Raw genomic sequence first — 71,089 nt, forward strand, 5'->3', positions numbered from 1 at the left:
TGGCCGGGAATGCCGCAGGGTCGCGGAGGCTCCTAGGCTGGGAGAAAAACTTCGAGGGAGTAGAGGGATCTGGGATGCAGGGCGCGCAAAGACGTCCAGCCGCTGGGATCCAAAGGACTGCTCTTGGCTCGTCCAGTCAGAGCGGCGGATCCGGGCGCCCCTCCCCCTCCGCTGTCTTGGTAACAGGACGCACAAGCTTGCTCCTGGCAAGTTGGCGGTTTGGATCAGGCCCTGGAGAATCGCGTCATGTTGCGACCAAAGGTAGGAGTGCCGCAGGACCCAAATGCTTTTCTTCCCCCTAAAGAGAGGAAGGGAAGCTGCGGAGGGATTCAGAATTTGGGATCCTCGTGGAGGGATTCCGATGGAGTGGGAGAAAATTATGAATTCAGAGAGAAGACCGCAAATCCCCACCGGCCGCGCACGGCAAGAGGCTCTGCGCCAAGTCCACCGAACCAGACTTGCTGGTGGGAAATATACAAACTTTATGGTTCTAAACTGTACTCCGCGGTGTATGTGACCTTGGGGGAAGCTCAAAACTTCGGATTTCCTGACTTGGAAAAGCTCTTAGAGATCTGCTCATCCCGTCTCCTGCCTGCCTACTCATCCATCCAGTCATAATCCATCCATCCGTCCCCAAAACGCCAATTAATGTCTTTTCCAAACGGAGCCCAGTGTTGACCAATGGGGACCCAGAGATGAATCAGACTGGAAGAAGTCCTGTCCTTAGGAGTGCACAGACCACCTCCCCAACTTTTAAGAGTGTGAAAAGGGAGATCTAAACCTGCTTCTTCTTATCCTGTGTTCCACCTCTCATGAGTGGCAATTTCTTCCCTGAACTCCCTTTCACAATTAAAAACGAGTGATTACATTGAATTTACCCGGGTAATCCTGAAAAATCCAGAATAATCAATATTTTAAAGTCATTTGGTTAGCAATTTTCATTCCATGGGCAATCTTAATTTCCCTTTGCCATATAACATATTTATAGGTTCTGGGAACTAAGACATGGACCTCTTTTGGGGAAGCATGATTCTGCCTACCTCTATACTATCATCAGTTTTTAAATAAAATTTAAAAAATAATATTTACAATAGAATCACAAAATCAAACACTAATGAAAAATAATTAACTATGTTCAAGACATATACTGAAAACTAGAAAACATTGTGGAAAGAAATTGAAGAAGACAAATTAATGGAGAGACTGACCATATTCATGGATTGGAAGACTCAATAATTTGTGATGTCATTTCTTCCCAAAATGATCTTTAGATTTAATGCAATTCCAATCAAAATCCCAACATACTACATATATATTTAGAAATTAGCAAGCTGATTCTAAAATGTACATTGAAGGAGCATAAATTGCAAATATAGTCTTGAAAAAAATGTTGGAGGCCATGCTACCTGATTTCAGATTTACTAGAAAGCTACAGTAATTAAGAAGTGTGGTAGTGGCAGAAGGATAAACAAATAAGTAAATAGAACAAAATAGAGACTAGAGATTGGCCCACATATAGAGAGTCAATTAAATTTTGACAGAAGTGCCAATGCAATTCAGGGAGGAAAGGAAAAGTTTTCAACCAAAGACTGGAGCAGCTAGTAAACATGGAAAATGGACGTGAAAACATGAGAGAGTAAGAAAGATATAATCAAAAAAAGAAAAGGACACGACTAATTCTGGGGGAGTTGTAGGGGCTTGAATGGACAAATGGGATAAGATTTCACTTGCTTCTGTGAGGATGCTTCTGCCAGTTTTGTAGAGCAGTATCCTATATTCCCCTCCAGCAGCTCTTTGAGGGTAGAATGGTATGGTAGGCAGAATTCTACTGGCCCCCAAGATTCTTACTCCTCGTGTACACCCCTTATATAATTTCCTCCCCTTAAATGTGGGTGGAGCATGTAAATTTGATGGGATAGTTATTATCATACTTACAATGGGTTGTACAAGATTCCATCGTGGCTGACTTGGAGCAGCAGTATTGGAAGTCAGAGGACATACTCCTGCTGGCCAGGAAGAAAGCAAGCATTCATGTTGTGAACTGCCTATGTAGACCAGCACTTTCCTGGAACTGAAAGCAGTACCCAGCCAATGGCTAGCAAGTAAACAGGGACCTCAGTCCTACAACCTGAAGTAACTGAATTCTGCCAAATGATCTGAATGATCTTGGAAGAGGACCCCAAGCCCTGGATGAGAACCATAACCCAGGCCATCACCTTCATTATAGTTTTGTGAGACCTGAGCAGAGATTCCAGCTAAGCCATGCCCAGACTCCTGGCCCATGGAAACTGTGAGATATAACTTTGTACTCTTTTAAGCCATTAAGTTTGTGGTAATTTGTCATGCAGTAATAGAAAACTAATGCAGATGGCAAGTCTGTCCAAGCTGCAGAGGTCATCCTGAACAGTATCAATTTTGATTTATTTTTTCATGCCTGCCATTAGGGATCAGTTATACCAGGGCTGAGGGCTAAGCTGTTTTGGACACAGTAGAAGCAAAATAATACCCCCCACCCCCTTTGAGGATTTAAAAGTTCCATTTTGGGTGGAAGAAATTAACTTTGCTCTGAGTCTTTGACTCAGGCAACTCTTAGATGATGAATCTTATCAAACATTCATGGCTGGAGTAAAAGGTCTTCACAAAGACTACTGAGTTTAACCCTCAAAACGGGGTTTCAGGGTTGGACTTTTGGAGCACTGAAAACCAAGTATTCATTCTACTGGTCATGCCTGTGGAGCAAGTCTACAGTGAGGTGGGCCTTGGATACTTGGGAATTCATTCCAAGGACCAAGTTGCTGGGCACATGGTGACCAATGAGCACTTGGCCAAGCTGGACCTTACTGTTCTAGGATCTGGACAGTGTTGAGTCGGATAGTTTGAGCATGTTAATATCTGCAGTAAGTTTAGCTGGGAAGGCAAGGTGGATATTCAAAATTAGTTGCATCACTTTCCTTTCTCATTGCAGAACCAAAATTACAAGGGCTATGGACTGTTAAAAGGAAAGGAACGGTGAGTGGTCACACCCAATCCAGTAAACACAGATAGCCTCCTTCCTTCCTTCCTTCCTTCCTTCCTTCCTTCCTTCCTTCCTTCCTTCCTTCCTTCCTTCCTCCCTCCCTCCCTCCCTCCTTTCCTTCCTTCCTTCTTTTCTCCCCTTCATCCCTCCCCTCTTCTCCTTAACTTCAATGATCGTAATGATATTAGTAATTATCGAGTATTTACCATGTGCCAGGCCCCGTGTTAGTCATTTTACTTGTATTATCTCATTGAACCTTTATCACAATCCTTTGAAGTAAATACTACTATTGTGTCCACTTTACAGATGGGTAAACAAATTCAGAGAGGCTAGTAACTTGCTCAAGACCATAGGATTAGTAAGTGGCAGTTTGTTGGACCCCAGAGTTTGTGCATGTAGTTCTGATACATTTTACTGCATATGTTCCATTGTACACCACAAGTTATTTATCTGTCTTCCTGTTAAAAGGCAGTTATGTTGTGTCTTAGTCTTGGTTTCCTCAAGAAGCCAACCCTGAGGCAGGGATTTGAGGACAAGTCATTTATGTGGCAGGGAAGTAGGGAAGCAAGGCAGCTGAAGGAAAGAAACCAATAAAAGGTGTACATCATTGACAGGTTACTGCTGTGGGCAGGTGGGGCTCAATCCCACTGGAGATTCCTAGGAGATAGCATAGAACATACCAGGGAAGAAGGGCAGACCACCAAGAGTGTGTGTTACAGGTTAGTTCCATACAAAATAGTAACAATTACAAATGAACATCCTTGTACATATATTGCCTAGTACATATATAGAGTATCTATAGCAGTGGTTCTCAACCTGTGGGTCGCGACCCCTTTGGGGGTCGAATGACCCTTTCACAGGGGTCGCCTAAGACCATCAGAAAACACATATATAATTACATATTGTTTTTGTGATTAATCACTATGCTTTAGTTATGGTTGGGGGTCACCACAACATGAGGAACTGTATTAAAGGGTTGCGGCATTAGGAATGTTGAGAACCACTGATCTGTAGGGTATTGAGCTAGAATGGAATTGTTGGGTGCAGAGTACACGCTCGTATGTGCTTATTTAGCTGTCCTAAATACTGCTTCATGGTTCTCCACAGTGCCTCCTACTAGCAGGGGAGGAAGTTCCATTTTAGCACATTGTTGCCAACACGTGGACTTTGAAAGTTTTGCTAATCTAATGTGTAGGAAATAGTATCTGATGATTTTACTATGCCAAATTGCTCTCCATAGGCTAATCCAGTTTACACACCTATCACCACTGTAGAATAATTACCATTTCCCCATATGCTTACGAACACTTCGTATTTGTTTAATTTTAAATATTTTGTTTTTACAGCTGGGATCTATGAGGGGAACAAAAAACAAAACACTTACACAGAAAATTCACCACCCTTCTGTTCCTTAGGTACTAAAGTCCCTAGCTGGTCTACCTCCTTTTGTCCATCTTGCAGAGTCTTCTTTTGTTTGTTTTATATGTAATGTCCTGGGGTTTTAGTTGTACTTGTAGGAGGAATATGGAAAAGTACATTTGCTCCATCTTACCAGATGAGTACCAGAAAAAAGGGCTTGCAAATACTTATTATTAAATAGAAGGATTAGGCATGGTGCATGCAGAGCAACAAGACCATGCCTAGCACATGGTAGGCACTGAATAAATGATTGCTATTATTTTTCAATGATTCAAAGAGTATAATTCTCAGCTTGATTATTTTAAGTGTTACATGCTACATGCTAAATTCTGAGATTTGGTAATTCTAATTTTTGGCATTTCCAGGTATGCAGTTTGACCTTTCTTCCTTCCCCTTTTATCCTATCCCTCCAACAACCTAGAAAAATAGTTGATCCTCAGCAAGTGTTCTGTTGCCTTGTCTTTCAGAGAGCAGAGAACATCAATCCGGTTCAAGACCACTTTTATGAATACTCTAATGGATGTCCTTCGCCACAGGCCAGGATGGGTGGAAGTAAAGGAGTAAGACCATGCCTCCCCCACTCTGCCCAAGCTTATCCTTCCTTCCTTTCATCTCACAGGCCTTTGTTTCCCCTTGTTTTTCTGCCAGTTCTCCTGGGTGGCTACTGGGACTCATCTCAATTTGGTTGTGACAGAGGCTAACGTTTATTTAGCACTCACAATGTATCAGGTACATTATTGATGCCATCTCTCTTTTATTTAAACCTTGTAAGCATCCAGCAAGATCTGATTATGTTCAGAGGTATTTAGCCAATCGCTTAAGGTCACAGAGCACATAAGTAGGATTCAAACCCAGTTCAGTTATTCCACAGCCATGCAGAGTCCCAGGCTCCTCTCTGCCCTGTTCTAGCAGTGTCCCATGGCTCTCTGTAAAAACAAGAAGTGCAGCCATCACAGACTGGCTGGCTTAAATCCTCTGGTGATGTCAGGTCCAGTTCAAGGGCTGATCTTCCCTGGTGACTTACTACTTCTGTAACCTTGAACAAGTTACTTGACCACTAAGTCTACATTTCTTCTTCTATGCTGAACCCTGAGGACACTGAGATGAATAAACTTACAATGCCTGGCACATAGTAGGTGCGAATATTAGCTATGAGGGTTAAGGTTTGGATGCATGTATCAGAGATCCAAAGTAAAAGGCTTTGACTCACTAGAAGCTTGCTTACCTCTCCCACTGAAGTCCAGGTGTAGGATGTTTAGAAATGGTATGGAAATGTGGAATCCATGTGCTTCCATCTTTATACCTTGCTATCCCTTGAGTGAGGCCCTTGTCCTCCACGGTATGAGGTGAAGCTCCAGTCTTACATCTACATTCCAAGAGCACTAGGTAGGAAGGAGGCAAGAAAAAGTATGCTCTGTCCTTGAAGAATGCAATCCAGAAGTACCATTTCACTGGATGGAACTTAGCCATGTGGCCATACCTAGCTGCAAGGGAATCTGGAAAACATAGATAGGTAAATATTGGGATTTTTCCAGGTAAATGTTGGGATTTCTGCTATAGAAAAAGGGGAGGATGGGTATGAGGGGAGGGGGCAGCCAGCTGCCCTGTCATGGTGCTCAATAAATATTTGTTGCGTAACAATAACTAAGCCTGCTAGACACTCTTCAGCACTTTACATGCACAGCCTCTTTGACTTATCCAGCAAACCTCCTAGGTAGGTGCTATTATTATTCCCATTTTACTGAGGGGAAAACAGGACACAAAAGAGTAAAAAATGTCATATTTGAGGTCACTCTGCTTGTAAGGAGGGCTTGTGCTAAGATTTGTACCTAGCCTGTCTGCAGAAACCCAGGCTCATTTCTGCCCTATTCTAGCAGCCTCTCAGTGATGGAAGGAACAAATGAGCCAGTGGATGAATCTGTGATTCCTACTGCCTGATGTAATGGAGGAAGGAGGAGGGGTTGGGGAATGAATTAGAGGAGAATGAAGTGACTGGCACATGGGGGTACTGTATAGGAAGGGGCTCTCTCCTGACTTCCTGTGTGACCTCAGGCTGTCCCCTGCCCCTCCTCAACCTTGCTTCATGGTCAGGTGGAAGAGGATCTGAGGGTTTGTCTGGTGCTAATGGTGTGGGAGTTCATGAAGCAGGTTTCTTCAAAATGATCCCAAATTTCCTCAAGGGTCCTCAAATCAGGAAGGAGCAGAGTCCAGGGTTGTTACACCAAACATGGCTCTATGAATGTAAGGCCTCACCCTTTTGGACCTAACCTGGGGTCTGGTATCTCCAGATAGAATGAGGTCTCAGTTCAGACTATCAGCCTGCCAGGTCAGAGTTTGGAACAGATGTGGCCACAGATGTCCCTTCCCTTGCTTTCACCAAGAAAGCTGACAAGATGCCTGGACCTGCAGTGCCCACCTTGTGACCCAGAGGTGATAAACATGAGGACAACATATTAAGGATGGCAGAATGGGAAGGTAGAAGGAACTAGAATCCCTGCTGCCCTTCTTGAGCAATTTAATGTCTTCCTGAGTGATTTAAGAGCAACTTGACTGAGGATGGTGTACAGATGAATGAACTTTCAGAATTAGAAAAGAAATCTGCACCATGGTCTACAAAGCCCTTCTTAATTGGACCCTACCGCACTCTTCAGCATTATCCTTGACCTCTCTCCCTGCACTCACACCTTTCTTCATATCCTTGAACATGCCCTTCTCAGCCTCAGGGCCTCACTTCCTGCCCTTCCCTCTCTTAGAACCCTCCCCCCACTGCTCTTGACCTGACTGTTTCTCCTTATGCTTCAGACATCAATCGAAATATCACTTTCACATGGTCCCTCAGCTACCTTGCCTCATGGCCTCCTACTGGATTATTCACAGCACATTTCACAATTCCTCATTGTAGAGTTATTTATTTGTTTCCTTGTTTATTATCCATCTTCACTGTGATATTATATGCACCACCTGGCCGGGAGCGTTGGTTCCTCCTGTATCCTTGCACCCAACAATGCACCCAACATGGTCTCTGACACCAACACCAACTCAACACATATGTGTTGGATGAATGAGTGAATAATGCATTATTTACTTATTCATCTATTATTTATTCATTCATCCAAAACAAAAAGTCAGTGGAAAAACAAATTGTGAAAGGAAATAGTCAGAAGTTGTTCTAACCAGAGAGCTTGAACTCAGAAGCCTGGTGGCCTGAGTTGAAATCCTCTTCTACAACTTAATAGCTGTATGAACTTGGGTGAGTTCCTTCACATCTCTGTGCCTCAGTTTCCTCATCTGTAAAATGGGCTTAATAATAGAATTTAACACTTAGGATTGCTATGACGGTCAGTGAGTTAATATTTGTAAAGTATTTATAAGAGTGTCTGGCAATAGTATTATATTAGCTATTAGAAAGTTTAAAAACATGCCAAACAATGTCATGTGCTATACATGGATACACACATATGTACATGGTAAATCTGTAAAAATACTCATAGAAATGATACACACCAAATTCAGGCTAATGGCTGCCTTTGGGACAGGAGAGAAGATAGAATCAGGCAGAAATATACACCAGGCTCCAGGTATATCTACTTTTTTACTTTAAAAAATTAGAAGCAATCATGGTGGTATTATTTTATTTCACATCTTTTTCAAGTACTTCCACCCCAGCTCTGGTATCAGATCACATAGCTTAGTCCATCTCCGTCCCTCTCCCTGGCGTGTTGGTGAAGGATGAGGTTGGAATTTGGAGTCAGGCAGGCCTGGGTGTGAATCCTGATGCTGCTCTGTCCTGGGTGAGCAAGCCCTTCCTTGTCTTAAAGCTCCAGGTATGATCCTAGTCACTTCCAGGGCTGTTGCTCTGAGGATTAAGTAAGAAGAGGGCCTTTTGAACTGGGAAGGGCTTGCAAATGTTACCTAATTCCACTGCTTGGTAATGTTGGCTGCAGGGTGGCAGCCCCAGGATGCCTTCAAGACCCAGACAGGTAACATGATCAGTGAGGTTGGCTAGTGTCATGGGCTATAGGGAGTGGAGGGAGCTGTAATCTGGAGGGTGCACCCTGTCTGACATGATGTCTACTCCTCAGTCCAGCCAATAGGTGCCAGGAGGTATCTGTGCTCACCGGAAGCCACCAGCCTGGATTTTTGTAGCCACATTTCTCTAGTTTACATTCTAGCCTAACAAAGCAGGTTATGGTCAGTAGTGGCTCACAGCCACCTCCTTGAGACTTCTACTAGACACACTGCTGCTTATCCCTCAGCTGTTCCTCCCTGGGCCCCAGATCTCCAGCAGTGTTGAGGTCCTCTGGTCATGACCTTTGTCCCCGCCCCCGCCCCCCAGCGAAGGGGAGTGGGATTTCTACTGGTGTGATGTCAGCTGGCTCCGGGAGAACTTCGACCACACCTACATGGAAGAACACATGAGGATCAGTCACTTCCGAAACCACTACGAGGTGAGCTGGGTAGGCCAAGGGGACTGAGCCAGTCAACTCCTGTTACTGGTTGTGACAATGAGCAGGAGCTGGTTTGGGGTTACAAGGATCAGAATGAAAAGTGTATGGGACTTTGGGATACGTGTCTGGTGGGAAATATGTGCACTAGATACATGATGAGCTAACTAGTGAGAGGGAGTAAGGATCTAAGACCTGAGGAACAGGCCATCTGGGTTGGCGTTTGAGGCCACGGGCTGGTGAGTCTTTCAGCACTAGAGATGTGAGTGAGGGTCAGGTTGGCTTGGGGGTGCAAGGGCCAAAGGAGCAGGATGCTTGCGTGCTTATGATGATCTCAGGGTAGAGACAAGTTGAGCAGTTTGGAGTCTAGAGACAGGAGGGAGGTCCAGGAGGAAACAGATCATGAAGATAAGAATGGAGAAGCCAGTGGTGGGAAATTTTAAAATGTTAGTGCAGCTTAGCGGTTAGAACATGAACCTCAGAGTCAGACAGACCTGGCTCAAAACTGGGCTATGCCTGCCTTTAGCTGGATAGCGCTGGGCAACTGACTTAACCTTTGTGAGCCTCAGTTTCTTCACCTGTAAAGTGGGGATAATTATAGAACAGCAGGCTAAAACTACTCTTAGTCAAATTTAGTCTCACAGTTATTGTTAGTTTGTGGGCCAGAGAATGGAGGCAGCTGGGATGGGTGGGTTGGGAGGGGGAATGGGACAGGGGGCTGAGTGCTAAGGGCCTGCGCATCCATCCTGTTGCCCAGCTGACCCGGAAGAACTACATGGTGAAGAACCTGAAGCGGTTCCGGAAACAGCTGGAGCGCGAGGCAGGAAAGCTGGAGGCAGCCAAGTGCGACTTCTTCCCCAAGACCTTTGAGCTGCCCTGCGAGTACCACCTGTTTGTGGAGGAGTTTCGCAAAAACCCAGGGATCACCTGGATCATGAAACCTGTGAGTGCCCGGTGCCAGGGACTGGGCGGAGGGGGCATCCCGGGCCCTGAGCAGGGATGCTTCAGGGCACATCTCGGGACAGGACCCTGCCTGGTAATTCAGCCTTAGATGCATCTCTGCCTCCCCTGAAGGGTCAACTTCATCTCCTCCTTTCTGCAGCGTGTGGACCCAGCAGCTATGGATATAGTACACAGTAGGTGCTCAATAAGTGTTTAGCAGGTGAACCTCAGGGCACAAGGGCAGAGAATCCAGGGCCTTCCTAGAGCTTACCCCGCCTTTCTTCCTGGCGTATAGGAAAACCGTGGCGAGTTATGAGAAATGCTTACTTGCACTGCCAGGTCTCATAGTCCTTGGAAGGAGGTCCTGCCACCCCCGTTGTAAAGAGGACGAGCCTAAGACCTGTTCATTCAAGCTTTCCACAAATGCTTACTGAGCCGAGGCTGAGCCAGGGTTTCCCCAGGCCTCCTGGTCCTCTCCTGGCGAGGTCTGGCGGAAGGAAGACTGGTGTCCCTTCCCAGGAGGACAGCGAGGAGGGCTCAGAAGATGGAGCAGAAGGGGTTAGGCAGATGAATGCTGCAACCCTCCTGCGGATTCCAGCTCCCAGCAGGCATTATCCTCTCAGACAAATGATAATTTGTGCTAATTGGGAGCGAGCAATCGCATATTAAGTTGATTCCTTCCCCAGCCCACAGCTTTTACAGTTGTAATTAAGAGGAGGAATCTTGGCATAGTGTGTGTGTGTGTGCGCACGCGCTCTCTCCCTTCTGAGTAGCTGAGGCACCCTGTCGCGGGTGTAGGGTGTAGAGAGTGGGTGCTTCCAGTCAGACTAGCCTGGGGTCTAACTCTGTATTTGCCACTTATGTATGACGCTATGCAGGTCACTCAACCCCTCTCAGTCCATTTCCTCATCTGAAAAGTGAAACTAGTGAGTGTGCCATTGCTACTGGTCCCTGAGCAACACTTTGAGTCACGAGACTGTACAGAAGTTATTCTCAACCTTGAGAGTGCATCAGAATTTTCTGGAGAGCTTATTAAAGCACCCCCTTTCCCACGGTGTCTGATTCAGTAGACTTGGTGTGGGCCGGAGCTTGGCTATTGCTCTTAAGGAATATTAGAACAAAACCAATTGAGTGTTAGGGTGTACATGTCCCAACTTTATTTCCCTCTAAGCATTCTCCCTTCCTGCCGGCTCAGGCCCTCTGGGTTAATAGGGAGGGAGGTGGGCAAGACCCGGATGTGGTGAGACCACACTTGCTCCTCCAGCCTCCCTGGTGTGGCTGGGAGGAGGGTGCTGGGCTGTCCCAGGCCTGTCTGTCAGTCTCTAGGGTCTGCAGAGCTGGTTAACACTTCACTCAGGGGCATGAGTCTGGGCAACCTGGAATGTTCTCAGCTTTGGGGCCCTCTTTCTAAACCGCAGGACAGGAAGAACCACATTTTTACATCCTGTTTTATAAGTTTACCCCAACCAGAACTTCTCACACTTTTCCACTGCTATTTCCTAAGAGTTGGGATGCTTTGGACAGCATATAAGAGAGAACCCAACTAACAGTAGCTCAAATAAGAGGGCAGGGGTCCCAAACTGTTCTCATGCCTTGGCCTCTTCAGCAGTTGGTGCAATGTGTGGACGCTGGCACAGGATAGTGTTCATAAGAGCATACAATAAAGTATATTTGATTATAAAGGAAAGCAACTACATCAAAAACAGTTATCAAACTGTTTGTCTGGGTCTTCTGAGAAACATGCCAACGTAAGATTCCACGTGCCAGAGCTTTGCCTGAGAGGGAGAGAACAGGGGAGGGAGCCAGCCAGGGAGGCCAAGAGCTGTCAGACCCCAGTGAAGGAGGGCAGGTTGGGGAGAACCTCCTAGCCTGCCATGCACCCAAAGAAGTTCAGCAAGGCTGAGGGGAGGCCACAGACCCATGTTGCTCTCAGAGGAGTCCCCTGTCTCCCAGGAGTGGGCCAGCCTTCATGTCCCTACTGTCCTCAGCTGTAGGCTGGGACCTGAGTGAGGCCTGGCAAGCACAGGGTGGATTTTAGCAGCCTCAGCGGGGGCTCTCTGTCCGCCACTCTCCTGCAGTCAGAGGCCTGTGAGCGCATTCTGACGGCTGCCACACAAACTATTAAAACACCCTTCAGTTGTAGTAATATATGTGCTTTGCACCAGCAATTGAAGAGACTCTCACAGCAGGCCCAATAGTTACCATAATTTCAAAGTCACCATGAGCATATGCAATATTTGAGGTATCTGCACAAACTGTAATGCAATATGTAATAATAACTGTGATTCCTTTTGAAAGCCGGATCCCAGGCATGGCCAATATTATTACGATAACCTGTTGCCTGTGTTCATAAAAGGAAACACGAAAATCTGATTCGGGGTTAATGAAAATAAAGATGAAAATTTTTTCTTGTTCAAGTGTATGGGCTCCAGGGAATTTCCTTTATTCACGGGCTGTCAGCTCTGGGGATTGTTTACTGGGCAGCTTAACATCATCATCAATTCCCGACTCAATGGGCTGGCTGCTCTGCTTAGTCACAACACAGCTGCCGCAGCTCCAGCTTCACCTCCTCACACCCTCCCCTGCTGCAGTAATAAAGGAACACCCTAGTTTGTGTCCCTTTTGAAGAAGCACAAACTTTCAAGAAGCTCCTACAGCAGACTCCCTCTGGCATCCTGCTGGCCCATGTCTGAATCAATGGCAGGGGCGTGGGACCACCGCCAGGGCTCAGACCTCCTCAGAGGAAAGGGCCACCAGAGGAGGTTCTGTTGGTAGGGGAGTAAGGGAAGGGTTGCTGGGGAGACCACCAGCCCCATCTGCAATGCCAGAGAAATGCTACACAATGACTGTCACATGATAAACGGTCCCCAGGGCCAGGCAGGGAGTGACAGGGGGTGGAGGGCTGTGTGTGGCCACAGGCGGTGCAAAATTAAAGCATGGTTCATGCTAATAATCCATATATTGTTTTCCAATCAATAGCATCTCTTCTTATAAAAATAATATAAAAATAGTTACCTTGCAAATTATCAAGTAAGGTTGGTACTCTCAGAAGTAGCACCATGTTTGTCGTGTGAGTTCGTGTACGCTCTGGCGCGTCGCAGGGGGTGTCTGAGCACCAGCCTTGTGAAGTACAGACTTTGTTAGATTGTATTTATCACCTACTGGCTGGGTAACCTTGAATAGAGTGCTTGACCTTTCTGTTCCTTGGTTTCCTTGGTTGCGAAATAGGGATAATAAAATACTACATATAGAGATTTTTGTTTGTTTGTTTGTTTGTTTTTTTAAGCTTTAATGAGATAATGTGTGTAAATCCTTGAGCCTGGCACATAGGAAACATCTGAGAAGTTTTAGGTGCAGGTATTACCTTTGTTATGAACATTTTCCTAAAGTTAGTGTCCTGGTTCTGCTGCTGCAGCCCCAAACCCAGTGCCCTGAAACAACGATCATGTCTTATTTAGCTCATGAGCCTCCAGTTTGGGCAGCGCCTGACTGCAAAGGCTCGTGGCTGCTCCAGCATCTACTAGGGCAACTCCTCTGAGGGCTGGAGGAGCCGCTGCCAAGCTGGCTCACTCACTCGGCTGGCAGGGGGGGCTGGCTGTTGGCTGGGAGCTCAACCAGGCCTGAGGCCTGAAAGACTCAGTGGCCCTCCATGTGGGCCTCTCCATGTGACCTGAGCTTCCTCCCAGCATGCTGGCTGGGTTCCCAGGTGCCCACCCCCAAAGGGAAAGCTGTGTGGATGCTCTATTGTCTTTTATGACCCAGTGTTGGGATCCATACAGCATGGCTTCTGCCGTACATGATTGGTTCATACGGTCTTAACACCTTGCCCAGATCCAAGGAGAGGGAGCAATGATGTTACCTCTTGACGGAGGGTGAGGGTAGCAAAGTTCTGGAAAAACGCAAGGCTGTAAATATTGTGATTGTTTTTGGAAACAGCAGTCTGTTGGAGTAAGATATTAGGTGATTTTCAGCTTTAACTACCCTGATATATCACTGGGCAGCAAGTTTATTTTCCACTCTTTAGGATAATTCCCTTAGGAGGTTAGTTACTAACAATGGTTTAAACAGTAAAGACAGTTCGTTATCTCAGATAACAAGAAAGCTAAACTGGGAGGTTTCAGGTTTGCGGTGTGCTCAGCAATGCCACTAAAAGCCCAGGCTCCTTCTCTTTGTTCATGCTGAATCCTCAGTGTGCTGGTCTTGTGTCATCAAACTTGTCACCTCACCGGTGTGAGATGGCTGCTACAGTAGCAGCATCACCTCCTCAGACTGTAGTATTTGAGGAAAGAAGGACAGAGCCAAGCATTTCTTTCTCTCTCCTCCCTCCCTCCCTTTCTCCCTCCACACACATTTCTCTCTCTCTCTCTCAACCTTTTTCTTCCTCCTCCTCCTCCTATCTCCCCTCTTCCTTGTCAATCCCAATATTTTTAACAAGGAGGAAAGTCTTTCCCAGAAGCCCCAAAGCCCCAAGCAGATGTTGCCTTAGATCTCACTCACCAAAACAGGTCACATGGTTTCTAATAGCTGCAAGGGAGGCTGGGAAAATAAGTATCTGGTCTTTCTAGCCTTCATGGTGAGAGGTGGTTTTGCCAGCCAGGAAGAAGGGGAAGAGGAAAGGCTATAGGGAAGGCAGCCAGTGGTGGGAATGAGGTTCCTAGATCAAAAGTTATGAACCTTAAAAAAAACTTTTTAATTGATATTTAATAAAACAAAACACATCTATCTTTCAGGAGTACAGCTGGATAAATTTTCACAAAGTGAACACACTCAAATAATCAATACCCAGATCATAAGCAGAACATTACCAGCCCCTCAGCGACTCCCCTCAGACCCTTTTCCACTCACTATGCCCTAAGTCACTCGGAGCATAGATTTGTTTGCCTGCTTTTATACTTTATATAATTGGAATCACGTAGTATGGTTACATTGTGTTTGGTTTCTCTCCCTCAACATCATGTTCATGATATTTATCCATACTGATGTGGTTAATTATAAATTATTATTTGTCATTGTATACTACTATTCCATTAAGTTAATTTTTTTTTAATTTTTTATTTATTTTTTAGAGAGCGGGAAAGGAAGGGAGAAAGAGAGGGAGAGAAACAGCAATGTGCAAGAAATACATCAATGGTTGCCATTCACATGCCCCCAACTGGGGACCTGGCGCCCAACCCAGGCATGTGCCCAGACTGGGAATCAAACCAGTAACCTTTCAGTTCTCAGGCCAGCACTCAATCCACTGAGCCACACCAGCCAGGGCTCCATTAATTTAATATTTATCCATTTGGGAGTTTTGAGACTGGAGCTATTATGAATTGTGCTGCCATGGATATTCCTGTACATGTTTGTGGGTCCATGTGCACGTGTAGGCACCTAGAAGAGGAATTGCTGGGTCATAGGGGTGCCTATGTTCAGCTTTAGTGGGTACTGCCAAAGAGTTTCCAAGCATTGTGTACTCTCATCAGCACATGTGAGAGTTTCTGTTTCTCCACATCCTTACCAACACTTGATATTGTCTGTCTTCCATTTTAGCCATTCTCAGGGAGTGTGAAATGGTATATTATTGGGGTTCTCATTTGCATTTCTCTGAAGATTAGTGACGTTGAATGGCTTTTAATTGTTTACACTGTATAATCCTCTTTTGTGAAGTGAATTTAAGTCTTGCATGGCTGTGAATTCTTGGGAGCCCTTGATACACACTGATTATTAGTTACTTTCCCAAACAGCTGTGTGTGTGGCTACCCCTGAGCCACCACAGTGCTCCACAGTCTTTTGGGAACCCCATCTTCTGGGCACACACAACCCTGAACCAGGGTGCATAGCACAGCAGGCAGAGCAAGGCTGGGTTTCAGCTCCCACTGCCCCCATGACCAGGAGCCCCTCATGCAGTGGACAACCTGTGCAGCCATGCCTGACAGGTCTGCCTGCCCCTATATTGTACAGAGGGCCCTGCAGTGACCAGCTGGGTCATGCTCAGAGGAGAAAAGAGAGAAATGGGAGTTTGCATTTGCTGGGTGCCTTAATGTTGGAGGAAAAAATTAATCAGGGGGGACCTGCTCAGTGGCTACAAATAACTAAAGAACCCATGAATCAGATTCATTCTAGGAGACCCTAGAGACCAAAAGCAGGCAGGGAAATTTTAGTTCAATACAGGTTAGGCCGTGAAAGCTCCATGAGGTCTGGGTTATGGCTATAGCATAATACCTAGTACACAGTAGACACCTACTGTATACCCTTTGGATGACTGCTTAATAGAGCTATTCTGCAACAAATGCGCAGTGTTTGGATATAGGGGAAGTGAGCTCCCCGGCACTGTGAATGTGCAAGGCCAGGTGGGTGCCCATGGTAGAGGATGTCATAGGAGGGAGTAATGCCTTTGGTGCTGACTGCTCTGCATGATATTAAAGATTCTCCCAGCCCATAGACTCTGTGAACTATGAATTATCCATGTTGGCATTCAGTGAAGGCAGAATGATTTCAGTATTAGCTGAAGGAAAACCTAATTATGAAGGCAAATTGATTTCCAAAAAAAGAATTGGATGATATGTTCCCAGGACTGTTAGAAATGGTTTTTTAATCGTCTGTTCTTTTGTATTATTCATGTAATTGATGTCTTTGTGAGCTATGTTGGTCTCTCACTTTTCTCTGCTTCTCTCACCCTCCTGTCAGGCTTAGCACCTTCTCTATTCCAGCCTCTTCATGGTTGGGCTGGGCCTTTCCTCTGGGGATAGCTGGAGGCCCATGAAGGAGATGGAGACAAATGCTGGGGAGGGGCCCCAGGAAAAGGGGTGAACAAGGAACCACAAAGAGCTGAATGCTCACCTTTCTGCATCCACCACCACCCCAGGTAGCCCGATCCCAGGGGAAGGGCATCTTCCTCTTCCGGAAACTGAAGGACATCATGGACTGGAGGAAGGTGAGCTTACCTCTCCCCCTTGCTCCCTAAACTCTCTGCCCTCACTGGAACGAAAGGCCACTCTTTCTCTCCCTGAAAACTTGGAGGGCTGGCGGAGAAGTTCTGCCTACAGGTCTGCCCATGAGTTCCAGTATCTGGAACCAGATTGCTTAGGTTCAAATCCTGACCTTGTCACTTAATAGCTGTGTGAACTTGAGCAAGTTATTTCACCTATCTGTGTCCAAGTAAATGAGGGCTAGTAATATTACCTGTTGAGAATGCAGTGAGTTAATATGTCTAAAACCTGAAAACATTGCATTCTTTACCTGGACCTCCTACTCCCCTGGCTTGGGAGAGTTTGGCTAAGTTCTGGTAGGTCCTAGACTGAGACTTAGGTAGCTCCCTTCCTCCTCCTACACCCATCATGTCCCAAGTCATGATGCAGTAGAAATCCTGGTTCTAATCCTGCTTCCACCACTCAGAAGCTGTGTGGTCTTGGGAAAATTGCTGAAGCACTCTGAATTTAGAGAGGATAATAGTGTAGGGTGGGTGAGAGGAGCAGGACGACCAAAATCCTACACAACCAGCACCTCCTGCACTAGCAGGCTCATAGCAGGTGCTCAATAAATGAATTTCCTCCCTCCACTGTGTCCTGATTCCTTCCATGGAATAGTCAAGGCACTGCTGGGAAGAAGTTCACCAACTTGGGGGCCCAGCAGGCCCAAGTGCTGTCAATCTCTCTGGCAGCCACGTGAGTATATGTGGGGGCAGCCTGGGTCCCAGAAAGGCAAGGCCTGGCTGCCTATGTCTTGAAATAACTTGGAGTGCGAGGATGTCAAAAATCCCACCCTTGTGGCCAGAAGCCCTGGGTTTCAGCAATCCCTGCTGCTTGAATGTCATGTTACCTCACCAAGTATGTGAGTCTGGACGTTGGGCCTCAGTTTCCTCACCAACTTACTTGGAAGGGAACAGTGTGGGTGGGTGAGGGCTTTGCAGACTGTGAGGCGCTGTGCATATGTGAGATCTTCACTGTCTTCCTGAGCTGGGCGGGCCAGCAGAGAATTATCAGGTGGAGAAGGGATAGGACTGTCCCTGGGGGCCTATGTGGGGCCCTAGGCAGCGCTGACCAGTGGAACTTTCTGCAGTAGAGGCAACAGTGCATACCTGTGCTTTCCGATATGGTGGCCACTAGCCACGTGCTGACACTGGGCCATTGAAATGTGGCTAGTGTGACTGAAGGACTGGAGTTCTTATTTATTTCCTTTTTATCACAGGAAAATATACATAAAGTTGACTATTGTCACCATATTTAAGTGTGCAGTTCTGCGACACTGACCACTTTCACACAGTTGTGCAGCTATCACCACCTACCGTCCTCAGAACGTTTTCATCTTCCCCAGCTGACCTCCGTCCCCATTAAACACCAACTCACTATTTTCCCCTGCCTCCAGCCCATGGAAGCCGCCATTCTGCTTTCTGTCTGTATGAATTTAACTAATCTAGGTACCTCCTTTAAATGGAATCATACCATATTTGCCCTTTTGTGTCTGGCTTCTTTTCCTTAGCATTATGTCTTCAAGGTTCATCCATGTAGTATTAGATAATTTCACTTACTTTTAGTCAATTTTAATGTACATGGCCACATGTGGCCAGCGGCTGCCCTGTTGGGTTAAATGCCCAGGTTCTAGGCCCAGTCGGTGTGGGCCTACTACCCAGCTGTGCTACTGACCAGCTGTGTCACCTTGGGCAAGTCACTCCCCCTCTCTGTGCTTCAGTTTCTCACCTGTAGAATGAGGATAACATTAGAGCTTCCCTTGTAGGGTTGATTAGAGGATCAAATGATATACGCCAAGTAGAGTGCCTAATACAATGTCTAGTAATCAGGATGTGCTCAATAAATATAAATAATTGTTGATATTACAACTAGGATGCAAGAAGTTCGGATGACCAGAAAGAAGAAATTCCCGTGGAGAACTATGTAGCTCAGCGTTATATCGAAAATCCCTATCTGATAGGAGGTGAGCTGGCTCTCTCTGCTCCCTGCTCTTCTACTGGACAGTCCAATAGTCAGTCAACAGGCATTGACTAGCAGCCTGCTGTGGGCTTGGCCTGACACCAAGTATGACGGGATGCAAAGATGGCAATCTGCCCTGCACTCTCCCACCTCCTGGCTGTTGCCTGTGCAGCTCCTCTGCCTGGCTTGCCCTTCCCGCTCCCTTCTTGGTTCACTAAAATCCCCGTCATTCTTCAAGAACCCACTTGCTCACTGTCCTGGGTGCTGGCTGCTCACTCCGCTCTCATAGAGTCTATACCCCAGGTGAACAGACAGCAATAAAGCAGAAACAAACAAGATAGTTCCACAGTGTTATGAAGTAAATCAAGCTGGATGATGGGAGAGAGATGGAGGGAGGGCCTCTCTGAGGTGGTGATAGGTGACCTGAAACCTAAATGACAACTAGGAGTCACCTGTGAGTAAATTTGGGGAGAGAGGAAACTGCAAGGGCTTAGGGCCTGAGGTGGGTTGGCAGAGAAGTTCTTTCTATGGGTTTGTCAATGGGTGTGCAGTCCCTGGAACCAGATTGCCTAGGTTCAAATCCTGACCTTGCCACTTAATAGCTGTGTGACCTTGGGCAATTTATTTCACTTTGCCTGAACATCCTTGTTTTCTGTTTTTTAATAACAGCTTTAATTGAGATATATTCACATACCAGCTTAAGCATAGAACCCAATGGTTTTTATCATCTTCATACCACCTGGTCCCTTCCCGTGAAGCCATCACTAATTTCCCCAGGGCGTCTGTACATCTGCTTTTCCCACATGGGTCTGTAAATGCAGGCATGTCAGTCCATGTGTGAGAAGGGGAGTAATTCCAGAAGGTCTTGTCATCTGAGTGGGGCCAGGTGCTGGAAGGGGCATCTCACCTTCTTGAATAATGCCCTCCCCAAGGGCAGGCCTTGGGTCTCTTCTTCCTTTCCTCCCTCTCCCAGTGACCCCGTCCTCTCTCTGTGGCTTCAGATGTCACCCAGTGACTCCCAGCTTTCTATCACAATCTTGCCCCACATACCAGATCCTGATGTCCCATAGCCTGTGACATCCCCTCCTGGGCATCTCCCCGCAACTCAAACCCAAATACCTAAAATCCAGCCCTTGTCCTCCCCCCACCGTCTGGCTCATCCCCTAGCCTCCCCATCTGGGGACACAACCCCACCACTCCCTTGTTGCTAAGCCAGATGTCAGAGACTGGTCTGGGTGTGTCCCTCTCTTTTCCTCCTCCCACATCTTGTTCTTCACCAAGCTCCCAGCTCTTGAATCTGTCTGGCCCCCTCCTCCCTGTCCTGGCCACCATCTTGTCCCTTCTGTGCTGGCCTCCTTGCTGGTGCCCACTGCTGCTGTGGTCCCCTTTGCCCTTCCCCACCATAGTAGCCAGAGGCATTGGACACCTTTCAGCGGCTTCCCGTGGTTGGTGGAACAAAATCTAAAACTTGCACATGACCTGGCCTCTACTGACCTCATCTCATTCCACTCTGCTCCTGGACCAAGCTCTTCGCCCCCACTGGGCCCCTGGTTATGCAGTTCCTCCTGCCTGAGGGCCCTGACCCCTCTGGACCAGGAGGGAACCTTGTACCTCCTGTGACTTTATTGAGATTCATGCCTGTGTGTCCACTGCCATATCCCCCAGACTTAGCATGGTGCTTGGCAATCAATGTTTGCTACATGAATTAACTATTTCCTTGTCTCATAGGCCGCAAGTTTGACCTGCGTGTCTACGTGCTGGTGATGTCGGTGAGTAACACAAACGGGTGTCCTCCTCCAGTAGTGGGTAAGGGGCAGCTGGACTCAGGGGCAGGGAACTGGAGCCATTCTGGGGGTACCTTTGTGAGCCTGTCTGACTTTGCCTGCCTGGGAGAGCCTAGGGGGACATCTGAGGGTGGTTGAGGGGAGGTAAATGCATCTAAGTTTTACTATCTTAGACGCCTCAGCATCTGGGTTTGCCCTTCACATGTCCCTTCTCACCCTTTCTGTCATCTATGGTAAGCACAGCTAACATTTACTGAGCACCTACTAAGTCCCAGTCCCTGGTATTTAGCAGGTTTTATCTCATTCAGTCCTCTAATACCCAGGGAGGTAGGTTCTATTACTCATTTTACAGATGAGGAGACAGGGATTGAGTGACTTGCCCAACGTCACATAGCTGCTAAGTGAGAGCTGGGATTAGAATCCAGGCAGCCTAGCCCCAGAACCTAGTCTCTTCACCAAGGAGTTGCTATGCTCCCTCTGCCCATTCATGCATTCATTCATTCATTCGACAAACATTTAAATCTTCATGGTGCACCCCTCTATGCTGGGCACAAGGAGATAGGCTCACCCACTGTCTAGTTGGGACCATGAACACATCATTAATTTTGTTTTCTTCTGCATCTTGTCCCCACCCCCACCCCAGGGAAAGAGGGGGTAGAATCAAAGGAGGCTAATGGTTGAGCAGATTCTTGAAGAGGGGTGTGGGAAAAAAGGAAGGGCATGCCAGGTGGAGGGAGCAGCAGGTGCAAAAGCCAGGAGGTGTGAAAGTGTGTGTATTTATTTCCCTTCCTTTTTCTCTTCCTGCATTCCCACCTCTGTCACAGTACATCCCCCTGCGGGCCTGGCTGTACCGGGATGGCTTTGCCCGCTTCTCCAACACCCGCTTCACACTCAACAGCATCGATGACCAGTGTATCCTGGGCTCCCACCTCCCCATCCCCCATGCACTCTGCCCTTCCTGTCCTCTAGCTGTCCTGAGAGAGCACATCCATTCCACAGATATTTGCTGAGTGCCTGCTGAATGCCAAGTTCTGGTCTGTGCACAGGAAGTACAGCAGTGAACAAGAAAGGCCTGGTTCCTTCCCTCTGGGAGCTTACAGTCTTGTGGGGGTGGGAGGTCCCCCAGTGCTCTGAGGAAGGCAGCCCTCCTCTGCTCAGAGCAACTCATGTCACACGGTTCCGCTTAATCATCACATTGATGATGTGCTTGACATGCACCTCGGTTTGTATGCATAGTGTTTAATATTCACACCCATTAGTATTTATAGGATCAAACAGTTTGAGCCCCTTTGAAGAGTAATTGCATCCTTTTATGTGCCTTTTCTTCAGTGCCTCGTCATTGGCTCACTCACTCATTCAAATACAATGCCGTTTTCACCCTTCGAATTGGTGGGGCCAAAAATTTGCTAAGACACTGTGTTGCAAGGTTGAGGGAATACATGCATTGTTGGTGGGAGTGTACATTGGTACAACTTATTAGGAGGCACTCTGGAAAGTGTCTATTGAAAGACAAAGGCACATACCCAGCAATTCTCCTTCTGGGACTTTCTCCTATGGGTAGGAAAAGAGAGGTTTAAAGGTTATTCATTGTAAAGCCTTGTTTATGAGAGTGAAAAACATAGGAAACAATTAAATGAACGGCTCATTTCTACAATGGAATAGTATGTAGCTGTCAAAAAGGAGTGGGGGGGGTAGTGCTTTATGTATTGATATGAAATAATCTCCAAGATGTATCATTAATAGGAGAAGAAAACAAAGTATAGAACTCTGTGAAATGTATACTCCCATTCATGTTAAAAATACCTCTATTCATGTTTTTATCTGTGCAGGGACATCTCTGAAAGGATGTATAAAACACTGCAAACAGAAGTTGCCTTTGGGAGGAGAAATGTGTGGGTGGGAACGGGGTTTGGGAGGAGATATTTCCTTATATACATCCTTACACCTTTTGACTTTTGAACCATGTGAATATGTTATCTGGTTAAAATATCAACATCAGAAAATGTGCTTAAGCTTTGTAGGCCTGAGCAACAGATGAAAAGGGGTAAACAATATGGAAATATCAGAGCTAAATCAACAGGACTAGATTACCTGCACGTGGAAGAGACAGAAATGGAAGGTGAGGCTGCCACGCCTCTGGCTTTGGGCGATGCAGCTAATGCTTTTACCCAATTCACAGCTCTCTGCCTTAATTTCATCATTCGATTAAGTTTCTGTCCAAGGCAATGCATTTGCCTTGCCTGCATGTTAGAATGGGAGTAGGCCCTCCTGAGAATTTTTTATAATTTGTTTGTTTTTCTATTTTGCCAACTTCAGCATTTCCAGTGTGTTTTATTTTGTAAATCTAACAAGCACTTATCAGATGCAAGTCATCAAATTTATTTTAGTTACATTTTTGTTCCATCTAATTTTTTAAAGAAAATTAAAATTAAATGATGCGAGTAATGTATTAGAACAGTGCAAAGCTCAGAGGGACTACTCAGGACAAGAAGGGGGGGTCCCTCCACCATTTCAAAGTGTTCGCAGACCTCGGGGCATCATGGGGCCTTATTAAATAAACCGAGGCCCAGCTCTAGTTTCTATTTAACGAGGCCTTATTGCTTTCACAGTGAGTGACTACGTGTAATTTTCCACCCCTTCTTTTAATTGTTTTAAATTTTTAATATTGAAAGATTTTAAAAATTTAAAAAACTTCAGAAAAGACTATGGCAGAAACCTTATCCATCTACCATCCAGACTGAACAGATATTAATATTTTGCCATATTTGCTTCAGATATTACATACCAACTTTTAAAATAATAAAGCAATCTTGGATCACAAAATAGTTAGACACGTTTTTTAAACTGACTTTAATAATTGTACATTGAAATATATATAGTTTGATATATATACATACATAGTTTATGTGTATAGTCAAAATATACACACAAAATATAAAAATACATACAGAATACAAAAATATTCATCTCAACACTGTAATAGTAAACAAGTAGAGCCCTGGCTGGTGTGGTTCAGTGGATTGAGCACCAGCTTTCAAACCAAAAAGTTGCCAGATTGATTCCCAGTCAAGGCACAAGCCTGGGTTGCAGGCCAGGTCCTCAGATGGGGGCATGTGAGAGGCAACCGATAGATGTAGCTCTAGTATATCAGATGTTTCCTTCTCTCTCTTTCTCCCTCCCTTCCCCTCTCTTTAAAAATAAATAAATAAAATCTAAGAACAAAAACAAAAAAACAAGTAGAAACAATTCAAAGCTCCCTTGAAGGATGGTGAGGTGAATGGTAAGGCATCTGCATGAGACGGGGCAGCTGTGAAATACAATGAGGTTGATTAACACATCATGGAAAGAAATCTCGTCGTCGTCAGCAGCCGTCCGTCTCGAGAGACGATGGTGTAGCTTCTCAAGAGTCTATCTGCACCGCCGAGAATGGCTGTGCAGTCCGACTCGGGAGTGACATGGTATCTGTCTCCTCCCGTGTTGAATCGACATCTTGTCGATGACGCTGAAGCTACAGAGCCTGGGCAGGGTAATATGGAGGGTCTGCTGTTGCCCATGCAGCAGACCCCCCCTCTCTTCGCAGCTGAAGGGTCCAAGGGAAAGACGGAGTCAATACAGCTTGGCTTCAGGTGCTTGGCTTCAGGTGCGCCGCAGGAGTTGCCGGTGTTGACTACAACGTCAAACCGCCTTAGGGACTCCGGCTCCGGATTTTCTGTCGGGGTTTACTCCCTTAGCCTTTCCCCTGAAGAGGTATGCCGCAAGGCAGCGGAGGTTTTTTGGAGTCAGAGTTTTCCTTCTCTGATGTGCCCTGACTGGAAGATCGAACCAGCGACACTTAGCTCGCAGGCCGACGCTCAATCCACTGAGCTAAACCAGCCAGGGCTGGAAAGAAATCTCAGAGAGATGATTAAGTAAAAAACAAGGAGCAAGGTGTAGAAGTGGTATGCTGATAATCCCATTTTTGCTTTTAAGGAAGTATGTTTCTGTTTAGAAGTAAGTATGAAACTGCGAAGGATTACAGTCAGGTCAGGAAACAAATACAGTATTTTCAACTTTACACATTTCCCTATATTATGAATTGTTTTTACAATTGCTATGCGTTACTTTAATAATAAAAATGAAACATTTAAAGAATATAGCTTTCATAATAAAAATAGTATAGCTCTTTAAAGATAAGTCACAAAATGCACAAAGGAAAAAATAAAGATAAGAAACCTGTCTAGTCACATTTCCTAGAGATAACTGCTTACTATTGTGATGTATTTTCGCCCAGGTTTGTTTGTACAATTCTTTTTTACTGTTTGCCACTGTAGAGATATAACCTTTTCTTCACTAAATAGTATTAGTATTTTCCTTATAGACTTTTTTTATTAGTTACAAATATTCCACTGAGTAGATGTACTGGTTTACTAATCATCCATGCTACAGGCATTGGGGAAGTATTCAATTTCTTCCTAATACAACATACTAGGCTACAAAGAAACATATTTTTTTACAAATTTTTTACTATATTTAATTTTTTTCCTTTGGATGATATCATAGGGGTGTAAATACTGTGTCAAGGGCATTTGGTCAGATTGGTTTCTAGATTTCTTTATATTTTTATCCTCACATTGACAGGGCCCATTTTACCCCACCTTCCCAGTTCAATCATTTTAAGAAGTCATTTCTGAAACAATTGGCACATCTAGGTCAGCATATATGGGTATTCATTATACTGTTCTTGCAACTGTCCTTGGGGTTTGGAGTTTGTTTTTTTTTTTCAAATAAAATCGTTTACAAAAACGTAACTGACTTGGGGAAGCGGGCTTTTGCCTTAGAATTTCCATCTCTTCCAATTTGCATTTTTCCCCATTTGCATCCCTTTAAAATTGTATTTTATGTCCTGAAATACAATTACTAAAAACTTCAGGCATTTTCCCAGATGGTCTTTACCAGTTATATTTTCTCTTTTATGTTTCCATGTCCTTTAGTTATCTATTGGGGTCATAAAATTTTATTGTTAACAATTTATGTGGGATTTTCATGTGACAGAAGTGTCAGCCTGCCATATTAGCTACAGATCTTTTCTCTGGACATGTTTGCCTTTCACTTTTGCCTTGATAATCTGATTTATTTTGGCAGAATTGATTCTGTCCACTGATTTCCTCTGGATTTTTACTGTTGTATCTAAGCTACGAAAATTCTTTCCCCTAAACAATTTCACAACTAATAAGTTCCACTTCTCTAGGGACTGGCTTCAGTTGTTTGTTTACTCTTTGCTACTTGGCCGTTTGGTCTGTGTCTGTAGAGATGGGAGGCTCTGTGGTCAGCTGACCAGTCACCCACTCTTCTCTCTTAGCCCTCATCAATTAGTTACAATTGATAAACCTACATCGACACGTCATAATCACCCAAAGTCCATAATTTACATTAAGGCTGTTCAGACAAATGTATAATGACATGTATCCATCATTATTGTATCATGCAGACTATTTCACTACCCTAAAAATTCTCTGTGCCCCACCTTTTCACTTTCTTGATAATGTCCTTTGAAGCACAAAAGCTTTTAATTCTGATGACGTTCAATTTATCTATTTTTTTTTCTTTTGTCACTTGTGCTTTTGGTTTGACCTAAGGTCATGGCTTATTCCTATATTTTATTCTAAGTGACTTAAAGTTTTATCACTTATATTTAGGTCCATGGTCCATTTGGAGTTAATTTTTGCGTTTGGCATGAGGAGAGGGTCCAACCTTATTCTTTTGCACGTGGATGTCCCAGCATCCCTGCCCATTTGTTGAAAAAACTATGCTTCCCCCCCCATAGAACTGCCTTGGCATACTTTTCGAAAATCAATTGACCAGAAACTTAAGGGCTCTTTTATTATTTAGTGGTTTGTTATGTGCTTATTTTTTTGAAATTAAGGTAGAAAAACTCTCAGACAAATGTGAAAAAAAAAAATGTCTTTTGGAAGCTCCTAAGAAGAGATGACAGTGCTAAGGAGGATAACCCACCTCTCCCCAGAGTCTGAAGCCACCTTCCCCTGTCCATATGCTACAAACACAGAGCAGCTTATGTTTTAGGGGAATTAGACTTGGGTTAGAGACCTAGAGTCTCTACCTCCCCATCTGTGAACTGTCCCAATAAGTCCTGGAGAAAGTTCCATCTTATGGTCATTTCATGAGGTTTGGGGGATTCATCCTACTCAGCTGTGGGGGGTGATTGTTAATGAAGTGGCATCCTGAATGGCTGTCCCTTAACCTCTCTGCATCTCAAAGCTGTCTTCTCTGAGATGGGAATAATTTGGGGAACAGATGAGATGATGTATGTGAACATGACATTACTGGTTGTCACCATGGTGATGACAACAAAAGGTAGTCTTTCAGAGCTGAGACCTCAAAGGCTACCTCGACCCTATCCCAAAGCTGGATTATTTTTCTAATATTCCTACAAAGTGGCCACTCAGCCTGAGCCCCTCCAGTGACAGAGAGCTCAGGATGTCCTGAGGTGGCTATTCTATATTTAGTCTCTCTACTTATTACAAAACATTCTCCTCTTGAGCTGAAAGATCATGATATAGTATCAGTTGTCAGGCAGCGTAAAAGGTGCTTCTATACAGAGTGTTATCTGATCTTTCAAATAGTCCTGGAGGCCAATATATTATTAGGTAGTCCCATTTAATAGGTGGCAAAACAGCCTCAGGGGCCCGGAGCCAGTAAAGAGGCAGGCAGGATTTGAACTCAGATCTATCTGACTCTAAAGCCCACACACATGACCTCTGGGCTGCTTTGTTGTCTTCCCCATCAACTCCCGAGGAAGGGTCTTAGTTTGATTTCTGGGGACTTCATGGAGCACTCTTCTTGTTCACACTGATCCTTGACCACCAGCCTCTGCCAGATGTTCACCTCACCAATGTTGCCGTGCAAAAGACATCCCCCGACTACCACCCAAAGAAGGTGAGCAAACTGGGCTTCTGACCCCCAGGTACAGCCCCTGGGACTGGCTGGGGTGGTGAGTTAGAATGTCAAAGAGCCCAGGACAGGCCTGTCTGCCTTGAGCTCATAGTTCACAGTGAGGTCAGTCCCATCCTTCCCGTTTGCAGGGCCCAGGGCAAGAGTACAAATGAAGGCCCTTGCATGTGTCTAGATATTTAAAAGTTGTAAATCAAACTAACACACCTTCTAACAATGTGTTTTATCTTCCTTCCTTGACAGATATGCTTCTATCTCCGCTACCTATCTATTTATCTTCTCTCTAATAACATGCAAGGCCAGGTTCAGATTTAGAATTCTCAGACTTCTCTGAGTTAATAGAACAGAGGCGCACAGGGAGAACTAGTCCCCAGCTCACACCCACACAGCAGGGGCCTCCTGCACACCCACCAACCCCACCACAAACAGCAGTTGATCATTCCTTGGGCCCTGGGATGCACACAGGGTCAATGCAATCTGTTTTCAGGGAGGCAGGCAGGCCCAGGGGAGAGGCTTGTGCACAGGGCATTTGGGCAAGAACTTCTAGGGTTGTGGGTACCCAGGCTATGCTCTAGAAAGAGAGGCACACACACTTTGGTCAGGCACATCCCTTGGGCATGCAGAGTCTTTGCCCCAAAAGGAGGGACACATTTGGGGTTCTCATAATTACAGTGCTCAGGGATAGGCTCCCCTTGTCAAGCCTGAGGGCTGTGCTGATGGCAATTGTCAGAGGGTCCTGGCAGGCCAGGTCCTGGTTAACTGAGACTCCCTTTCCCAACCCCAATGTGCGGGCCCCAGGGCTGCAAATGGATGCTCCAGCGCTTCCGACAGTACCTGGCATCCAAGCATGGGCCAGAGGCAGTGGAGACGCTCTTCAGCAAAATGGACAACATCTTCATTAAGAGCCTGCAGAGCGTGCAGAAGGTGATCATCAGTGACAAGCACTGCTTTGAGCTGTATGGCTATGACATCCTCATAGACCAGGACCTCAAGCCGTAAGTGGATGCACCAGTGGCCCTGGGGACCCAGGGGGCACTCTTTCCACACCCTGCACCCAGACTGCCTGGGTTCGATCTCAGCTCTGCCACTTCCTAGTTGGGTACAGTTTGTCCATCTGTAAAATGGTTGTTGTGCCTGTAGGATTGTTAGGAGGAATGAATGAGGTATTGTCTATAGATCATTGAGCCCCATGTCTGGCACTAAAAGGCCTTTCCTGAATATCTGCCTCTGGTACAGGCAAGAAAATTCCCCACAGTAAGCCCTGGTGCTTTTGGGCTGCAAAGTGTCTTGTAAGGGAGTATTGTTACCATGTTTATCCCTGTCAAGAATTGAGTGCACTCCCTCAGTGTCCATGAGGTTGGGCTGATGAAGAACGCCCTGAGGTGGCAGGGACCACAGCGATGGCCCTCCCAAGAACCAAGTGGGGTTGTTCTTGGAGTTTGAGGCCACACAGTAAGTCGAGGGCAGAGGCAGGCCCAGGGTCATAGTTCCAGAGCTGAGCTGCTCCCTGCCAGCACTGGGGCTCCTGGACCCAGCCCCTCCCCAGGGTCCCTGGATGGTACTGAGGGGTTTTCTGAGCCAGAAGTAGGAGTCCTAGAGCAAGACCTAAGTCGGGGCCCAGGTTCAAGAGAAACAGGGTTGTGGTACCCATGGGTCTCTCTCCTTTGCCCCCTGAGGTAAGATGTGGCCGTGGGCATTAGAGTAGACATGGATGGGAGAAACAAGCATAGAGGAAGCATCAGAGAACAGAAAGTGGGACCCCAGTCTCCCATTGGACTGCTGGGTGAGATCTTCTCTCTATGCCCAGGATGCTGGCTGTAAATGACCAGGTTGCACAAAACAAGAGATTGTAAGCTGGAGGCCCTTGGGTTGCTCTTCATGTGCAGACACTTTGCATTTGGCCTTCAGAATGTGTTTGCTTGTTTCCTTTTAATTGAAGTTCAGTGACAATCTGTAAACACTGGGAGATGTTCACACAAAAATCTGGATGTTTGGCTTTTCTGAAAAACTAGGATGGTCTAGCAATTCCAGGCTCACACTCCCACAGGGTAGCACTGCCCAGGAGCTGGCCCTTGCCAGCCCTTTAGACATGAAAAGCTCTTTCCAGTTCATATAACCCGGCCCCTGTGGGGATATCGAATTTGTGACAATTGTTTTCAAAAAATTTTAGCCACTGAAACCTTTTTTCTAATGGAAAGTGGAGAGAGCGACTTTGGTTGAATTGAGGGTGGGGCCCAGGCACCCCATCTAGCCTCTCAATGAAATTCCAGGGGCTCTAGGGACCACGTAACCCTAAGGCTCTCCACTCTCCTCCCTCCCCAGTTGGCTCCTGGAGATCAACGCGTCTCCATCGTTGACAGCCAGCAGCCAGGAGGACTATGAGCTCAAGACCTGCCTACTGGAAGACACCCTGCATGTGGTGGACATGGAGGCCAGGTGAGGGAGGGCAGCCTCGCTCATGCACCCCAGTACATGACAGCTGGGTTTCCCACCAAGGACGAGATAGAACTCAGAGCCTTGGGACTTGAGGAGCCTGCAAATGTGCTCTGGCCTGCCCTGATACTTTACAGATGGAGACACTGAGATGCCCACATGGGGTTGGAGTCTGGTCCAAGGACTCAGCCCTTTGGGGTCAAAGCAGGGCTAACCACAGCTCTCTGGGATTGCGTCCAGCAGGATTTCCTCAATACTTCCTCCTGGGGGACCCTGGACCAGTCTGCTCACCTCTCTGAGTTTGTTTCCTCATCTGTAGAATGGAAAATAGTGTCTACCTCTCAGGATTGTTAGATTAATTTACCGAGATAATTTATTGCCAAGTGCCTAGCTACAATAAATGCTCAGTAAGAAACTATATATTGTTATAACAATGTGTATATAATGGAAAAATCCAGTGTCTGACTTCAGTCAGTGTTGGTTGGTCTGTCTCCTCCCTCCCTCCCTTCCTCCCTTTCTCTCCTGCTCTCTCTCACTCTCTCATCTTTCCTCTCTATTAGCTTTTAATCAATTATTCCAGCAAGAGATTGAGGGCTGACTCTCATGCTCATGGGTGGGGTTGGGCCACATGCCCATTTCTGAACCAATCATTGTGATTCTGATTTACCAGGCCTAGGTCTTGTGTCCACCTTCCAGAGGGTGCAATCAACCTCACCTGAGCCACATGAGTGAGAGAGGGAGTAGTAGTTCTCAAAGGCAAAACCAAGGCACCCTTAGGCTGAAAGAAGATGAAATAAATGCTGAGCAGGGGGAAACTCAGGTGTCCACTATATCTACCATCATTTATTCATTCAGCAAACACTTGAGCCCGGACTGTGTGCCAGGCCCTGTGCCATACACTGAGAACATAGTAAAGGGCAGACCCAGTTCCTGCTTTCATGGAGTTTACGGCCTGGGGAAGACAGCAGAGTTGAAACCAGAATGCAGAAGTACAGAGGGCAAGTGTTTGAGCCAAGGGACAAAAATGGGGGATGAGCCCTCTGAGACCTGTGTGGGCACATGGGGAACAGCCAGTGAATGGGTGGAGGAAAGAAGGAATTCTTACAGTGTGGAGACCAACAGGTGCACCTTTCTTAACCCCAGGCTCACAGGAAGGGAGAAGCGAGTGGGCGGCTTTGACCTCATGTGGAATGATGGCCCTGTCAGCAGAGAAGAGGGAGCTCCCGACCTGTCAGAGATGGGGAACTTTGTGACCAACACACACCTCGGTATGTGGGGCCAGGTGGGGAGTGGGCACTGAGGATACGTCATGGGAGGTACCAGGTGGTCTAGGACTCGTAGCGTGTTACAGCTGTATGACCTGGGCCAAGGACTTAGACTTTTTGTTCTTCCTCTGTAAAATGAAGATTAAATAGTTTCTATCTCAATATATGCCTAGAACACTGCCTGGCACATAAGTGAGAGATATCATTAATCTGTCAGGAGGGAGATTTCAAAAGGCTTAGGAAAACAAATAAAAAAAACGAAAAACCCTGCACAATAGGCTAAGAGAAATTAAGGACTTCAGGGCTTCACTTTAAACTCAGTGTTTAAAAAAATGAAAATTCTCTCTGATTATAAAAATTATTCACACTTATTGTAGAATATTTAAAAACTAAAGTAATAAAAAAACCATCCAGACATAACCATCTTTAACAATCTGGTGTATTTCCTTCCAGTTTTTAAAAAACGCATATACTCATCTTCTCCTTCCACAGAACTGGCACAGGGCTGCAGTGTTGAGTTCCACTTTCCCACGAAGCCCTCTCCACATCATTCAACAATATTAGTAAGAGCCTGTCTTTTGGAAACACTTATTTGCCAGGTCTAGACTAAATATTTCACATACCTTATCTCATTTCATTTTTAGGCAGCTTTTGTTATCATTTTACTGATAAGGAAATGATCTCTAGATGTTACACAGCTTGCTTAAGGTCTCGGTAACCGGGACTTGAACTCCAATCTCTATGATCCCAAAACCTGAATGCTTGACCGCTAGGCTCTCCTGTCCTTTAGCACAGTTAAAAACAAAATTACCATATGGCTACAAAATATTCCAGCTTGAATAGATGCCAAATTTGCTAAATCAATTTCTTGTAATTGAGCACATGGCATGATTTCAGTGTTTTATAAACAATGCCTTGATAAACATCCTTTCATATAAAGTTCAACTGAAAAATCTGGCTGTTTCTTTCGGACAGAGCCCTAGAATATAATTACTGGATCAAAGGGATGGACTTATTACAGCCAAATTGTTTTCTAGAAAGATTACATGAATTTGCCAGTTCTGAATTAAAAAAAAAAAAAAAAAATTAACAACTTGTGTATTGCACAGATTACTGGTAAGGTTTCAGATTTTTAATTTGCCTTTCTTCTTTTGTTAGCTGTCCATACTCTTATTTTTCAATAAGTTGTTAACTTTTTTCTAAATGTATAAACACTTTGGATATTAATATGTTGAGGATATTACCCTTCTGTCAAGCTTATTGTAAATATTTTACTGAGTTTGCAATTTGTTTTTAACTGTTGTTTGTGGCATATACATACATATATATATATATATTTTTTTTTTTATGAAAAGAAGGTTTTAAATCTTTTTTTAGTGTTTGATATGATTTAGGATCAGGATGGCTGCAAGCAACAAAAAGGCCAACTAATAGTTACCCAGAGAGGGGCTGATTTGTCTTGGGCCACAGGACGTCTTGGGGTTGGCTGCACGGGGCTGACACAATGGCAGCAAGAAGCCCCCAAACACCCAGCTCTTCCCCCTTTTTGCCCTGCCACACTTAGCAGGCTGCCTTGGTACTCACGTGTTACCTCATGGTTGCAGGGTGGCTGCTCCAACTCCAGACACTATGTCCTTGTCCCAGACAGAAAGAATCAGGAAGGTCCAAGGACCAAAGCCTTTCCTTAGAGCTTTGACTGTTTGTTCCAGAAGGGAAGCCCTCCCAAGGGACCTCTCCGGACATTTTATCCATCAGAACTGGCTCACATGGCCATCCACGATGCAGGGGGGTTTGTGAGCAGCTTTTCCACAACAGAATCCTAGTGCCTGCCACCTTGTGTTGTTGAAGGATGACTCCATAGTGCTTTTAAGCTGTGTATACAATCAACCGAAAATCTTGTTAAAATGAAGTTTATGATTCTGTAGGTCTGGAGTGGGGCCTAAAATTGTGTATCTGACAAGCTCCCAGGTGATGCTCTGTTGGTTAACTGTTACTGTGTTAATGTCCCAAAACCTCACAGCTTAATACATCTATCTTTTTTGCTATTCAATCTTCAGGAGTTGCCTAGTCACTCATGGGGCTGCAGGCACCTGGCAGATTTACTGAGATTTGATGGCCTAGGATATAGCCTCATTAACATGTGTGGTGGTTGATACTGATCATCAGCTGGATCTCTCTCTCTAGGTGGCCATTTGTCCTCTAGAAGTGCTGCCCTGGCTTCTCAGGGTTCCAAGAAGGCGAGAAGACGAAGCAAAGCCTCTTAGTGCTAGGCATAGAAGACCCACAATGTCATTCTGCCACGAACCATTAGTTAAAGCTAGTCCAGCTCAGATTCATGGGGCAAGGAAATAGACTCCACCTCTTGGTGGAAGGAACAGCAAAGTCATTTTGCAGAGAGGTGTGCATGTAGAAAAGGGAGGAGCAGTTGCAGCAATCTTTGCCAACAATCCACCTCAGAAATTGATGCTGCTGGCTTCTGGATCCTATTTGAGTAGCAAAGATTCAGAAGTGTTTCTCCACCTTGGCTGAATATTGGAATCACATAGCTTTAAAAAAGACTGATGCCTGCTGGAGAAAAAGATAGAGTTGGTTTGGACATCAGTCTTTTAAAAAATCTTCCAGATGGCTCTAAAGCACAGCCTAGGTTGAGAGCCACTGCTTGAGGTCTCTAGAATAATTACAAAGTATCCAGTGTAGTGTCTGAGCATATGGTGGTGAATACAAGAGTAGCCGGTTGGGGGTGGGAAGAGTATTGATGAAACGCGTTATGGATGTGTTGAGAGGTCTCTCCTGGTGAAAGGATCAGCAGGTAACTCAGAAATGAGTGTAGAACTCCAAGAAGAGATTTGCATTGGACACAAAGATCTGGGAGTTATGAATAAGTCAATTACAGTTGAAGCTAGGGTTCCATGGAAGCCTGGGGGTGCATATAGTGGCTTCTTAGCTCAGTGAAGCCTTGATGACTGGTGAGTGCCTAGGAGTCAGAAATGGGGCCTTGGGGTGCTAAGAAAGATGGCCGACACCTCCAGGTCAGTAGTTGTGGTCATGTGGATTCAATCATTCAGCCAGCACTTCTGAGTGCCATCAATGTGCCTGGCCGGGTGGTTCAGTTGGTTGGAGCATTGTCCTGTACACCAAATGGTTGCAGGTTCGATCCCCGGTCGGGGTGCACAGGGGACAACCAATCAATGTTTCTCTCTCACATTGATGACTCTCTCCCTCCCTCCCTTAAATCAATAAAAACATATCCTTGGGTGAGGATTAAAAACAAAAACAAAAACAAGCCATGGAGTTGCTTCCGTGAATGTGCCCAGAGAGGAGGTGTCTCAGAAGCTCATGTTGGCCTCTCAGCATGGACTGCCTGGGACACACTTCTGTGAGAGTAGGGGGCTGCGTGTGGAATATATTCGTGCCTTACCCAACTGTGCCTGACGCATGGGGTGGCACAAGAGCAGAAAGCTAGCATTTAACCTATCAGGTACCAGGCACTGAGCGAGCTTTAAATGCATTTTTACCGAGTGAAGCCAGAAGGAAAGAATGTGGGGTAGTGGTTAAAAACGACCTCTGGAGTTAGATTAGTCTGGGTTCAAACCCCAGATCTGCTGCTTAGTGCGCGATTTGGAGCAAGTTACTTTAGCCTCTCTGAACCTCAGTTTTTTCTTCTATACATCATTCTGATGAGAACTCAACAAGTTAATCCGCATTCAGCACCTGGAGTAGTCCCTGAGTTAAGTGTCCAATGAACATTACCTCCCTTTGGTGATCCTTACGCTCATCCCATAAAGCAGGCACCTGGTTTACAGATGAGAAAACTGATGCTCGAAGAGGAGAATGACCTGCCTGAGGGCCACAGCGGTTCAGGATGCAAACCCCAGGCCATCCTATGCGCCCCTGCTGTCCCCTCCTCCCACCAGGTAGTGGAAGCACAGGCTGCGCCACTCTCCCAAACCCCCTTTTCTAAGGCAAGGCCCTCCCAGCCAACACTCTGCTGCTTCCCTTCCAGGTTGCATCAATGATCGAAAAACACAGCTGAGGCAGCTGTTCCACTCCCTTCAAGGCCAGAAGAAAGCTTCCAGCTAATCCCAGCTGCGGGGAGGAAAGAGACCCTGGGAGGCGCCAGGCCAGCCATCCTCTCCCCACTCCATTTCCAGCACAGCAGCACCTCACGCCACGTGCCTCCCTCCCTCCGGCTAGGCCACAGCTACTGGTTGCTGCTTGGGCCAGGCCCCCTGAATTCCCCCACCCAACCCCTGGGCACCTTTGCACTAGGTGACAGCCAGTGCCCTGGTCTGGATGGGTTTTAATCTTGACAGATTGGCTGGGCAAACAGGCCCAAGAGAAAAAAACTCAGCAAGTTCTACTACTCCAGAGAAATCACGTCTAATAAATGAGCACGAGCCTTACTCGCAGCTACTGGGCGCCAGGCTTGGCTCGGGGGTCTGCAGCAGCCATGTCCTCCTGGCTTGGACCCTTTGATGTCCCTTAGGAGGTTAATGCTGAATGAGTCCTCCGAGAGCAAGGATTCGCAGGCTAGGAAACGTGTCTTAAGCTGTGCTTGCAAAGCAAGCAGTTATTAGATTGTGTTTGTTGGGGGTCTGAGGACTGAACCCTAAGTATCTTTCCTTCCTTGCAGTACCCTGACCTTGTATGTCAGGGGAACCCATCTGAAAGCCAGCAGGCCAGACCATCCCCATTTCTCAGATGGACATGGTAAGGATCAGGAAGACAGAGCTGTTTAGTAAGGGTCCCTGCAAAGGTGCACTTATCTAAGTCACCTGGGTGACGCAGGTGCCTCTCTGGGCCTTCTTGCTTGAAGTTGGGAGCTGAGCTTTTTAAACCAGAAAGCCTTGTGCTGGCAGGGAAGGAAATGGCTTAAGGAGTTGGGTGCAAGTAAAAGTTTCTGCAGTTCCACATTTCTACACCTCCTCCTGATTTAACAGAAGCTACAAGAGGGCTGGTGGGCTAACCACTCCATGGGGTTCCTATCACGGGGCCCCAGGCAGCTCCCTCTAACCCTCTCCCTGCCTCAGGACAGTTCTTTTGGCTGCAAATAACAGAATCTGACTGCCCAGGAATACTGGCAAATCCAAGTGAACATTAGTTTTGGGAAGGCCAGAAGCCTTCTCTCCATCCCAGTGACTGAGGCAAACCCAGACAGCCCAGGCACCGGTCTCCCCTTTCCAGCAGAATCCAACTGGCTTTTTTGGCCTAGCATCTACCCCGCCATACAGATAGGGGCAATGTTCAGAGAAACTGTGAGCTAGATAGTTGTACCAGATAGTATCTACCAAAGTGAATGCTGCTACTCCCTACTTTTTAAATTTATATTTTAAAATATGCAATATAACAGCAACATATTCTTCCCTTCCACCCCAACCATGCAGTTTCTGTTCTGAGGGAACCACATAATCAGTGATTGCATACAAATCACCAGCTTATTAGACACCTGTCCTGCTCCTTGCTTTTATTACTCTTGGAGCTTGTTCTGAATCAGTGCTCAAAGAGCGTCCTTACTCTTTTTAAAATTTTTTTTTATTTTTGTTTTTCTATTACAATTGTCCCACTTTTTCCCTCATTGTTAACCCCCACCCAGCCCACCCCTTCTCCCATAGTCCATCCCAACCCCATTGTCCATGTTCATGGGTTATTTATATTAGTTCCTTTGCTAAACCCTTCCCCTCCTTACCCCCTTCCCTCACCCCCAACTCCCCCCGATAACTGTTACTCTGTTCCTTGTTCAATTTTGTTCGTTTGTGTTGTTCATTAGTTTCCTATATTAGGTGATATCATATGGTATTTGTCTTTTTTTGCCTGGCTTATTTCACTAAGCATAATTCTCTCTAGTTCCATCCATGTTGTCGCAAATGGCAGGAGTTCCTTCTTTCTTTCTGCTGCATAGTATTCCACTGTGTAAATGTACCAGTTTTTTAATCCACTCATCTACAGATGGGCACTTAGGCTGTTTCCGGCACTCAGCTATTATAAACAGTGCTGCTATGAACATAGGGGTGCATAGGTTCTTTTGAATTGGTGTTTCAGGATTCTTCGGGTATAATCCTAGCAGTGGAATCGCTGGTTTAAAAGGAAGTTCCATTTTTAGTTTTTTGAGGAAATTCCATATTGTTTTCGTACTCTTGATCATATAGCTGTGTAGTATCCCACTACTGGAGCTGTCAATTCCTTTGGTCTGCTGTGGACATTTAGTTTAGTTTTGTTTTTCATTTAGTTTCCAATCCCATCTCCCTACTCTTTGGATCATGGAAAAAACACACAGAAATTTCTACTAAAAACTTCAATAGGATGCAAAATAGTAGTTCTGGGCCAAATTTGATCTATGTAAGGTATTTTGTTTGGCTAACACCAAAGTTTTAAAACTTTTTCTGAGTCAGTAGTAATTAAAAGACAGAAAGTTCAACTTAAAAGTCCAAACTGCTAGCTCCTAATAAAGAAAACACAAGACCTGGCCATACCAGCCTGTGTTCCCATAGAACCATCAGCAGGACCTGCGTGGAGCAATGGAAAGAGGTACACCCTCTCCATTTTCCTCTCTGTTGTTGCTGCCTGTCTAATCCTGCTGTCATCTCGAGGAACCACTGCCCCTTCATGGGTGATACCCTAAAGGGAGTAGCGTGCTCTCAGTTAAGGACCAAATGAGGTCAAGACTAGAAGCCGTTATGTATTCATTTAGGTAATGTTTATTGAGCCCTCAGTGAACAGGAAAGATGCCATGTTGGCCTCCCAGTGCACTCACATTAGGATCTAAGACCACTGAGGGTAAGGGAACTCGGAGAGCAGCGCTGGCCAGGCTCAGAGGTGGCGGAGGGGCATGCTGAATGTGTGAAGCGTGTTAAGTGGCAGTCTCCTTCCCCCGTCTCTGGTGTAGGACTCTGCGCAGCCTTCCTGACCAAAGGGCAGCTGTGGGGGGTTGATAAGCAGCACCTGCTCTGGGCTCCGTCTGGAAGCAAGCATGAAAAACAGGCCAAAATGGAGCCAGTGGGGAGAAATGGTATGTCTGCTCCACAGATAGTTGTGGTTAACCACGAAGCACCAAGGTCCTGTCCTTTGTTCAGCACCACCCGTGAGCCTCCTGCTTTATTCCAATTGTTGCACACACTGCTGGAAAATGTCCCTTTCTGAGAGGAATGCTGGAATGAAGCTCCCACTCTTCCCCTCTCCCTTCTTCCCTGCCCGGGGCCCATTTAAACAGCAGGCCACTGTTGAAAAGTGTCTGTTGAAGTCATTCTCATACCCCCACGGGCACTCCCCCTACCCACCCACTGGTGGCTGCTAGGGCCTGTCAATGGGTCTTGTGTCTTTCCAACCCAGTGGACAGGCCCAGCAGACGCTGGAAGGCTGGGGGTTCCCTCCTGCTGCCATGGAACAGTCAAGTGCTACAGATAAAGGGGCTTCATACAGGAGCCATGGCCAGATTCCTGATGCCTGTCCCCTTGCAGGACAGATCCTGTCCTTGTAGGTTTCAAAGGTTGGGGAGTTCTGGGTCCTACGTGGGAAGATTCTGGTCTTAGGTCCCCTATCTTGGTTCTTGAATTTCATCCTTTCAAGATGATCTTGAGAGCCTTAAGCTCATCCTGGTTGAGGGGGTTCAGGTTAAAACCCTTCAGCTCCGGTTTGCCTAGGGGGAGAGGACAATCCATCAGCGGGTTCAGGCCTCCTGCTGTCCAACCTACTGGCCCTGGAGTCAGGCCTAGGAAAGGAGCTTACACTGCATGCACGCTGCCAAACACTGGCTTTGAGGTCTGACAAGGAAGGGCCTCAAATCTGCAAAGTACTGAACAATGCATATCGACACCCTTCCTGAGTCACCAAAAATCATGACTCTCCTGCCCAGAAAACTCTAGGTTTCTGCACACCTGTGATCAATCTGGACTGGTTAGGTCTACCTAGAGATTCAGCTTCTGAGTCAGAGCTGTCCTGGTCCCCACACCATGCCCTGGCATAAAATGTAAGCTACCCCAGGCTATCCCTGGAACCTGGAAAAGAACTTGTGATAGGAAGAAGACCCCATAAACTTCCTTGACCATTCTATCTCAGGATGGCTAGAAACAACCACTGCCCACTGCCCACAGCTTCAGTGCCACTCACATGCTATGCAGACCATTGCCCACTTGGGAAGGGCTTCCTAACCCTGCTCTCTAAGTCTGTGTTGATAGTTTGTCCCCTCCTGGTTTCCTGTCTCCCCCATACCCCCAGGCCAATACCTTGGGCCTCAAAGAGGCGGTTGACCTTCACTTTAAGTTGATTCCGGAGTTTCTCTATTTCTTTATCCAGATGATCCTGATCTGAAAAATGAAGTAGGAAAACAGGATGACATTATACTACAGACAGAATGACCCAAAGGGAGTCAGGACGCCAGCCTCTCCCTAGCCCCTTTGAAAGCAAGGGCTCTTAGCATTCAAGAAGGAAAAGGGGACTTAAGAGACCAATTGAGGAAGGAATCAAAGGTTAGAGAAGCAATGTGACCTGTCCCACAACCACTGAGTGAGCCCAGGATCGGGCTGAGCAGACCGTTCCCGACTCTCAGTCCTCTGACCTGTGCGTAGGAAAGGCAACATCAGGATTTCAGGTCACCCACTCACAGTGAAATTAGGGAAAATTCAACTGTTAGACTAAAATGAAGAGCCTACACACACCTACCATAAGATGGTTGGAAAATGGGTGGCTAATGAATTTTATAAGCCCAAGTCCATCAAAGGACTTTTGAAAAAGCATGACTGTGGTAACATACGATCAAAACAACCTAAACAATCAATGGGTTAGATGAATGCTCAAGTTTAACCTAATTAGCCACAGTGAATAGAAAAGGTTACCTTACCTTAACTGACTGCACCTGAAAGCAAACTGCACTATGAGAAATGGAAGCTACAAAGCTCAATGATCCTTGCCCAGGAGGCCTTACCTTTCTCGATCATTTCCTTAGTCTGAGGGTGAGACATCTTGATAAACATGTTCCCGAAGCAAACCATCACATCTTCTGAAATGGCAAATGGTCATTCATTCAACAAATATTTCTGAGCACCTACTATCTACTAGGCACTGTTTTAGATGCTGAGAACAAGACAAAGTTCTGACACTCATAGAGCTTCAGTTAGAGTGGAGGAAGGGGAATAAACAAGCAAAGCTCTCATTTGTCAGACCCTGACAGGTCTAAGTACTGAAGAGAAACATAAAGCAGGGTAAGGGGGATGATGAGGAATGCCAGAGTAGGAATTTATACCAGGTGGTCTGAGAAGGCCTCACTGATTATTTAACATCTGGACAGAGACTTGAAGAAAGCGAGGGTGTGAGCCCTTCAGCAAAGATTAGTCATGTGCTTGGGGTGTTAGGAACAGCAGGACCAGTAAGGGTGAAGTCAATGACTGAGGGGGAGAGTAGAGATGATGCTGGAGAATTTAAGGGGGTCTGGAATACATGGGGTCTTGCAGGACTCTGGATTTTACTCTGGTGAGATGAAAAGCAACTGGGAAGGTTTTAGACCTTCCAATGCACTTCAAACAAAATTCAGACTTCTTCCCTTTATTATGGCCTGGCCTCTGCCCATCTTTCCAGCCTCACCACATGCCCGTCCCTCTTCGCTTATTCTGTCACAGCCACTTGGCCTCTTAAAGAGCCCCCATCCCCTCTCCCAACACCTATCCCACACCGAGACCCTTCTTCAGCTTTCTCACAATTTTCTGTTATGTATTTAGGTTGTTCGGCTCACTTGGAGAGCGCAAGTTTTTATACCCCATCCCCAGCACCTTCCCAGTGCCATCGTTGCTAAGCCAGCACCTAACGGCCTGCCATGGAGGTGAGCAGCTGAAACCCCGAGCCACAGTCTGTGTCAGACCTTGAAATCCTCTCCCCTGTCTCCCTGGGCAGTGTCACACACCTGCAGCCTCTTGCCTGGTCTCTACTTGGAACAAGGCAGAAGCCTTATAAGGAAAACTGAACAGGCCTCCTGGGCTGTAGTGAGGAAGTCTGGACTTACCAGAGAGGCTGAGATCCCTCTGCAGGGCCCTCAGGCCCTCTCGGTTTTGATTCCTTTTGGCGTCCAGGTCCACAATCTGAAAAGCACAGTGCGGAACTCAGCTACTTCTTGCTCCAGCCAGTCACCTCCCAACAGACCCACCTCTCTATTAAAACCTAACAAAGACAAGGCATCGTTCCTGGGTGACTTCCAGTGCCCTGTCTCAAATGGACTTATGTGTAAATGTATTTCTTACCCCACTCAGTTTCCAGGTCCTTAAATACCACACATTGTGCAGATGCTCCTCCTCACCCCCCCAGTGAAGGTGCTGGGGGAATGCTGACCGAACAGATAACTTGTTATTATCCCCTTGAGCGCTATTTCTCAAGCTTTAGGGCATCTCCGAATCACCACAGGAGTGGACACCTCTTCTTGGGCAAGCTCCTCCAGCTGGGGGGATCTAATACGCTGCTTTAGAGCACTGGCTCCGGAGTCATACCCAGATTTGAAGCCCGCTGCTCGCTATGCACTGTGCAACTTCACCTTCCTAGCTACGCCTCTGAAAATGAACATATGAACAGTACCTACCTCATGGGTAACTGGACCGGGAACGAAATGAGTTTATTAGCACAGTACCTGACACATGGTAAGTACTCACAAACTTGAACTGCTATTATTATCATCACTCAGCCCACCTAGGTAAATATCCGACCGATCAACTAACCATCCAATCATTCTAACTGAAGATGAGGCGATGAAGATGAATCACTCCTGAATCCTCCTACTCCCCCGCCCCGTATATGTAACGATCAACAAGACCTACAAAGCCCATCTCCAAAATATTTTTCTGACCCATCCACTGTCTCCATGACCACCACCCTGGTCCAAACCCATCCCTCTCGTGGACTGGGGGATCCTTTTAAAGCCTGAATCCAATGACCTCATTTTTCACTCCCTCCCTGCCATGAACTCCCTTCAAACACCTGGTACCTCAATTAGAACCAGACCCGAGCTCCCTGTTCAGAGACAAGGGTGCATGATTAGGGTCCCGCGTCCCCATCCCTGCGCTATCACACACCACTCACACCTCTAATGCTCCTCTTCTCCCCTCAGGGCTTTGACTGGGGCGGCGCAGCCCAGGTCAGTGAGGGAGCTCAGTAACTGCATTTTGAAAAACAGGTTCAGGTAGACTGCCCAAAGGAGTAATGGTTCGGGATCTGGAGGGCACAGTAAGGGGCAAAGAAAGGACAAAGAGAGGGCTCGCTAGCGCAGAGCGAACGCTCCCCTAATACGTGCTGCACGAATGGGTGAGGCGCGGCGCTGTGCCAAGCATTTGCCCACATTACCTCAAACTGCCATATGTTTGTCGTCACCGCCGTTAGACTACCAAGCCCCGGGTCAACTCACTGCCAGCGAGTGCTAGAGCCAGATTCCGGATCCCGCGCACTTCCCTACGGGGCCCACCAACAGGCCCCAACCGTTGAACCCGGGTTCCTGCGCCGCGGACGCGCCTCCTACCTGCCGCTTGTCCGCCAGCACCGCCTCGGCGAGCTCCTCCACTTCCACCAGGTATTGCAGGACCCGCTCTGCCTCGGGTGACAGCATGGTGCCCGCCAGCTCCCACTGCCCTTCTCTATTAGCTCCGCTCTGGCTCCGACTGCGCACGCGCCGCTCGAACAGCGCTTCCTGTGCGCATGCTCAATTAAAAGGACCAGTGGTGAGCAAGCTCCAACGCACGCGCGTCAGCTGAAAGCGAGAGGCAGGACCTACCTTTGGGGGCGTGGCTGGGACGCCCCCTGCAGGCTAAGAGAGCACAGTCCTCAGTGAGACCTCTTAACCTCTCCGTACGTCCCTTCATAGATTTCTTGAGCACCCGCTTTATGTAAGGCAGTTTTAGGAGTTGACAGTGCAGCGGTGAACAAAACAAAGTCCCTGCCCTAGTGGGAAAAGCCAACAATTAATGACCAAAAAATTAATTATATACCAAGGCAGGCAGAGATAGGGCTGGAAAAATAGAAATTTTTCTTCCCCTGTTTGAGGAACACCAAGAAAACCCATGTGACACTGTGACTTATATTTAACCTCTGACACCTTAACTTCCTAATTTATATAAAATGAGGGTGAGTAAAAATTTATCTCATTGTCTCTTCGCAGGATCAGAAGAGGCAGGAATAATTTTTAATTCAGTTTGACCAATATTGATTGAGCCCCTATGTTGGGTCCCAGTGTCAGGAGTAGTGGACCTAGACCCAAGGAAGGGGCTGGAAAACCATGGGCAGAGAGCAGTGAAGTTCTGTAGGTGCTGGAAAACAAACTGGTGTGGGCCATAGGATCCAGGAGGACCTCTAAGAAAAGGCAGACAGGTAAAACGTGTTTGCCCTTTAGAATGAGAAGGTTCCCTAGAGATCATCTGTACAGCTGGGAAATCCAAGGCTCAGAGACCAGAGAGGATTTTAAAAAGTCAACAGCAGACCTATACTAGAACTCTGACCTCCTACCTCCCTGAGTCCAGCCTTTTATTCTTTCCTTTTGGCCCCTTTTAACCAAGCTCTTTCAAACCCCTTGCCTTACTTGAATTTCACAACCTTTGTATGGGTGGGTTACTCCTGCCCCGTTTCACAGCTTCAGACTGAGACTTGAGAAAGGCAATCAATGCCTTCTTACACAGAAAATCAGGAGCAAACGTGGGTCTAGAAGCTCTCTGGTCTCCAAACCACAACTGTCTCTGAACCCTGAAAAAAATAGCCCTCCCGTACACTCCAGCCCCTCCTCTTTGTTTGGCCTTTGGTTGCCTTCAGCTGCCAGAGGCAGAGCTAATTTTCCCTGCAGCTGCCTGTTACGGGAAAAAAAAGGAGATTCATTAAGGATTTCTCATTGAGGGTGAATTTGTCGCCAAACCCAGGATGTTTCATGTAAATACCTTCTGGTTCAGAAACTCAGGCACAAGCCCTGGGAAGAAAGTGAGGAACATTTACCAAAGAAGAGACATGGCTCAGCAGGCATTCCTGGGTCTTTGACTCCACAACTGGGTCTCCTCCACCATGGGGCCCAAAGAGAGCTAGACCAGGCCGACCACTGACCCCTGCCAGATGGACCTGGATGAAGAAAGGTTGATTTGAGGGAGGCTCCCAAATTGGCAGCTTCTTGGCTGTAACTGACCCTTAGAGGGTACCCCTGCCACTGGAAGTGTTGTGGTAGTCATATCCAAGACTTCAAGACCGGCAGACCTGGAAGAACTCCTGTTTCAGAACCACTTCTGTTTCAGAACCATTGATTTCACAAATATTTATCGACTACCTCAGCCCTGTTTTAGGAATTTTGCCATGAGCAAAACCAGACATGGTCCTTGCCCTCAGAAGCTTCCAGTCTGGTGAGAGAGACAGACAATAAACATATGAACAAGTAAATATATCATATTGTAGATGATAAGTATTCTGGAGAACAGTAGAGCAAGGTAAGGTGGGGAGGAAATGATGGAGTGGGGGCTTTTGAGATAAGGTGGTCAGGGAGGGCTTCTCTGAAGAGGTGTCATTGGAGCAGAGAGCAGAGGAGGGAGAGGTGAGCCATGTGGACATCTAGAGAAAGAGAATTCCAGGTAGAGGGAACAAAGTGCAAATGCCCTGGAAGTTGGAAGAAAAGCAAAGCCAGTGTAGGTGGAACTGAAAGAGCATGGGAGAGAAGGTAGGAGATAAGATCAGAAAGGGAAAGGAGGTACCCTGCCCAAATTGGCAAGGCCCTCCCTGGAGGTCATATGCAGACACTGCTGCACACGACTGCAGCTTCCAGCTTCTCTGATGCAAGTTGAGTGAGCAATGTGGCAAGCTAATGCCCACAGGAGTGGCCCTCAACCAAGAAGAGAGAGGAGTTAGTGGCTACATACCCCAGCTTCTTTGCCCCCCTGTGAGAAACCCAAGAGGAGACTGCTACAATCACCCAGAATGATCACTGGACTGGGCGTAGCAGTGGGGAATGGCGAGCACAGGTGGGATTCTCAGGGACTTCGCATACACTCCTCCATCAGCCTGGATTATTGTTTTCCCCACACCTTTGTACCTGTGTAACTACTACGTATCTCCCATTTATCGGCTTGGTGTTCCTTCTCCCATGGGTCAAGGGTCCCCTACCGCCCTCGTAGCTTCCTAGGCTTCCCTGTCACTGCATTTACTACACCATCTTTTTTTCCTCTAATCTCTCTCTGCAGTCAGGAGCTCCTTGCGGCAGGGACATTGTCTGTCTTGTTTTCTTCTGTGTTGCCAGAACCTAGAATGGTGCCTAGCACACAGTAGGTGTTCGGTTGATGTTTAAGGAATGAGTGAGTGGACTCAACACGAAGCAGAACTTTCTACAATCCAAAGTACCCAAAGATGAACGGCGCTAACTCGAGGATAAGTGGTCCCCAATCCCAGAAGATGTGGGGGACTGCCACATGGTTAGGATGTTGTAGAGGGCGAATCCCTCTGCTGCCCTGGATGGGAGTGATACCTACTAAGTGTTTCCTAACCAGATAAACTCCACCTGATCACACCAAGGTATGTCCCCCATCTTTAACCACACCAAGCCTGGGCCAAAAGGGATGTGGCTGCTGGGCCTTTGGCATTTGGAGACTGGAGTCAGCGAGAGTGATGCTTCACCCATTCCCCTGGGCCCCTTTCCACCATGTCTGTGAGCCTCCCTTGGGTAAGTGTTCAGTGACCAGCACCCACTTGTCTCCTTGAGGAGGATGGCCCTCAGACTTTTGGAGCCTTCTGAGTGACTTACCCTCCCCACAAGTTGTACCCCATAATTTCAGGGATTTGGAAGCCCACCTTCCTTGCCTGGGCTGCTGGCAGGGGTGTGGGTGTATAACCCTGAAATATAATTGCACTCCAGAGTCCCCTGTGGGATCAGGATGAAGCAGCCACCCACAAGACATCCGCAAACCTTGCGTGGCTACCTCTCCTTCCCAGTTCTGCCTCTCCCACTCCCTTATGGTCAAAACCCTCCAATGCTCCCATCTCACTCAGTAAAAGCCAGACTCCTCTCTGAATCCTGTAAGGCCACACATGAGCTTCCCTAGCTCTCTGAGGCACCTCACCTCCTTGCTGCTCTCCACTCATGGAGGGTTTTAAGCAAGCGTGAGATGTGATGGAGTTTCCTTTGTGAAAGCCCCCGCTGGCTGTGGGAATAAGTTGGGCTAAAAGGGGCAAATGTGGTGTGATCCTCTGTGTAGGGTGTGTGTGTGTGTGTTGGGAGTGGGAGGGTGATGATGGGGACACGAAGAGGTGGCAGGGCTGTGGCTGCACTGAGGCTGAGAGCAGCAAGGAACCAGCTCATATCCATTTCTCCAGGCAGCCTGGGTGGCTGCCCCGCAGGCTCTGGCCTGTGAGCAGTCCAGGCCAGCTGCTAACAACATGTCCCTGTCCCACAGATGGGCTGTTTGCTCTCCTGGGTGGTCCCCAGCTCTGCTTCCTTTGCGCCTTTGTGGGCTTGGCAGGTGGAGGGGAGGCCTCCACTCCCTGACTCCCCTGACCTAGACAATAATCCCTTATATTCATGGGATTCTCCTCGTGCCCTCATTTCATCCTCCCACATCCCCTGGTAACACAGAAATCTGATTCCCATTGGGCAGACGAAGACATTGAGGCCCGGAAAGCAGATGGGACCTCCCAAGGTCATGCAGCCAGATGGGGATGCTGGGTGGAGACCTGTCTCCCAACTCCCCACACCTCAATTTCATTAGGCAACAGATGGTCGCAAGGCTTGACTTGAAAAATCTTAAGTGACCTGAAAGAGAATACAAGCCCAGAACACTCCAGACCTCCCTGAGCTGGTCTTTACCACTGCCTTCAATACTAAATCCATTAATTTTAAATTTCATGAATAGATTCTTATCAAAAATGAAAACATTACAGGGAAGAAAGTTTCTTTTTGACACCCCCTTCCCCATCTCAGTTCCCTCCAGAGACCCAATTTGGGTGTGTCTTTTCAGAACTGCAATATTCATTTAAAGACGTAGTTAGGCACCCAGAGAACAGATGTAGGATGATTATGTGTGTGGCAGGGCGGGAAGGTGCTGTGGAAGGCACTGCACACAAGCGCAGTAGGATGATTATGTGTGTGGCAGGGCGGGAAGGTGCTGTGGAAGGCACTGCACACAAGCGCAGTAGGATGATTATGTGTGTGGCAGGGCGGGAAGGTGCTGTGGAAGGCACTGCACACAAGCGCATCATTCTGCAGCCCATTTGCTCTTGGACAGCTTTGATTGTTATATTTCAGTCTGTCTCCTATTTTCTGACAGCTGCAAAATATTCTGTAGTATAAGCACATTCATTTGTTTATCTAACTTCCTAAATTAAACTTTACATTTATTTTTCATGCATGAAAGTACAGAGGGTTAGTTAATCCCACCTTTCAGTTCTTAGCATATGGTCATGAGATAGTCTGCAAAGACCCTCTCTTGTTTATATTATTTTCTCCTTTTCCCCACAACCCATTCAATTCTGACCTCAGTGAAACCCTCTCTACTGTGTTTGGCATATGTTTTTAAATATTTGAGATTTCTTACAAAATGCATAGTAATTCTTTTATGTGCTTGTGTACTTTAAAATTTATTATTGAGGTATAACACACACAGAAGAGTATACAAGTCATAAGTGTATAGTTCATGAACTTCCCAAAATTGGACACATGTAACTAGTGCTCGGATCAAGCAATAGAGCATCAGCAGCCCCTGAGGAGGTCCCCTCTAAGTCCTCGCAACCACTACCCCAAGGACAACCACTCCCCTGACTTCTCATACCATAGATTGGTTTTGCTAGTTTCTGAAGGTTATACAAATGGGATCACACGGTTTGTGCTCATTTGTGCCTGACTTCTTTCATTCCTGAGATGTATCTCTATTATGGTTTGTTGCTGTGAATCACTTACTCTCAAAGCCATAGAGGAGTCCATTGGATGGCTACACTGCAATTAAACTGTACTGCCGCTGGTGGACAGGTGGTGGTTTCCAGCTAAGAGCTATTACAAATAGTGCAGTATAAACAGTCATGTATGCGTCTTTGGGAACATGCACATATCTAGGCATTTCTGTTGTGTGTATACGTAGGAGTGGAGTTGCTGGGCATGTTCTGTTTTAGTAGATACTGATAAACTGGGTGTGTATTTTTAATCTACGTAAATATTACTGTGCTGTAAGGGTGAGTATTTCCTACAGGTTTTTTGTTCGTTTTTGTTTTTGCTCATCCCGGTGTTTCTCTGATCTATCCATGTACTCTGTGTGCCTTTAGTCCCTGCTCCTGACAGTTCCCGAGAACCCAGAACTGCTTTCTCCACATTTTGCTTGTCCTCTCCCTTGGTTGTGGATGCTTGAGTTCCCTTTTTTTTCCCCCCTCAACCCACGCAGTGCCACATGAACATTCTAGTATGCTATTTCTTTGTTATAGGATATGCATGTACTTGCTTTTCCTAAATACTCCACATTCCCCTCCAGAATGGCTGTACTCAGTTACACTTCCACCAGTGCTGCACGTCCTCACCCACATTAGGGACTATCTATCTTTCTACGGCTTGCCAGTGTGCCGGTTGTTAGTATCACAGTTACTGAACATTCTCTGGTGGGCGGACATCTAAGTTGTTTCCCATCTTTCAGTATTATAAGAAGTGCTGCTGCAATGATCCCGCAGGGACACGTGTCCTGATACTTGTCTGTGAGCTCAACTTCTCCACCTCATCTTCCTCCACTTTTCCTGAACCCTAGTTCCCAAGTACACCCTGACTTTCCCACCTCTCTGCCTTTGCTCTGGCTATGCCCTCTGCCTGGGATAGCCTTGGCTTTCTTTCTCCATTTGCTGAGTCCTTACACCTCCTCAAAGGCCGCTCTTCCTGGAAGCCCCTCCCTCCCTGATCTGGCCTCCCAGGAAGGTCTCTATCTCAGATTTTCCAGAGGGACTTGTGTCCTCCTATTCTCCTGGCATCAGTCACTTTCCTCTTTTGGAATAGACTATTTTTTGCCATGGTTTGGCTTTCTTGTCAACCAGGATGCCCACTGAGGCCAGGGGCTCCCTGGGCTTCCCCCCGGGAGCCTAGGACCCTCAGAGAATGCCCCAGGAGAGAGAGGTCTGCTGAACAACTGAGGCCTTCACCTAACCATGCCTTGGAGGGATTAAGGGTTCAGTCTGCCCGTCTGTCTCCTCTCCTTTACCAGCCAGACTTTTCAGCAGTAACTCATTCCACTAGAAAGAGGGTGAAACATGGTGCCAAGACTTCCCCTCTCTTCAGTGGGGATGAATGACTTAATCCAGCTGTAAAATGGGTGTTGGCAAGGTAGGAGAGACAAATGTGTCCCCTTTGTACCTTTGAATTTTGAACAATGTGAATGTATTAACTATTCAATAAATAAATGCAGCCATGTGTGTTTAAAGAACTTTCAGAAAGTGACATCAGAACAAAGGAAACATCCAGGATTATTGAATCAAAAGTGTGTTAGTGACTGTCTTTTTTTATAAGTGAGGAAACTGAGGTCTAGAGAAGTGAGGTGCTTGCTCAAGATCCCCCAAGCAGGTAATGGCAGAATCAGGACTGGCTGTCTCCTGAATTGTCACCACCTGGGCCTTTTCATGTCACAGCTGGCTCAGGATCACTCAGCATCTATGTGCCCAGCTCTGCTAAGGGCTGAGGACACAGTGGTGAACAATATAGGCATGATTGCTGCCTTCACAGATTTTATATTCTAGAGAAAAAACAAATAAATACATAATATAACATCATGTAGTGATAAATGCTTTGGATAAAAAATGCCCTAGCTGGGTGGCTCAGTTGGTTGAAATATTGTCTTGTACAACAAAATGTTGTGGGTTTGATTCCCGGTCAGAGCATGTACCCTGGTTGGGGCGCCTGTGGGAGGTAACAGATCAATGTTTCTCTCTCACATCGATGTTTCTTTCTCTCTCCCTCTCTCCAACCCCTCTTCCTCTGCAGTCCCATTATCCAGGAGAAAGGTGACAAGGCCATGACCTGGGGCGGTGTGATGGGGAGCAGCAGTTGGTCTCCCCATCTGTACAACAAAGGGGTTGGATGAGATGGTCCCATAGGGCCTTTCCAGCTCTGGCATTTTGTACAATAATTGGGTGAATTATCTCAGCGCACACGCAATAGGTGCAGCCAAGCCCCTGCTTTTCTTTTCTCAGAAATCCCTCGGTTTCTCATCTTGGATTCTGAATTTCAACAGAGCCCAATGATCTGAGACTCAGAGCTATGTCTCCTTTTCACCCCCATCACTGCCAGCCCCACTCCTGTCCCCACCTCCCAGGGACAGATGGGTGGGCAGCAGGAGGCAGCTGGGCCTTGACGCCTGTGGGGCCCCGGGAGAGGAAATTATCCGAGAGTTCATAACCCTTCTCTGCCTTCCAGATCTTGAGCTAAAAGCCCCAAATGTCACAGCCTCAAGGGATGAGGGTTGGGAGGTGCCAGGAGAGGGGCAGGACAAGGTGCTTTTCTGTCTGCAGCTGCCCAGCATAGTAGGGGCGGAGACCTAGGCTGCTGAGAACCCCAGCCTTGGGAGCAGGAAGCCATTAGGCTGAGGCTGAAAACTGATGGCCTTCAGGCCAAGTCTGACCCACTGACCTATTTACTTGGCCTGAAAAGTGTTTGAGAAAAAAAGTGGAGCCAACGATTAAATATGAAGACATTTTACAATGCAATCCAGATTTCTGGTGTCTCTTGAATAATTAGAAAATCTGACCATACTAACTGCCTAATCCCATATGACGACATTCAGCAGTAGCTGAGTAGCAGCTGTCCCCATTATTATATTATTTTACTAATAGGTAAATACATTCACGAGCCCAAAACAAATTATAAATAGTCATATAATGAAATCTCCCTCCCGTCCTTGTTTCCGTTCTGCCCAGTGCCCCCTTCAGTAACTCATTTTCTAATGTATACTTCCAAAGTTTCTGTGTGCATGTACATACAAATACAGATATAGGTTGTGCCCCCTTTTCACTCAGCGTTGTCTCCTATTCTCTCTTGCTTTTCTCCATGGAGGCCTCTCTGTGTTAGGAGATAGCTTCATTACCTCAACTGCCACATGGTGTTCCATTGTCAGAAAGTCCATGATTTATCTAGCCAGTACTCTACTGGTGGGTATTTGGGCCATTCTCAGTATTTGCTGTTATAGAAAATGTTGTGTCAATTACCTCATGCATACTTTGCACAGGAACAAAAGGAATATCATCAGAAACTGGTCCAAGCTGAGGGTGCAATAGGCATGGACTGAGCTCTCAGTTAATTGAGAAAATGTGACAAGGGCGGTTCCCTAGAGGGAGTCCCAGCAAAGCCCAGAGACCATGCCTCTGGCAACTAAAGAAAGGCTTCTAGATTTGCTTCTGCCAGTTGCTAGATATGGGACTTCTCTCTGGGCTTCAGTGTCCCCATCCATAATGAGAGATGAGCTTGGGGAACTAGATGAGATCTCAAAGGGCTTATCCAGTTCTGATCAGCAGTGGTCCACCTTCTTCCTCCACACCTGCTAGACCCAGCCTCTTCTTAGCCTTTGAATGAGCCTGGCTCAGCTCCATTGCAGAGCCTTTGCCCAAGCTGTTCTACCCCTCCCCCCCCCCAGCCTGCCCACACACTGAAACACCATTCCTGTACTTCCTTATTGGTCCCAATCTGAGTCCCTGATCTCTGCCCTCAGGGTACGCAGAACATACCCGTACAAACTGCTCAGGGCAGAGTTCCCTCCTTGGTACCATTGACAGGTGGGTCACTCCCACACTTTAGATACCCCATCAAATCCTTCCTCTGTGTTTCCTCCCCCAGTTGCCTGAACTAGAGTTCTTGAATGCCAGCTCTGCTATTTCCTAACAAATGGCCTTGGGCAAGTGACAATACCTCCCTGCGTCTCAGTTGCCTCACCCCCTGAAATGACTGGTTTGAGGTTAACATGTGGTCATATCAGTAAAGTTCTTAATGCAGCTCCTGATACACAGAAGGGATTGTAATTCTATAAGTCACTGCCTTTGTCTGCAAAAGTTACCTTGCTTATAAAAAGGGGAGAATAAGGGAACCTATTTTATAATGTTGATCATTCATTCATTTCTTCATCATTCATTCAGTCAATCAATGATTTTTATAGAATACCTGTTGAGTGTCACACATTGCATTGGGTGCTCAGCAATTTAAAATAAATTAATCTTTCCAGTGCAGCAGCCATTGAAGAGCAGCAGACATGGCTCTACACTACCCCATGGCTGTGGACATCAACAAGAGCCACAGGGTGAAGAACGTGAGCAAACTGAGGCACAGCCGCCACTGCTGCAGGCACCTCGCCAAGCACACCAACTTTGTGCAGGACATGACCTGAGAGACAGGTGTGCAGCTTCACCTTGTATGAGTGGCACGCCAGGGCACTGCTCAAGATCTCCAAGGACAAGCAAGCTTTCAAATTCACCAAGAAAAGGGTGAGGACACACATCTGCACCAGGAAGAGAGAGGAGCTGAGTAATGTTCTGGTGGTCAAGAAGGACTGAGCCTCCTCCCCTGTGTGAGTAATAAAATCTTTTTAGAGACTCTGACTGGTGTGGCTCATTTGGTTCGGTGTTGTCCTGCAAAGCAAAAGGTCGCCAGTTCAATTCCAAGTCAGGGCACATGCCTGGGTTGTGGGTTTGGTCCCCAGTCAGGGCACATACGAGAGACAACTGAATGATGTTTCTCTCTCATACATGTTTCTCTCCCTCTCTTTCTCCCTCCCTTCTGCTCTAAAAATAAATAAATAAAATCTTTGGAAACAAAACTTTTCAGAAAAAAAAAAAGAAAAACAAATGAATTCTCTCAACTCTCATGGAGTTCCCAGGCAATTCTATACAGGCAAACATAAAAAAATCAATCACCAGTGTGCTGATGTTAAGAAGGAAAAGACTTAAAGCTTGTAACAGGGGGATGTCAGGGAGACTTTTCTGAGGGATAGAGTGCAGGGCACAGCTGGGTGGGAGGTCCAGGAGGGCTTCCTGTGGGAAACATCATCCCAACTAATAATTAACATTAATTATCCTCACCAAAGCCCTAGGAGGAAGGCACTAACTATCCCTCCCCTTCATTTTACTTTTTTTTTTTTTTCTTTTCTGAAGCTAAGAGAAATTGAGTAACTTTCCCAAGGTCATGAAGCCAGGAAGGAGTGAATAGGTTTTGAACCTAGGTTTCCTGGCTCCATAATTTCAGACATAAAAGTGTGTCTTGGACTGCCTGCTTGAACAGGATAATTCTGGGATGTAGAAAGACATGGAAGGTAGAGGGGCTCCCTCCACGCGGCAGGGGTGGGGGCAGAGGTGAGAACTGAATTCTGTCAGGCCGCAAGCGCCATCCAGGACTTGTGAGAAGGCAGAGATACAGACAAATGCGGAACTGGTCCAGGGCCATAAGGCTGTCTGGAGTCAGAACTTCCCCCTGCCCATGGCTCTATGCACTCCATGAGTCTCCCGCCTAGGGTTGTAGGAGAGAGAGAGAGACAGAGAGACAGAGAGACAGAGAGACGACAGAAAGACAGAGAGAGAGACAGAGATTCTCCTGCCTAAATCACATTGGGATTCAGACTCCCCTTTAGCCCAATTCACAAAGACTCCCACTAGTCTACACATGCCCTTGGATAGAGACAGTCAACTTTGAATCCAGCCTGGAAAACTCCCTTAATCCCTCATTTTTCCTCCTCCATTTTCAGCTTTGGGCAACAGCTGGCACTCCAATCTCCTGAGCATTGCTGGAACCAAAACTGTCCCAAGACAGAAAGGGATGCTGGACTGCAGAACAGCAGAGGGCTGCTCCTTCCCGACCCAGGGCAGCTGCCACCCTTCACCTTCCCTTCTGTGCCACTCTGAGGCAGGGTGGTCCTCAGACTGCCCCTCCTCCCCTCTTCTTTCCTCCTTCTCACCTAACTCTCCTTCTCCCCCTCAAATGGATTAACTTCTCTGTGATTCAGTTTCTTCATCTGTAAAATGGGAGGAAAATGGAAAACTGTCTCACAAATTGTGAGAATAAAATGAGTTAGTAGTTGTACAATGCTTAGAACAGTCCCGAGCAAAAAGTGACTGCTATATGAGTGTTTGTATGATAAATGCCCCAGTATATCCACTCTAACCAAAGGGTGCGGGGCACTAGGGTTATCCAGGATGTACGAGAGACTACCCCCTCTGCTGGATTACTGTTCTATTCTTCATCTGTTCTCTCCATCCCCAGGCTACTTCGCTGTGAGCACTTCTCTCCTCTGGCTGCAGGGTCTTCTTTCAAAATTCTGACTTGATCACATTACCCTCTGCTCAAATTCTGCAGTGGTCTCCCATTGCTTGCTGGATAGAGTGTATCTTCTGGTCCTTTAGGATCTCATCCCTCAGAGCTCTCCAGCTCCATCTTTCTTAGCTTTCCACTTCCCCGGATGGTGATCAAGACTTCCTTGAAAAGATGCCTTCCTGCCCCAGGTCTCCAGGCCTCCAGGCCTTTGCACTAGTGCTTTCTTCCACCTCATATTTCCTCCCATTCCTCCCTTCCCTGCCCCTTGCTACCAGGGCTGTGGCCAGATGAAGGCAGTCCCTGGGGAGGGAAAGGGGAGAGTGGGGAAGACAGCAACTCCCAGAGCTGCAGTTTTCTCACCTTCATAACAGTAAGAGAAAGGGACCTCTCAAGATCAAGGGAGGGGATGAAACAATATGTGAACATTCTGCAAACTAAGAAGTGGCCTGTTAGCATTGAGTGATTGCTATAGTTTCTGGGGTGCCGGCTAAGCAGCCCCTTTCAAGTTCCTGGTCCCCCACCCTCCTCAGACCCGGGCCACTGGAGGTAAACAGAGGAGCTAAATGCAAGAGGAGTAGATGCAGAGGGGCGCCGTGAAGAAAAGAGAGAGGAAGGAAGTGGAGTGGGGTTGGGTGCAGGGGTGGGGGGGTGGCGGGATGAGAGGCAGAGAGCATGTGGCTGGGGCCCCACACCTCTGAGGAAGGAAAGAGAGTGTGACCTGGGATTCTCTCCCCTTCCTTATTCATCTCCCCTCCAAGGGGGTGCTCCCCGATCTGGCTGCAGCCCAGGCGGGGTGGGGGAGGGGCGAGGGCGGCGCCGAGGGTAATGAATAATTGAAATAGAGGGGAGGAGGAAGAAGAGGAGAAGGAGGAAGAGGAGGAGGCGGGAGCCACCCGCATACGATCCTCCCCACTCCGCACCCTACCCCCTCCGCCTCCCGGAAGTGGCTCCCCGCCTCCTGCTCCGCCAACATGGCCGCGAAGTCTGATGGAGCGGCGGCCGCGGCCGGCCCGGGGCCGGAGGGGGCGCCCGGGGGAGCCCGGGGCAGTGCTGGCGGGCGCGGGGAGGCGGTGACAGCGGCCGGGGGCCCCGGAGTGACCGGGGCGGGGGGCTTGGGGCCGCGCTACGAGCTGCGGGACTGCTGCTGGGTGCTGTGCGCGCTGCTCGTGTTCTTCTCCGACGGCGCCACGGACCTGTGGCTGGCGGCCTCCTACTACCTGCAGGGTCAGCCGACCTACTTCGGCCTCACGTTGCTGTTCGTGCTCCTGCCCTCGCTTGTAGTGCAGCTGCTCAGCTTCCGCTGGTTCGTCTACGACTACACGGAGTCCGCGGGCGCCCCGGGACCCGCCGTCAGCACCAAGGACAGCGGCACCGGCGGGCCCTCCAGCAGCACCAAGGACAGCGCCGTCGCCTTCCGGACCAAAGAAGGCAGCCCGGAGTTGGGTCCCCGGCCCGCGCCCTCCTCGGCCAGCTCCTACCGCCGCCGCTGCTGCCGCCTCTGCGTCTGGCTACTGCAGACTCTCGTCCACCTCCTGCAGCTCGGCCAGGTCTGGAGGTAGGAGAAGCGCAGGTGGAGGGAGCTGACTCCTAGGAGTGGGGGTGGAGAAAGGCTGCCTCCCGCCCTAGCCCTCCTCTGACCTCTCTAAGGCCCCCCTCGTGTCCTGACCTCCGCCCCGCCCCACCCTAATGCAGCTCTGATTTCTTCTCTGCCAGTCCTCCCTGCCCTCTGCCCTCAAACTCCGACCAACCCCAGTGCCATCCTCTCTAATCTGACCATTGGGGGAGCAGGGGATGGAGCAAGAAGAGAGAGAGATCCTCAGCAGCGTGTGAGTGAGGGGGTCCCTGAGCTGATGAGGATGAGTGTGAAGCTTGGAACAGAGCTCCAGGGCTCCCTCCAGCCCTGATCCACTCCTTTCCGCCTGAATGCTCATCCAGGGTTTAGGAAAGATCTCAGAAGTCCTTCCCTGTTCTCAGAGATCTCTGTTCAGAATTGCAGCCCATTCCTAACCTTCAAGGAGAAACATGGATTTTGAGGCAGCTAAATGAATATCCCGCCCAAACTTTTTAGTCCTTGGGGAAGCAGTGTGCCTGACCCAGCTGAGAAGCTGTCCGGCTCCTGTTTCTTAGGGCTACCCCAGTGTCCACCTCCTGCCCCCCACCTCAGCAGGGCCAAGGGGACTTGGGATCTTGAATCTGAGATTAGATGGCCACTAGCTGTTCTTTAATCCCAGGGCAGTAAGACAAGACTGAGGTTTTGTACAAGCAGCCTACTTCCAGGCTTCTTCCTCTGCCAAGACTGAGGGTCCCTGCTGAGCTGAGCTGAATTAAATGGAGATGGTGAATTCTGAACCTGGGGTTCCCCTTGAGTCAGGATTGCTCTAGTAGCTTAGGCTGTACTGTGCACTGACAGAATGAACTTGCCAACTAACTATGTGATCTTAGGCAAAACTCCTCTTCCCTCTAAGACCAGTTTTTTCACCTGTGAAATGTGGGAGAATCCCTCCTCCTCATCTCATTGTCTATCATCATATTTTGCTTACCTGGTGGGTGAGAGAAGGTCTGTGTGAAGGCCCTGCAAACTGCAACATGTTTAAGGAATGTAATAAATTATTATGACTATCAGAGATGTGGGAAAAGCATGAAAAAAGTCAAAGTCACAGTAGAGATGTAAAGGGTGATTATTGCTATTCTTAGATTTATTCTGTTACTTGTTAATACATTCTGCCCAACTCAGAAGATTTAGTTCTGAGCTGAAGGTTGGAAACAGGACACCTAGGGTTTGTCCCAGCTGCTCACTTGCTGTGTCACCCTTGTTGTGTGGCCAAATCTCTCCCTGCCTTGGTTTCCCCATCTCTGCCTTGCCTAAATTAATGCATATATTCCATTTAGCTCTTCTTGGGGGAAAGGGGAATGAAGTTGCATCCACACAAGGTAGTGTTGTTATTATTATTAGCTTGACACATAAAAATATTCATGGCTACATCCAGGAACTAATCTACATTTACTATTCTGTGCCTGAGTGGACAGATGGTGAAAGATATTTTTAGATTCTGAAATGGTAACTTCCTATTCTTGGTAGCCAAATCTTCATCCCCTTTCCCTTCAGCCTAAAATGGGCCAGCTGCCCCTCTGCTCTCACTAACTGCCTCGAGCCCCTCTTCTCCCCTTGTTGAGAATCTACTTGTGAGAAACTGATAACTTCTTTTTTGAACACAAACTGAATTTCCCTCAAATAGGGCAAAAATTGACCATGGAGAGGGGGTGGGGCCTCAGGGTAGTGGCTGAAGATAGCTGAGGGTCCACTGAGCTCCAAGGTTTCTTAGGTAAAAGGACCAGCTACTTCCACTCTCCCACATTTGTAAAGGAAGGTGATTGAGATGGCGGCAAACTGATGGCCCTTGCAAGTGTTTTGTTTGGCTTGCATAGTATTTCAAATATCTGGAACTCCTAGCTTCTCTCGGGGGAAAAAAAAAAGGAATCTAGTAGTATCTGGCCTGTAACAATTTAGACAGAGTATACCGGCTCCAATTTGTCCAGCTCCATTCCGTTTGATCACATATGGACCATTTCACTTAAACTTTAGGGGCACAAGAGCCCTCACTTACAGTTCTATAACAATTATTTTATTCAGCACGTACTTTGTGCCAAGCCTGTTGTTGCCTTTTTACCTGTTTCATCTCCTGTATCCCTCCTAAGAAACTTCTGATGTGGTTGTATTATCATGTCTACTTAACAGATGAGGAGATGGAGGCTCAGAAAGGGTGCATCCTTGCCCAAGGTCACACAGCTAGGGAGTAGGAGAGCTGGGACTCAAGACTCTGTCTGCCTTCAAAGCTCAAGTTCAATTTATCCACCCTGCAGTTCTGCCACTAATGTGTCTCCCAAACTCAGCGAATTATGAGTCTGAAATCCCAAGATTCCAGAATGATAGAAAGTTAGGGCTTCTGCTGCACCGAGATAAGAATGTGAAAGGAAAGGGAGGGAGTTGAACCATGTGGGTAAGGATGGGGAGACAGTGTATATTGTGGGGAAAGTGCCAGATTGGAAGCAGTGGAGCGGGAGATTTATGTCTCCATCCAGGTTTGTAACTAGCTTGCTAGGTGGCCTTGGGTGAGGCTTTTCCTACATCTGGGACTCTGTCAAATGAAAATATTAGATTTGATGACCTTAAGAACCTTTCCTTTTCTGTAATTCTGACTGTGGGTCTAGTTATCAGAGCTAAAACCTTGGGGCACCTGTCCCAAAAGCTTTGGCTTTTACAATGGCTGAGGGTCTGGGTAAATGGGGGGAAACCCAGACAAAGTATAGAGAAGCCAGCAGGGCTGGCATTCCTAGAAATTTAGCAATGTTGGCACAACATGTTTGCTTCCACATGAAATGTTTCCACAGTGAACAGGTTCACTGTTCAGCAGGACTTGGTGCAGATGTTCTGAGTGGTGAAACATGGGGTGATGAGGAAAGAGATATGTGTCTAAGCTCTCCAGGATCAAAGCTGGGAGACTGGCCCGTCATTCACCTCCTGATCTCCCGACCCCAGTTCTGAATAAAATAACTTCAATCATAAAGATACCTTTCAACTACTCACGCTTGCACAATGCTGGATCAAAAGACGAGATACTTTGAGAAGCCAGGTAACACAGACCTATGACAGTATGTGGGTGTCAGTCAAGAGGACATTATGGGGAAAGCAGTGTCCTAGCTCCAGCCGATGGTGCCATGGAAAATTGTGGACCTGATATTGTCAAGTCTTGATTTCTCAAGAGAAATTGAAAATTGGGATTTTTTTTGGTAAGTTCTTCCCATTTTCAACTACTAATTAAGATTTTTAAAAATAGTGTCAACTAAAGGAAACACATTTGTGGGCCCGACCTCTTTGTGACCTCTGGTCTAGCTCTTCACAATTGATAAGGTCCTTTCTTATTCTATTCCCAAACCACCCTGCAAAATGGGTGTTGGTATTATTATTTTAAATACAACAGGGGGCTCTGAGGAAGGAAATGAGTGGAAGGAGGAATTCATGGACACCATGTACCCACTGTGTCCCTGCTGACCCCATGTGAGGTGCTAAAAGCGCAGGGTCTCTTTTTACCCTGAAACTGTCCCTCTGTTGGCAATTGATACACCCATTTACCAGACAAAAATGTGAGGCTCAGAGGAATCAAGCAGCTTGTCCAAGATCACCCACGAACAAAGTGGGGGAGAGGTGAGGTGCCAACCTAGCGTTGCCCAACTCCCAAGCCTAACCCCTCACACTATCACACCAGCTGCTTTGGGGGTTCCCAGAACAACAGCTGTGTACCGAGACAGATGGAACCCCCGAGAGAAGAGTGCACAGATCCTTTGGTGAGACATGAAGCTGGCTGTGGGCTGGACACCAACCTGCGTTTTCATCCCCCCACCCCGGCCCTCCAAGCTGCTAAGCCACTCTGGGCTGTTAAGCCAATTAAAGTCCTAACTCTGCCTCCTCTGACCCTGTGGGCAGCAGAGCGGTAAGCCATGAATCCTGCTTTTCCTAATCTTGAATTCACTGGGCTCCAGCTTTGCCCAGATGAGCATGGTTTGCTAAGCCAATTACTGGAAGATGATCTGGCATGGGATTTCTCCCAGGCTGTCAGGATCTGGGGACCCTAGAATCAGGATGGAGGGAGGCAAACTGGGCTTACAGGACCTCCCTTTAATATCCCCCTCTACGTCTAGGTCTGAGCACTGCTCCCTCTCCCTCCTCAGGAACCTTGCACTCAAGAGAAATTCTGAAATGAATTAGTGACCTGCTTGGTGTGAGAGTCAGGCTCTGTGTCTTCCCTCTGGGAAGCCAGATTCTTGGAATAATGGTTAAGAACAAGGAACTCTGTATTCAAATGTCCTTGGTTCAAATCCTGATCCTATCTCTTCTTGTATGTGACCTTGACAAGCCATATAATCTCTGTGCCTGAGTTTTATCCCTTGTAAACTAGAGATCATAATGGTACACCCCTTGGGTTGTTTGGACCTTTAACGAGATAATGTGTACCAAGGGTTTAGCAAAGGGCTGGCCCCATTGTTAAGTATTCAGAACCGTTGGCAGTGATTAGTGCCATCAGCTTGGGCTTTGTTCCCTGCAGAAGGAGGTTTGTTCATTGAGCAGGTGGCCAGGGAGGGGGCAGGAGAGCAAGAGGGCCTTCTAGGCCCCTGAAGCCATAAGGACGCGGCAGCTGTTCATTTAATCTGCAATCATTCATTCAGCAAATATTTATGGAGCACCTGCTGTATACCAAGCACTGTTAAATGCTGGGAATAGAGTAGTGAACAAGACAAAGTCCCTGCTCTCATGGAACTCAATAGTCTAATGGGGACAACAATAAACAAACAAAATGTAATGTAGATTGTATTGTAGGGAGGTGCAAAAAAATAATACTTTTCCTCCCACCTTCTAAATTCTTCTAGCTGAGCTAATAATCAAATTTAATAGATTAACAAGAGAAAATTTTCAAAGTTTGTTACAGATGTACATGTGGGAATGCCATAAGATGTGAGATGGGAACACCATTGGGCAGTTGATGTTTCTCTGCCACTGTGGACAAAGGAGAAGGGAGGCAGGGGCCTGGGATTTCAAAGGGAAAGCAGGTAATTCACAGGAAGACAGCATGTGGTAAACGAATTCTTGCTGGGCCACCCAGAAACAGTGGGACACAGAGGGGAATCTAATGAACAGATTTTTGCTTGATTCTCCCTGTCTGCAACATTTAATTCATATGTACTAAGGTGAATTCCCTTCTTGAAACAAATACTTCTATCTGAATTCCTTTAGGCAGGTGAGGAGGAGGGTCAAAGTTTCTTTCTGAGTCTTCTGTTTCTTAATAGCCAGCTTAAAGTCAATATTCCAAAAGGCATATTTTGGGGTGACAAAACTCTGGTCACCTTCAGTATGCATAATATAAAATATAATGGATCAGATAGCAGTAAGTGCTATGGAAAAAGTGAAACAGGGCAGGAGGCTACAGAAGCCCAGGGAAGAGGGAGTGGCTCTTTGAGGTAAGGTAATCAAGGTAGGCCTCTGGGAGGAGGTGGCATGTGGGCAGAGGGCTGGATAAGGTGAGGGCTAGCAGTGTGGAGGTCTCAGGAAGGGTGTTCCAGGCAAAGGGTAGGAGAAGAGCCAGAAGTCCTGTGGGGCAGAAGCAGAGAGTCTAGGAGATTATTGGGGACAGGTTGGCTGGGGTTAGATCACACAGGTACTCATGCATGAAGCGGGGAGTCCAAGAGGATATGAGAGAAGGTAGAGGGTCTTGCCTTATGTTTTACAATGTGCACTCTGGCTGCTGGATGGAAAATAGGCTGGTGGGAGGACAGGGTAAACCTGGGGGCCCATGAGGAGACTTTTCGATGATCCAGGCGAGAAAAGGGGGAGTCTGGACCAGGCTAGCAGCAACGAGGGTAGGGGGTCTGTTTCAGGCAGAATGGACATGCTATCTTTCCTCCTCTGGTCAATTTCCCTATTGGAGGCAGATAGTTGATGGTTAAGAACTCCCGTTCCAGAATCAATCATATTGTGTTGCTACTTTCTGTGATTCTGGGCAAATGGCCTCTCATGTATGCCTTGATTTTCTCATCTGTGAAACAGACATTCTAATAATAGTACCTATCACATGTGGCTTGGGGGAATAGTAAATAATATATATATATAGTGTTTAGCACAGTGCCTGTAATACAGAAAGCGCTCAAATCTCATTAGCCATTACTATTTGTATACTTATTATCTATAAAAGATGACAGGGGTTGTATTCCATTGTGGTTTTCAAATTGTATTTCACGGTCCTCTCACAACCATTTCAACCTGAGTATCTCTGATTTTCTCTTTTTTAATATGTTAGTTACCTGCCTAAGATTTTATTCAGTTCCGAGGGGGTTTAGAACCCCCTGAACTTGATGAATCCCCAAGAGGTTCCTTTCTGCTCTCACTTTGCAGAGTTGCTCCAGTTCAGCCTCACCACCCACCTCCTGGGAGACCCCGCTCCATGACCCCACCCCCACCGTCCTCCTCTCCCTGCCCATCCTCAGCAACAGGCCATTAGAGCTGCTCCTACCAGACACAGTGGCGGCAGTTGGACCCAGCATCCCCTGTTTGATCTTTAAAGACCACACAGGAGAAGCCTTGGGGGGAAGAGGGAGGGCTGCCAGGAAATGGCTTTGAACCCAAAGCTAGGGCAAAGATCCCTGGGGAGAGGAAGGAGGATGGGTTGGGATCTACTTGGGCCTCTCCATTCATTGCCCTGCCTTTGTTAGAGCCTCGTAATTCCTCCCCTGGGAAATTCTATCAGCGTCCAATTGCCCCCTTAACCCATCCTATCCCACCTCTACCAGTAACCAGAATGATAGCTCTAAAGCTCAGGTCTGACCCTGCCACTCCAAATACTTTAGCGTGGCCTCAGACCCTTGGCCTCCTGCTCTTTTGTCTCTTTGCTGTTCTAGCCCTGCCCCACCCCCCAAAATAAACGATACACTCCTTTCCCTCACACTTCTGAGTACTGCCTGCAGTCCCTCCTCCAGCAACACGCTTTCCCATTCTCTCCCCAGTGAAATTCTGCACATCCTTCAAGGCCAAGCTCAAATGTCACCTCTTCTGAGAAGCTTTCCCTGAATAAACCCAACATGTGCCACCCTCTGCCTCTCAGACCCTCCCACTCCTCAATCAGGCAAAATTTGTTGTTTATCAAAAATGGAATTTGCTTCATTGTTTTGTTTACAAAAGAATGGTACACTTTTGTTGAAACCTCAGGCAGCACAGAAAAGATCTAAAGACTCCCCTCTACTCATTATCTCTGGAGGTGAAGAGGTGAGGTTAAGGGAGATTTCCACTTACTAATTAGATCTTGTACAGCTTGAAGATTTTACTCTGGTTTTTTAATTAACCAAGAAATATATGCAGACGTTCACTTGTTATTAAAAAGTCAGACATTACTGAAAATTATAGCTACCATTTATAGAAACTTAGATCATTTTTTTCTTTACAATAATCCCATCAGGAAGGGAGTGTGATGAGGAAGAATAAGGATTGTGGAGCCCAGACTCTGGCTGTGTGAGCTGTGTGACCTTGAACAAGTTACTTGACCTCTCTAGGCCTCAGTTTCCTCATCTGTGAAATGGGATAACATCCCTCTACAAATGACCATTGTGCAGGCTTATTGAATTAATATATGGAACATACTTTCCACGTCTGTAATATAAGCCAGTAATGTTAGTTCACACTAACTGAGTTAGTGGAAACTGAGGCACAGAGAAATTAACAGCCTCCTAGTTAGTAAGTAGCAAAGCTACGGTTTGAAGTGATACAGTCCAGCTCCCAAGCCCACATGCGTAACCACCAAGTGATACTGCCTTCCACTAGTTGAGTGTATTAATCATGGATTGCTTTGGGAAGAGGAAAAACAATCAGAAAAATAGTTTTAAATTTTGATTTCCATAGAAATACCCACTGTTAACTTTCTGGCTTCTTCGCCTCAGACTTTTCCCCTGGGCACAGTTACTCATTCCTCTTCAGCCTCACAGTCCTGATCATATTCTGTTGTGATCATCTGCCCACCTACCTGGTTTTCCTACCAGATTACAAACCCCTGTGGAGGTGAGGCCTTGTCTTTTCTTCTTTGTCCCCTATGGTGACTGGCCTAGAGCAGACCCTCTGTTGCTGTTGGTGGCCTTGTACCCAGCCAGCTCTGGCAGGATTTTAGAACTTGAAGTCTGCTGAAGCAAGCTTTGCATCTGTGGCTGACGTAGGGGGTGCTAAGGCAGCGTGGGGGCCTTTTGCCTTTGTGGACATGGCACTGAGGGCTAGTAGGCCTACATCTGCAGCCTTTCAAACTGTCATGAACAAATGCAGGCTAAGGGCAATGCATTTGTACTTATAGAAGATGTAAAGGGAACAACCCTGGGCTGAGTTTTCAGGAGGATGCAGGTGTGGCTTACTTTAGAGATGGAAGAAATAAAATTCTTGTATGCAATAGGTGCTCAATGAATGTTTGTGTGAACTGAATAGAATCTTTGAAATCAGAATCTTGAACGAAACACACTTCATTGCCTGGGGTTCAATTACCCCATCTGTAAAGTCCAGGTGGGGGCTTGAGAATCCTAAATGAGTTTTCCCAGAGCTCAGACAGGATAGCAGAGTAGCTGAGGCTGGAGCACTGGTGCAGTTCATGGCTCCGTGACTTCCTAGCTGTGTGACCTTGGGCAAATCTTCACCAGCCAGAGCTCTAATCTCATCTATGAAGTGGGGATATTGACAGTATTCACCTCTTAAGGTTCTTGTAAAGATATTGGGAGATAATATAAATGCACAGGGCTTGTCACATACTATATGCTCATAAAATGTTATTACTATTACTGTTGTTATTGGCCCAAGTTGAAACCCATCCTACTTGCTTATTAACAAGGAAGGGAGTGGGGAGAGGGGAGTGGAGGGTGATAATGTTCATTAACTCTCCCCTACTGACCCGCCCCGCCCTCCTTCAAGGGAGGAGACTTGTCCCATGGCTCCAGAGATGGTGCGAAGACAGATGACAACCCAAGGTTAAAAGGAGGCAGAATCTGTTTGAATAGAAGCAAGAACACTCTGACAATCAAGCTGCCCAGAAACAGAGCGGGCTGTTCCCAAGGGCAGGAGCTCCACACACAGATGCAGACAGAAGTGGCTGGTTTTGGCAGGAAAGCCGTAACAGGTCTCCCAGGTGGGACTGGGGGATAAATCAGATAATCTCTAAAGCCCCTTAAAGTTTTAAGAGTCTCTGGATCTAACTCAGGGGCTTTATGATGCTTGACAGTCAGACCACAGGTTGGTTGCAAATCAGTAGCCATGGGCAAATCCCGCCTGAGGATGTGTTTGTTAGGCCTACACAGTATGTTTTCCCCCTACTGTTTAATGAAAATTGTTAAAATGGAGAAAATAAATAAATATATGAAAGAAGAGAGAACAAGATAATTATTCCCCGTGTACCACCACCCTGGCCAGCCTTGCTTTATCTGGGCCAGCACCAACCACTACAGCTTTCTGCGGTGACGGAAATGGGCTATATTTGCACGGCCCGTTACAATAGCCACTAGGCACACGTGACTACTGAGCATTTGAAATGTGCCTAGTGGACATAGGAACATGCATTTTAAATTTTAATGAATTTTAACTATATATGTGGGTAGTGTAGGACACATAGGTGCTGGTGAGCATTAAGTCTAGACTCCACCCCATTTCTTTTCTTCCCATGTTATTTTGGAGCGCATCTCAGACATCATCATATCATTGCATTCATACATATTGCACTACATCTCTAAAGTCACTAGTTCGATTCCCAGTCAGGGTACATGTCTGGGTTGCTGGCCAGGTCCCCAGTTGGGGGCGTAAGAGAGACCACTGATGGCTGTTTCTCTCATTTATCAGTGTTTCTCTCCCTCTCTTCCTCCCTCCCTTTCCCTCTCTAAAAATAAATAAAATCTTTAAAAAAATAAAGAGATAGACTTTTAAAAAATATAACTAATATTATCACACCTAAAACAAGGAATAATCATTTCTTAAAAATTCATATGGTATTTTTAAAACTAGTTGCCAACATTTCCAAATTGGGATGATGTTTTTGCATAAATGTCTTATTAATTTCCAGCTATTCTTGAAAAATTAAAATTCCAGCCACACTAGGCTCACATTCTCCCAGGGCAGCAATCAGCTGGAGCGGATGGGCAGCTGCCTTTTTAGACAGGGCACCCCTCAATCATTCTCCAGAGTCCCTAATAATGATATCAGCTAGGATCTCACACCCATACCAGGGACAAATAGAAGTAGTGCTTATCCCTGCCTTGATCTCCAAGTTCCCTTAGGTGACCAAAGCCACCAGAAGAGTGCAATCTAACTTCCTCTCCCTGAGCTGGCTCATGACACCCCAATTCTGCATGGAATATAAGGAAAAGAGAGAAAGTGGAGGGGGAAGTCTTGACCTAGAGTGTGGGATCCTGGGTTTTAGTCTCTGCTCTATACCTATTTCACAGATGGGGAAAGTGAAGCCAGAGAGGGGAGAAGATTTAGCTGCAGTCATATAGTGAAAAATGTAAGAGGTGGAACCTGGTCCCAAAAGCTTTGCTGGAGAGGAACTGTCTGCTTAGCTGTTGGGCAAAGAGAGGCACATTGGCTCCTTTTGGTAGGTTGGATAGGAGAGGGTCTCAGCTTTTCAGCCGAGGCTAAAATTAGTGGCAGAGAAATATTTGGCTTCAGCCCAGCAAAAAAGAGGTGCTATGACTCTCCAGGGGGCTGCTAAGGAGGAGGGAGACAGCCCTGCTCCCAGCACCACACGATATGGGAACCGAATGTGTAAAATCACATTCTTTGCTGGCATTTATGACTCATTTGGCTGCCAACCCAGGAAGGTCCTATTTTGAATCCATGCAGGAGTGCTCAGCATCAAGGGGTGGGCAGATGGGGAGGAAGCCTCAGGGCCATTCCCTGCAAGAAGTGCTGGGCCACATTGCAGATGAGGTAGTGTTTGACTGGGGGCCCAATGTTTCCCAGAGAACCCACAGACAGCATCTGGGTCCCCAGGGCCTGGCTCAGCTTGATGTGTACCCTGTGGTGTAATGGGGGAGTTAGCCACCCTGACTTAGATGCTCTGGCTGTTGGCTCTGGGCAATTCACTTCTCCATAACCTTGCTAAATGTCTCTGGAGTCCATCACCTTCCAGGGCCATCCTCACTTCTCACCTGGTAACTGGTCTTCCACCTTCCACTCTTGCCTCCCTCTTTCCAATCTGCTCTCCACAGCAAGTGCTGCCTCTAAAACACAGAAGTGCTATCTAATCCTGTCACTCCCTTGTTTAAAACCTTCTGGTGTCTCCCCAGCAATCTTAAGATAAAGACCAAATCCTTCACTGTGGCCCACCTCATCGCTTTGCTTTCTTACCTCCCCCTCGGATCTACAGTTATTTGGACCACTTACTGCTTTCTCCCAACTCAGGATCTTTACCCATGTTGTTCCTCTGCCAGAAACATCCTTCCCTCCTGCCTTCACCTTGTTAACTCCAGTGCCTGCTTCAGATCATGGCTTACTAGCGACCCCTTTCAGAAAGCCTTCTCTGATTGCTACACCCTTGCCAGGCTGAGCCAGGCCCTTCTTCAGTAGCACTGCTTTGCTCAGTGCTGGGACATGGAACCCTGTTTGAAGCAGATCTGGAACCCATGGAGTACATTTGTTGTTCCATGTTTACATGATTATTTAATCAATGTCCAGGTCCCCCACAGACAGTACCGATGGACTGGGTCTGTCTTGTTCAACCTTGTGTCCATCAGCATCTTAATTTTAGCACAGTTCCTGGTACATTGCAGGTACTCAGAAATGCTGGGCAAATAGATGTCAAATGAACCTCCTCCTTCCTGAGGCTCAGTTTCCTCATCTGGAAAATGGGGATTATGCCCACAAAACCTCACAGGTCTGCAAAGTCAAAACAGAAGGTCTTTGATGAGTGGCAATTATTTTCAGGGGGAGAACAAAGACCCCAAAGAAGACCCTGCCCTGTGAACTTGCCCTAGATAGGACTTCTCTGACCCTCTCTCTCTGGACAGGTTCAGTGAGCACTAGGGAAAGCCAGCCTATGAGTCGACCTCAGCTGTACCAGAAACTAAAACGGAAACTAGAAGGCCTCCTTATCCTGCTGGGGCCTCCAAATCAGAAAACTCCTTAAGGTCTCCCATTGGTTGAGTACCCAGCACTGGGCTGAGCATTTTATATTATATCACCACTTACTGATTTCATAGCTACTCCATCAGGTGGGCATTGAGCCGAGGGGTTCAGAGAGGGAAGCAACTTCCCCAACACAACACCGACAGTAAGGGATGGAGCCGGCACCTGAACCTGGGTCTCCCTGACTCTCAAGCTTGGGTTATTTCCTTCTGCATTTGACTGCCTTTACTTGGGGAGCTTATAAAGCAACGCTTATAAAGTATATTCACACTTTTCATTCATTCACTCACTCAGAAAACAAATATATATTGAACATTGACTATGTGCCTGGCATTAGTGACACAGCAGAGAACAGGAGAGCCATGTCCCCACACCACTGGAGAGACATAATGATGAATATGTGATTAGACCATTTCAGGTTGTGAAATGTGTTAAGAAAAGAAAACAGGTTAACACAACAGAAAATGGTCAGAGGGGTGGTAGAGTGCTTTGGAAGGGGATCCAGGTGCACCTCTCCGAGGATATGGCACTGAGCTGAGGTGGAAAGAATGAGAATTTGTCAGAGACTGATGGAGCCCTTTCCAAGCAGAGGACCTGAGGCTGAAGTGAGCTTGGGGCGTTCAGGGAGCAGCAAGGCCAGTGTAGCTGGAGAGCCATAAGGTGGGGAAGGTGGAGGGAGAGAGGTCCTAGAGGTGGATGGAGGCTGGATTGCCCTGGGCCTCAAAGATCGTGGTGAGAATTCTATTCTAGAGCAGTGGGCAGTGGCATGACCTGAGCTGAGATTTCACAGGGTCCCTCAGGCTGCTGTGTGAAGAATAAGCTCTAAGAGCGCAAGGACGGGAGGAAGGGCACCAGCCAGGGCGATGGAGGCTGGCGCTGCTTGGAGTTGGCCGGCTTGGATCAGAGCGGTGGCATCAGGGTGGAGAGAGTACTGGGGTTCAGGACACAGATGTTGGGCTTTAATGCTATAAGAGTTGGGTGGGTGGGGAGCTGGGCCTGCTGCAACTTCCTTGAGATAGGCAAGAATTTGGTTACGTGGGCCCATTTTGTGGGGGAGGACTGAGGCCCACAGAGGGGTTGGACTTTCCCAGAAAGGACTTGAGCCTGGGTCTCCTGGCTGTCCAATTACTGTTGACACTCCTCATGAAGTTTTCTCTAACCGCTCGTAATCCCAAGGAAAACTTGTAGGTCCCTCTCTGCCCAACATGGTTCCGCCTGGGCAGTGGTACTGCACACCCTCCATGCAATGGAAGCACCTTCTCTGAGTCAGGGGTCCATAAAGAGTCAAGTGTGAGTCCTAGGGGTGGCACTAGCCTGCCACGTGACTTTCTATAAGCCCTAGTGTTTTTCTGAGTATCAGTCTCTTCATCTGTTAAATGAGGGTAACAATAATACCCACCTCAAAGATTTGCTGTGAAGAATGAACAATATGTATAAAAAGGCTTAGCATAGCTGGTCATGCAGTTAACACTCAACAAGTATGAGCTATTAACAGTATCATTAACACCTGCCTACTGTCCCCCTACAGACCTACAGAGCAGTAATTGGCCCGGCTGGTGTGGGGTGCCCTGCTCCTTCCCAACAGCCCTGATTACCCAGCTCCACCCTGCTCATCCCCAGAGGTTTGCAGGCCTGGCCCACAGCGGAGACCAGGAGCTAGCCAAGGCAGGGTGGGGGTAGAGGGTTCCTGGATGGAGTAGGAGCGGGGGCGCCGCTGGAAGCTGCAGTGTTTTTGGCCCAGAGTGTGAGGGGGAGTGGAGAGGGGCGAGAACACACACTCAGAAACACCGAGACCGACAGATGGAGGAGCTGAGGATGTGAGAGACGCAGACAGACAGAGAGAGACCCAGAGTCGGGGAGAGGAGGAGCAAGCAGGGGAGGACAGCCGGAAAACTGGCAGTCTCGCTGAGCCATGAGCTGAGCAACAGAGCGGCAGATGGACCAAGCAGCCAAGAGACTGACAGATAGACAGACTAACAAGCAGACCCAGTATCCAAGAGACAGACAGAAAGACAGACTGAAAAGCTGACTAGGCAGGCTATCCTGAGATCCAAGCAACAGGCAGACTGATATTCTGAGCCTCTAAGAGCAGACAGACAGGTTTACAATTGATCCTGGGTCAGAAGACTAACAAATGGACATAAGTATCTAAGAAACAATGTGACCCATAATCCAAGGTACAGACCAGTGGACTGACCCAGGGTCCCAGGGTGAGGCTGACTAACAGACAGATAGGTTGACTGACTGACAATAACTGAGGAACAGATAAATAAATAGGCCAACTCTGCATTCAAGGGATGGACACAACAGGCTGATTGAGTCACAGACAGAAGAGACAATGGCTCAGGATCTGAGGGCAGACAAAGGGACCAGTCCAGCTCAGACACAGGTTGGACCATCTGCATGGGGACAGAGGCCCTGGCCAGAAATCCTGACCTCGTACCAGAGACTTATACCAGATGCTGGGCCCAGAAGCTTTCTGGCTTCTCAGGGATGTGGATTCCCCTCATCCTTCCCCACTAGAGAGGAACCCCCCAACCCTAGGGGATGCTGGGAGATTTCTGGGTCACAAAAGCAGCCACATATGGGAGGAGAAAATAAACTGTCCATTTCTTGACCCTGCCGCCTGCTCAAGGAGGCAATGGGTCCAGCAGAGACAGCTCTCTGGTCCTTGAGTGCAGGGATCTCACACCCTAACTGCTGGCTTCTCTCCTCTCTAGACTTGGTTTTATTTGCTCCCAAAACCACCTTCAATGACACACATTACCTGTTCTTCCAGTTTCCTCCTGGACATGCTTCTTCTCTGAGCACAAGGCTGGGAGTCAGCAAACTAGATCCAAAATAGACTTCTGAGCACCTCTGTTTCCTCACCTGAAAAATGGGAGTTAGGGGAAGTGATAGAAGCTGTCCGTTAGGTTTGTTAGGTCTGGCTCACACTGACCTCAGGCAGTTTAAGGCTGGGAGCCGTCAAAGTTGGCTGGGCCCAACCAGGCTGAGGAATGTCAGGGAAAGCTTCC

At 47.1% G+C, this 71,089-nt stretch overlaps 3 protein-coding genes across 3 annotated transcripts in view; 2 read left to right on the forward strand and 1 right to left on the reverse strand.

Annotated features, from left to right (window-relative positions):
• Positions 1-219: 219 nt before the first annotated feature.
• On the forward strand, positions 220-35,270 carry TTLL9 (tubulin tyrosine ligase like 9). The gene is given in 17 exon segments (XM_090285266.1): positions 220-261; positions 2,966-3,009; positions 4,903-4,995; positions 8,772-8,883; positions 9,638-9,823; positions 16,670-16,738; position 17,262; positions 17,396-17,437; positions 17,440-17,468; positions 18,645-18,735; positions 20,460-20,500; positions 21,340-21,427; positions 27,390-27,448; positions 28,262-28,458; positions 29,786-29,899; positions 31,040-31,164; positions 35,165-35,270. Coding segments are annotated over 17 exon segments (1,383 nt in total). The 5' UTR covers positions 220-246; the 3' UTR covers positions 35,242-35,270.
• Positions 35,271-37,833: 2,563 nt separating this feature from the next.
• On the reverse strand, positions 37,834-42,809 carry PDRG1 (p53 and DNA damage regulated 1). Its single transcript, XM_090286204.1, has 5 exons — positions 42,647-42,809; positions 41,150-41,225; positions 40,079-40,153; positions 39,381-39,461; positions 37,834-38,794 (listed from the first exon to the last, which is right to left on the reverse strand). Exons 1-5 carry the CDS (start codon positions 42,731-42,733, stop codon positions 38,712-38,714), a joined length of 402 nt encoding a protein of 133 aa, XP_090142330.1. The 5' UTR covers positions 42,734-42,809; the 3' UTR covers positions 37,834-38,711.
• A 12,550-nt stretch (positions 42,810-55,359) lies between these two features.
• XKR7 (XK related 7) overlaps positions 55,360-71,089 on the forward strand; it is a 23,097-nt gene continuing 7,367 nt past the window's right edge. Inside the window, exon 1 of the mRNA XM_090285267.1 lies at positions 55,360-55,943. Coding sequence (XP_090141393.1) covers positions 55,360-55,943 — 584 coding nt within the window. The remainder of the gene's footprint in view (positions 55,944-71,089) is intronic.

This window comes from Furipterus horrens, unplaced genomic scaffold, assembly GCF_987537825.1.
Source record: "Furipterus horrens unplaced genomic scaffold, mFurHor1.1.pri manual_scaffold_8, whole genome shotgun sequence".
In the NCBI taxonomy this organism is placed as follows: domain Eukaryota; kingdom Metazoa; phylum Chordata; class Mammalia; order Chiroptera; family Furipteridae; genus Furipterus; species Furipterus horrens.

Coding starts and splice junctions, on each gene's coding strand:
- PDRG1 (XM_090286204.1), bottom strand. CDS start 42,733: ATGCTGTCACCCGAGGCAGAGCGGGTCCTGCAATACCTGGTGGAAGTG. Junction 40,154..41,149: donor GAGGGATCTCAGCCTCTCTG/GTAAGTCCAGAC, acceptor TTGCCATTTCAG/AAGATGTGATGGTTTGCTTC. Junction 39,462..40,078: donor TAAGGAAATGATCGAGAAAG/GTAAGGCCTCCT, acceptor TTCATTTTTCAG/ATCAGGATCATCTGGATAAA.